This window comes from Bufo bufo, chromosome 8, assembly GCF_905171765.1.
Source record: "Bufo bufo chromosome 8, aBufBuf1.1, whole genome shotgun sequence".
NCBI classification, from domain to species: Eukaryota; Metazoa; Chordata; class Amphibia; order Anura; family Bufonidae; genus Bufo; species Bufo bufo.
In genome coordinates this window covers 15818848-15870723 of record NC_053396.1, presented here as the reverse complement: position 1 = coordinate 15870723, position 51876 = coordinate 15818848, and the positions used below count along the sequence as shown (strand labels likewise).

General features: G+C 47.5%; 2 protein-coding genes across 2 annotated transcripts; one reads left to right on the top strand and one right to left on the bottom strand.

Annotated features, from left to right (window-relative positions):
• The first annotated feature begins 8271 nt into the window (after nucleotides 1-8271).
• Nucleotides 8272-21297, top strand: CACFD1 (calcium channel flower domain containing 1). Its single transcript, XM_040406210.1, has 6 exons — nucleotides 8272-8403; nucleotides 10342-10584; nucleotides 15134-15206; nucleotides 16331-16456; nucleotides 16551-16658; nucleotides 18483-21297. Exons 2-6 carry the CDS (start codon nucleotides 10461-10463, stop codon nucleotides 18556-18558), a joined length of 507 nt encoding a protein of 168 aa, XP_040262144.1. The 5' UTR covers nucleotides 8272-8403; nucleotides 10342-10460; the 3' UTR covers nucleotides 18559-21297.
• Nucleotides 21298-27398: 6101 nt separating this feature from the next.
• On the bottom strand, nucleotides 27399-35226 carry SLC2A6 (solute carrier family 2 member 6). Its single transcript, XM_040406209.1, has 10 exons — nucleotides 35107-35226; nucleotides 33884-34046; nucleotides 33511-33717; nucleotides 32464-32563; nucleotides 31550-31761; nucleotides 31313-31465; nucleotides 30047-30155; nucleotides 29788-29961; nucleotides 28792-28937; nucleotides 27399-27805 (listed from the first exon to the last, which is right to left on the bottom strand). Exons 1-10 carry the CDS (start codon nucleotides 35196-35198, stop codon nucleotides 27650-27652), a joined length of 1512 nt encoding a protein of 503 aa, XP_040262143.1. The 5' UTR covers nucleotides 35199-35226; the 3' UTR covers nucleotides 27399-27649.
• Nucleotides 35227-51876: the final 16650 nt, after the last annotated feature.

Sequence of the window (51876 nt, the reverse complement as noted above, 5' to 3'; positions counted from 1 at the left end):
TCTTCTACCTCCCACGAGTCTGGCCTGCGGCCTGTGGCCCACTTTTTATCTACACGTGGTTGCCAGTATCAAGCGCACAATCAATTTGTCCTTCAGCTTCTTGAGTCCTCACTTACAAAGAACTTCTTCTTGTTTGAGGGCCGATTCTACCACCAGCTCAGGGGCACCGCGATGGGGAGTTCTTGTGCCCCATCGTATGCTCATCTGCTCCTGGGCTGGTGGGAGACCACGGTAGTGTTCGGTGATGACACCATGCCAGGGAGTGAGAACATACAGATGTGGGCGAGATTTATCGATGACGTTTTTGTAGTATGGAGGGGGACCAAGGAGGTTTTTACCTCTTGGGCCAACAGTCTGAACAATAGCTTGATGGACCTTCGTTTTACGTCTGAGTGTCATCCAACTAGGTTGCCTTTTCTAGACATTTGCATAGTCAAAAACTCGAATGGTTCATTAGAAACAAGTATCTTCAGAAAACCCACTTCTACAAACTCCCTCCTTAGGTGGGAGAGTAGTCACCCTTACCCACTCAGGAAGGGAATCCCACTGCGCCTGAGAAGAAATTACTCGAAACCTTCTGAATTTCTGAAACAAGCAGCTGATTTGAAAGACAGATTTCGGGATCGTGGCTATCTTCTCCATGTTTTAAAACCAGCTTTCCATTCGGCGTGCTCGCAGGAGCGCACCTCCCTCCTCAGTACAAAAAAAGAGAGGGCACAGGGGGAACCTACTAGACAAGGAAATGAAAGGGAGATACGCCTGATCAGCACATTTGATGAGGCAGCCCCTAGTGTTAAAAGATATTGCATATGGACCCGTACGTTGTGGGAAGACCTTTATGAGCAATAAGGGACACATCAGTGTCTCGTCACATCAGAAATGAACATAATGGGGATTTGGACTATGTTGATTTTATGGGCATTGACCTCATCAAACCAACAGGAAGAAGAGGCAATTGGACCAAAAAATCCTACAATTTGAGGCCAAGTGGATATAATACTTAAAAACAGTGCATCCGAGTGGCCTAAATGAGCAGCTCAATTTTAGTTGTTTTGTGTAATTTATTGTCCCATCATTCTGGGCCCTCGAGTACCTGCTGATGGAAACCAAGTAGTTCCCCAGATATCCCTGGCTTTATATGTGTATATAAGGTCTCAACTATATACCACGGATTAAAAAATTGGGGCATTTACCAGGTCTAATTTAACAGCTTTTATCTAATAACTGCTTCTCAGCATAATTAACATCGCTTCTCAGCGCAATTCATCATATACCTACCCCCATACTGCATGCTGTACATGAGGCATTAGTATACAATTTGATCAACAAGCATAGGCCCACTCGCCGCGATAAGGTTGCCTCTTTGAATGGGACCCTATTCTAAATTTGGCTCATCGCTGCACGGCGACCACAGATGCAGCAGCACCGCCCCAGCAGTCAAACAGCGCCCCCGCTGTCTGGCAAAGCCACCCTGGCACTGGGCCCCACCAACCCACCAGTACAGCATCCAAAGCAACAATGGCCGCCGTGCAGTACTGCAGCATGTGAACAGGTGTGGAACTCACCTTATCACATATTCTCAGGAACTGCAACTGAGAGGTAGGAATTTATACCCTCATGCAGGCTACTGCTAATTAAAAGCACTTACTTATATATATATTTATAATTTAATAGCTTAATTGAGTGCCCCAGCAGTTTATCAGTTTTCTGCAAGTCTTCACCAGGTTGCTGGTATTTTGGCCCACTCCTCCATGCAGATCTCCTCTAGAGCAGTGATGTTTGGGGGCTGTCGCTGGGCAACATGGACTTAAAACTCCCTCCAAAGGTTTTCTATGGGGTTGAGATCTGGAGACTGGCTAGGCCCCTCCAGGACCTTGAAATGCTTCTTGCGAAGCCGCTCCTTCGTTGCCCGGGCGATGCTGAAAGACCTAGCCGAGTTTCATCTTCAATGCCCTTGCTGATGGAAGGAGGTTTTCACTCAAAATCTCACGATACATTCTTTCCTTTACATGGATCAGTTGTCCTGGTCACTTTGCAGAAAAAACAGCCCCACAGCATGATGCTTCTCCACCCCCATGCTTCACAGTAGGTATGGTGTTCTTTGGATGCAACTCAGCATTCTTTCTCCTCCAAACACGACGAGTTGAGTTTTTGGTTTCATATGACCATTCTCCCAATCCTCTTCCGGATCAACTAAATGCAAACTTCAGATGGGCCTGGACATGTACTGGCCTTAGCAGGGGGACACGTCTGGCGCTGCAGGATTTGAGTCCCTGGCGGCGTAGTGTGTTACTGATGGTAGCCTTTGTTACTTTGGTCCCAGCTCTCTGCAGGTCCTTCACTAGGTCCCTCCGTGTGGTTCTGGGATTTTTGCTCACCGTTCTTGTGATCATTTTGACCACATGGGGTGAGATCTTGCGTGGAGCCCCAGATAGAGGGAGATTATCAGTGGTCTTGTATGTCTCCATTTTCTAATAATTGCTCCCACAGTTGATTTCTTCACACCCAGCTGCTTGCCTATTGCGGATTCAGTCTTCCCAGCCTGGTGCAGGTCTACAATTTGGTTTCTGGTGTCCTTCGACAGCTCTTTGGTCTTGGCCATAGTGGAGTTTGGAGAGTGACTGCGGTTGTCGGCAGGTGTCTCTTATACTGATAACAAGTTCAAACAGGTGCCATTAACAGCGATGGCCAGTTCGCAGTGTTCGCCAGCGAATACATGCGGGCTGCCATCTTTAGTAAGGTTAGACTCCGGTAAGCCCTTACCTGTGCCGCGAGCCGGTCTGAAATCAAATGCGGTCACCGGGAGCAGGCAGTTCCGAGAACAGCCCGATGAAGGCCCCCGGCGGCTGTTCTCGGAACTGCCTGCTCCCGGTGACCGCATTTGATTTCAGACCGGCTCGCGGCACAGGTAAGGGCTTACCTGCGCATCGCCGGACGGGTGAGTCTACCTTACTAAAGATGGCATCCCCTGCGGAGGTGCAGGGGATTATGTTGCTAGGCAGCTGGTCGTGTTGCGCCTCCGTCTCCCGGACGAGCTCCATTGTCACGTCTGTCACTCTGTTTCCTCGCGCGCCGGCTTGGTCTGCGTTACAGCCGGCGTGCGCAGGTAGGGAGGAGTCACGGTGTGAGTGTAATAGCCGGGGATATTTAAAGGTGGGTGATTGTAGCATACCGCTACCATCTATTTTTTGATTTTACCCTCCACTTATATACCCATCCCCCGATGAGTCCCGGGGATGGACGAAACATGACATGTTGGGACATGAGATTGAGCAATATGTTTAGGGACTAGGCCCCTATAAGAGAAAGGTTCCGGACGGGGTCGTCCCTATCGGGCGGGTGCTCCGTATTGCTAGGTAGGGACGTCATAGCCCCTATCCCAACCAATGTCTAGGGCATTTACTTTAGGGCTATGTAGCTTTATGTCCCCGGAAGAATTACAGCCATATATGGACCCCGTCATTTGATTATCTAGGACGGTTGAAAGGTAGACATTCATCTGAGTGCAATCTCAACAAGACCCTTCCATTTATTTATGGCTTTTGTCCATTTGTATTTTTAATACGTCCTTTTGTGTCATATTTTTTATATACAGGGAGTGCAGAATTATTAGGCAAGTTGTATTTTTGAGGATTAATTTTATTATTGAACAACAACCATGTTCTCAATGAACCCAAAAAACTCATTAATATCAAAGCTGAATATTTTTGGAAGTAGTTTTTAGTTTGTTTTTAGTTTTAGCTATTTTAGGGGGATATCTGTGTGTGCAGGTGACTATTACTGTGCATAATTATTAGGCAACTTAACAAAAAACAAATATATACCCATTTCAATTATTTATTTTTACCAGTGAAACCAATATAACATCTCAACATTCACAAATATACATTTCTGACATTCAAAAACAAAACAAAAACAAATCAGTGACCAATATAGACACCTTTCTTTACAAGGACACTCAAAAGCCTGCCATCCATGGATTCTGTCAGTGTTTTGATCTGTTCACCATCAACATTGCGTGCAGCAGCAACCACAGCCTCCCAGACACTGTTCAGAGAGGTGTACTTTTTTTTCTCTCCTTGTAAATCTCACATTTGATGATGGACCACAGGTTCTCAATGGGGTTCAGATCAGGTGAACAAGGAGGCCATGTCATTAGATTTTCTTCTTTTATACCCTTTCTTGCCAGCCACGCTGTGGAGTACTTGGACGCGTGTGATGGAGCATTGTCCTGCATGAAAATCATGTTTTTCTTGAAGGATGCAGACTTCTTCCTGTACCACTGCTTGAAGAAGGTGTCTTCCAGAAACTGGCAGTAGGACTGGGAGTTGAGCTTGACTCCATCCTCAACCCGAAAAGGCCCCACAAGCTCATCTTTGATGATACCAGCCCAAACCAGTACTCCACCTTGCTGGCGTCTGAGTCGGACTGGAGCTCTCTGCCCTTTACCAGCCCATCCATCTGGCCCATCAAGACTCACTCTCATTTCATCAGTCCATAAAACCTTAGAAAAATCAGTCTTGAGATATTTCTTGGCCCAGTCTTGACGTTTCAGCTTGTGTGTCTTGTTCAGTGGTGGTCGTCTTTCAGCCTTTCTTACCTTGGCCATGTCTCTGAGTATTGCACACCTTGTGCTTTTGGGCACTCCAGTGATGTTGCAGCTCTGAAATATGGCCAAACTGGTGGCAAGTGGCATCTTGGCAGCTGCACGCTTGACTTTTCTCAGTTCATGGGCAGTTATTTTGCGCCGTGGTTTTTCCACACGCTTCTTGCGACCCTGTTGACTATTTTGAATGAAACGCTTGATTGTTCGATGATCACGCTTCAGAAGCTTTGCAATTTTAAGAGTGCTGCATCCCTCTGCAAGATATCTCACTATTTTTGACTTTTCTGAGCCTGTCAAGTCCTTCTTTTGACCCATTTTGCCAAAGGAAAGGAAGTTGCCTAATAATTATGCACACCTAATATAGGGTGTTGATGTCATTAGACCACACCCCTTCTCATTACAGAGATGCACATCACCAAATATGCTTAATTGGTAGTAGGCTTTCGAGCCTATACAGCTTGGAGTAAGACAACATGCATAAAGAGGATGATGTGGTCAAAATACTCATTTGCCTAATAATTCTGCACGCAGTGTACAGTTTCTCACCGTTTATTTGAGCACTAGGTGGGTTTATCCTTTTAATTATAAAGAGTAAAAGCTATGTTTGAAATGTATTCAGCCTAGGTCTTTATTCTAAGGAATACCCTGATGGACGGGTCAGCTGCCGAGCTTATAATAACACTGTAACCGTCAAGCTCTGCAGCCAGTGGTGACTGTAACCGCTAAGCTCTGCTATATCTGAGGGCTAGACCTTTTTCTATACGCAACTATCGTGTATACAGTATAGGATTTCTGTATTCCACTTGACGGTTTCAGTCTTTCACTGAGGCACACATCCCTAAGGTTATAAATCTCAGCCACAGTCTCTGACAACTCGCGCTAACCACATGTGGCGGGGCACGTGGATCAGGGCTCTCTTGTCAGGGCCACACTATGGAGGGCATCAGACGCTCCCTCTTCCTAACTGCCATCTTCCCCTCAACTGCCTCTTGCTGTCTCCTCCCCTGGACTGAGGCTTGACATCTGATTGGTCGTCAGCCTGCTGACACTAACCTGATTGGTGCTCGGCTCCGTTCAAACCCCCTTTATACATCAGACGCCAGTAGGAGGGCAACAAAGAGGACAGACGTCATACACGAAAGGTGGGACTCCCCCTCTTACACTCAAAGCTTGAAACAATTTAAAGGGGCTGCTCGATCCCATTACAAACTGCAGTACCCTGGCAAGGCCACTACACAGAGGACGGAGCCTTTTGTCTCCATCCAATGTTTTGATTACAGGCTGTCAAAAACAGCGGATTGGTGGGGGTGGCAGGTCCTGACGAAGGCTACCATATGGCCGGTAAACCATGGCTTAGCCGGCATTACTGGCAGGAGGCTGGTGTCAGGCCATATCTCAGGCTGCATGGCACCTAGAGGTATGAGCCTACGCTTCAAAGGCGTTTTCTGCGTGTTTAATACTAATGACCCATTCTCAGGATCTGATTGGCAGGGGTCCCATGGACCAGCTCTTTGAAGAGACTACGGTGCTCTGGTGAGCGCTGCTGCCGCTCCCTAGGCCATGTGACGTCACGTTTGTCAGTCACGTGGCCTAGATGCAGCTCAGTCCCATTCCAGCTAATGGAGCGGAGCTGCAATACCGAGCACTGCCACTATACAATGGGAGGCGCTGTGCTTGGTATAAGCTGTGAGAAGGCTACAGCCTCTCTAAACAGCTGATCTGTGGCGGTCCCACTCCCAGCACCCCCACTGATCACATACTGATGACCTATCCTGTGGGTGGCCGTATGTTGCTTTTTTCACATTTTTGCGGATTAGATGCGGACCCATTCACGTCTATGGGGACCCAAAAGATGCGGACCGCGCTCCGTGTGCTGTCCGCATCTATTCTTCCGTTCCATGTCCTGCAAAGCAAACAAAACATGTCCTATACTTGTCAGTGAAAATCAGGACTTGGCCCCGTTAAGGCCTCATGCACACGACCGTTTTGTGCATTCGCGTCCGTGGTTCCGTTTTCCGTTTTTTTTCGTGGACCCCCTGACTTTCAATGGGTCCGTGGAAAAATCGGAAAATGCACTGTTTGGCAGCCGCATCCGTGATCCGTGTTTCCTGGCCGTGAAAAAAATATGACCTGTCCTATTTTTTTCACGGTCAACAGTTCGCGGACCCATTCAAGTCAATGGGTCCGTGAAAAATCACGGATGCACACAAGATTGTCATACGCGTCCGTGATCCGCGTCCGTGATCCGTGTCCGTTTTTTCCTATCATTTCAATGGCAAACTTGACTTTTTCATTTTTCATGTCCGTGGATCCTCCAAAAATCAAGGAAGACCCACGGAAGAACACGGATCACGGAACAACGGAAAATGTTTTTGCGAACCGCAAAAAAAAACGTCCGTGTGCATGAGGCCTAAAGTCTATGGGTCTGCAAAAATGCGGAATGCAATTTGTTTTTTGTGAACCGCAAAAAAAAAGGATCCGCTATTCTGTCCCGTATTTTTGACAGAATCTGCAATGCTCCGAGATCAGTGGGCGCACGCCTGCTCTCTGGATGTCACATAGGGGGGAGAAGATGATCCCTCTCTGTTATATCCGCTCTGCTCCTAATTAGTCCCTTTTATTGATGTTTCCGTGCGTCCTCATCACCACGTCAGATTAGCCGCACCGAGCGAACCGACATCAGTACAGTCTCCATGTTAAGCCTCCTGCACACGGCCGTATTTGGGATCCGCATTTTTTTTGCGGGTCGGACGCTCTTCACGTTCATTTCTATGGGGTCCACAAAAAGAAAAGAAAAAAACTGGACGGCCCACGGACCCACTAAAGTCAAGAGGGGTCATTTACTAAGGCCGGTCTATGATTCCCCCCCCCCCCCCCCCCTATAAATTAGACGCATCTACGGCGGTCCGTGCCCCTGGCTGGAGTCGTTTTTCGCCAACATTGAAGACTGTTTCCAAGCGTGAATTTGCAGGGGCACGCCCTGTCCCACCCGACTGCCGATCATAGACTAAAACCGGGCGTGCCACTAAATATTGTCACAAAGGGGACTCACGACAATTTTTTTTGTCTAAATGACGCCGAATGGGTGTGCAAAACATGTGGATGCCACACGGACGCTAGAATGGGCAAACTGGGCTCCTGCATAGGGCCACATGGTTCAGGGGCTGCATTGGAATGGGTGAAGAGGAGGGATTCTTCCTGTTTTATGGATATTTTCTTCCCTTCATTCCTTACACTGGTCTCGCAGTATTTTATATTAAAATGACCGGAAAACAATGGTTTTTAAGGTGCAAAACTAAGAATATGATCAAACCATTGGCGCCCCCAAAACATGTCCAGTATTTTGCGCAACACGTGTACATAATGTAACCACTGGTGAAGATACATTACGCGTTACTTTCAGTCATGTACCTCCAGGGCGTCCAATGGGCGCAGCTCTAAGCCCCGTACACCTCATCCGTGCATAAAAACTGGCGCGCGGAGCGGTCACCCACAGCAGCCAATCAGAGTGCAGAATTACTTACAGCTGTAAAATGAAAGCAGCGATCTCATTGGTTGCTACGGGCGACGGTTGCCTTTCAGGTCAGGATCATTAGCTGAGGGAAAATTCGCTTGGGGAGGGTGTTTCCAACGTGACGTCACCGTGTAACCCCTCCCCCTCCCCAGCTGTAGGTTCCCTCCCGGCATGCATTGCGCTGGTAGCGACGTGTTCTTCTATTGTCATCAGGATCCCGGCTGGAGGCTGCGGGCAGCGGAGGGATACCGGGGCCGGTGCCGGAGGAGCGGGGCTCTCGGAGGTGCGTTTCCTGTGTGTGTATATATATTCTCATTCCTATAGGGGCAGGTTACACGAGGATTATAATGTGGCTGTTATTTAAGGTCCTGGGTGGCAGCAGAGCTAGCCGACAACCATCATAGCTTCTGCAGGGCACTGACCTAATCACACAGGGGTAGAGCCTGGGGAAGTGACAGAAATGGAGTCGGACTGCTTCTCGGCCTCGTTCACACATCCGTGAAGGATCCGTGTTTGGTCCGTTTGTCATTGGTGTTTCATGGACACTGCTAGGCTGAATATTAGTTTCCAGAGCACCTGGGTCATGTGATCTCCTAGTCAGACAGGCTCGGGTCATGTGATCACGATGCCGTCCGCAGCGTCCAGACCCTCGATGATCCGCCGCTCTAGTTCGCTCTTTAGCCCACTCTAGCTTGTTCTCGATCACTCTCTTTTGCTCTAGATCGCATCGCTCTCTTTTGCTCTAGATCGCTCTCGCTCTCTTTTGCTCTAGATCGCATCGCTCTCGCTCTCTTTTGCTCGCTCTCTTTTGCTCTAGATCGCTCTCGCTCTCTTTTGCTCTAGATCGCATCGCTCTCTTTTGCTCGCTCTCTTTTGCTCTAGATCGCTCTCGCTCTCTTTTGCTCTAGATCGCTCTCGCTATCTTTTGCTCGCTCTCGTTCTCTTTTGCTCGATCTCGCTCTTTTTCTCACTCTCTTTTGCTCTAGATCGCATCGCTCTCTTTTGCTCTCTCTCTCTCTTTTGCTCTAGATCGCTCTCGCTCTCTCTCTCTCTCTTTTGCTCTAGATCGCTCTCGCGCTCTCTCTCTCTCTCTTTTGCTCTAGATCGCTCTCGCGCTCTCTCTCTCTCTTTTGCTCTAGATCGCTCTCGCGCTCTCTCTCTCTCTCTCTCTTTTGCTCTAGATCGCTCTCGCGCTCTCTCTCTCTCTTTTGCTCTAGATCGCTCTCGCGCTCTCTCTCTCTCTCTCTCTCTTTTGCTCTAGATCGCTCTCGCGCTCTCTCTCTCTCTTTTGCTCTAGATCGCTCTCGCGCTCTCTCTCTCTCTCTCTCTCTTTTGCTCTAGATCGCTCTCGCGCTCTCTCTCTCTCTCTTTTGCTCTAGATCGCTCTCGCGCTCCCTCTCTCTCTCTTTTGCTCTAGATCGCTCTCGCGCTCTCTCTCTTTTGCTCTAGATCGCTCTCTCTCTTGCCCTCGCTCCCATATCTATATATATATATATATTTTTTTTTTTTAAAGATAGACTAGTTTTCTAATGAAGAGCCCAGTGATTAGTGTGGAGTCCGTCGCGCTGCTGTTCTCTTAGCGGCTGGTGCACTGTGCTAAGGAGAGACTGACAGACGTGGCTCCTCTGGTCATGGGCCATCAAGTCTCGCCGTCACACCCGCCTTACATTGTGGTCCTTAAAGGGGCCGCGTCACTTCAGCAAATAGCGTTTATTGTGTAGAGAAAGTTAATACAAGGCACTTACTAATGTATTGTGATTCTCCATATTGCTTCCTTTTCCATCACATTATACACTGCTTGTTTCCATGGTTATGACCACCCTGCAATCCAGCAATATAGATAAAAGCGCCGGCCTATGCACACCCGCTCCGTTTCCTTTAGTGTGCAAGCGCGACCACCACTGCTAGATTGCCCCTTTTAAGTGAGACAGCCCCATTTAAAGGGGCTTTCCAGGCTCCGCAGGCTGATGGTCTATCGTTATCTGATCGTCTGGAACCCAAAACACCGCCCTTCTGTCGATCAGATGTTCTGCAGTCGTTTTTACCAGCCCTTATCCATGCTTCTGGCTCTTACGATATTGGTGTCATGGTTTACTGCAAGAATTATGTTCATGAATCAGGTGGCTCAGGATGAGCAGTGTTAGTTCTTAGATCCATTGATTCATGCTTCATGTATGGTGCGAGGTGAGTGGATGACCATCTGAATCTGTTCTCTCTACAGGAGGTCATACAGTCGTGTGGAGCATGTAGGTTCCAGCTTATGAGAAGACGCCCTGATCCACCCCAGATTCTGCAGCGCAGGCGCCAAGAACTCCGATCGCTACCCAAGACACCTCCAAGATGAGCACAGTAGAGCCAGACGCAGCAGCGCAGGGGAACCCGCCCGCCACCACGGCTCCGGACGATGGCATGACATGGTGGTACCGCTTGATGTGTCGGCTCGCCGGGGTCCTCGGGGGCATATGTAAGTACTGATCTGCCCAGCCATAGATTTCTGGCCTTCATCTTGTGGCTTACCAACTATTGCAAAACTACAACGGCCACCAGGGACCACAGCTGCATGCTGGGAGTTGTAGTTTTTCAACAGCTGGAGAGCCGCCGTTTGGAGACAGAGATTCTCCACCAGCGGGGGTAGCCCCTCACAGGGAAGAACTCTGGTTGATGAGACTAATTAATTAATTAATTAATTAATTTAACTTAGTTAAAGAACATCTATCAGCAAGATATACCTTTATTAAACCAGGCATACTGCCTGGGTAGGGTTGATCCTGCTGAGTAAAACAACACCTCAGTTCTGCAGATCCGTTCCACCATTCCTCAGTGGTTTCAGGGCCTGATTTCTCATCCGGCCCTGTAAACTCGCATATGCGCTGTAGACTACACAATTGGCGCATGAACAGCAGATCTGCCTCTCCAGCATCGCCGATGACGTCATCCTCCACCGGAAGGAAGCTGATCATCTTCTGGGTGGAGAGGATGATGTCATCAGGTCGTAGTCAACTCTGATGCCGGAGCGGCAGATCTACTGCACATGTGCTGATAGTGTAATCTACTGCGCAGGCGCTAAATCACAGGATCAAGTGAAAGAGAGAGTGGCCATCGACGCAGAGTGGAGGAGCTCTGGTGCTCTAAGGAGGAGAGTGGCCAAACCCTGGTGCTCTAAGGAGGAGAGTGGCCAAACCCTGGTGCTCTAAGGAGGAGAGTGGCCAAACCCTGGTGCTCCAAGGAGGAGAGTGGCCAAACCCTGGTGCTCCAAGGAGGAGAGTGGCCAAACCCTGGTGCTCCAAGGAGGAGAGTGGCCAAACCCTGGTGCTCCAAGGAGGAGAGTGGCCAAACCCTGGTGCTCCAAGGAGGAGAGTGGCCAAACCCTGGTGCTCCAAGGAGGAGAGTGGCCAAACCCTGGTGCTCCAAGGAGGAGAGTGGCCAAACCCTGGTGCTCCAAGGAGGAGAGTGGCCAAACCCTGGTGCTCCAAGGAGGAGAGTGGCCAAACCCTGGTGCTCCAAGGAGGAGAGTGGCCAAACCCTGGTGCTCCAAGGAGGAGAGTGGCCAAACCCTGGTGCTCCAAGGAGGAGAGTGGCCAAACCCTGGTGCTCCAAGGAGGAGAGTGGCCAAACCCTGGTGCTCCAAAGGCCTAATGTACATATTAGTAAAAAGTGAAGTTACTCAGGAATGCCGTGATGTATCTGTATGATTGAGGTATTGTTTTACTCATCAGGATCCACCCTACCAGGCAGTATTAGGGTTGATCCTGCATATAGATGGCCTTTAATCAAACATACATATTATATATCCACCTGTACAGCAAATTCATACCCCTATTGTGACCTCCGTATCCAAAAAATGGTAGGACTGTTTTTTTTATGTAACCCTGTAAATTAATACTACCTAAAAACAATGATCCGACCGGGCCGCCAAAAGAGACAATTGCTCAATAGATATGGACAATTCCTATGAACCTGAATCCACGGACGATGCCTGATTATTGGATTTTCTGTTATATTGTAAAATATCTCCGGATTCCTGGTTAAGGCCTCTTTCACATGACCGTATGGCTTTTTCAGTATTTTGCGGATCCGTTGTTCCGTTTTTTGTTACCGTTCCGTTTTTACAGTATACTGTAATTACATAGAAAAAATTGGGCTGGGCATAAAATATTCAATAGATGGTTCCGCAAAAACGGAACGGACACGGAAGACATACGGATGCAATTCCGTATGTGTTTAGTTTTTTTTGCAGACACATAGACTTGAATGGAGCCACGGAACGTGATTTGCGGGCAATAATAGGACTTGTTCTATCTTTCAACGGAAACGGAATGCCTACGGAGTACATTCAGTTTTTTTTAAATGAATGGTTCCGTATACGGAATGCAAAAAACGGTCCGCAAACAGGGAAAAAAAACACCCGGTTTTGTGAAAGAGGCCTAAGGCCTCATGCACACGACCGTTGTTGTGTTCCGTTCCGCAAAATGGGGTTCGTTGTTCCGTGATCCGTTTTTGTTTCCGTCTGTCTTCCTTTATTTTTGTTGAGGATCACCAGACATAAAGAAATGTAAAAAAAAAAAGTCTGACAGGTTTGCCATGCAAATGATAGGAAAAAAACGGACGCAGATGACAATCTTGTGTGCCTCCGCGTTCTTTAGCGGTCCCATTGACTTGAATGGGCCCACGAACCGTTTTCCGCAAAAATAATAGGACAGGTTATATTTTTTTTGACGGACTGGAACCACGGATCACGGATGCGGATGACAAACGGTGCATTAGCCGAGTTTTCAACGGACCCATTGAAAATCACAAAAAACGGCGCAACGGACACGGAATAAAACAACGGTCGTGTGCATGAGGCCTAAATCTGAAATACTGTTGTCTGGAAGCCCTCCGTCCGACTGTGTGTCTGCAGCCTGCGGATGACACTACAACTCCCATCATGCCCTGCCCGCTGCTCTAATGCCTTGCCCTAGTGCACACTGATAACTTTACTGATCGCCTTTCTTTGCTGGCAGTGACAGCCTGACCAGGGATGCGGGGCCCCTGCGCAGTCGCCTGAGCGGGTGCTGTCACCAGGTGATCCGGTTTATCTGATTGTGTTGCTGGCTCCCGTCCATCTGTTGTGTGGGATTAGTGAAGGTCAGGAAGTTTGGGCGTCACCGGCCTCTCCTGTCCTGACCCTTGCGGGGGAGGGGACTGATATTTAGGAGGACCATTATTATTGATGACTATGCCGACCGCCATCTGCCAGCGTTTATTACCTCCTTATATCAGGCGCTGTTCACATCTGCGCGTCCGTTGCCGATTCTGCCAGGAAAAATAGCGCAGCCCTGTAAGGGTCTGTTCACACTGAGTCATTTCTGTGCATTTTCTGAATGCATCCCTAGCAAACCCAGCCGTCTGTCTAATCCGATTTTTTGTCAAGATGCATTTGGGTGGGGAGCCCCTTTAAGGGTCCATTCACACGTCCGCAAGTGTTTTGCGTTCCGCAAATTGCGGATCCGCAAAGCACGGACACCCGGCCATGTGCGTTCCGCATTTTGCGGACCGCACATGGCCGGTACGTAATAGAAATACCTTTTCTTGTCCGTGTCTGCGGACAAGTATAGGACATGTTCTATTTTTTTTTGCGGATGCGGACAGCACATTGGAAATGAATGGGTCCGCACCCGTTCTGCACAATCCGGAACGGATCCGGACCAAACTTGCGGACGTGTGAATGGACCCTATGGAAGGGCCAAACCTGGAAATTCCCATGTTCTGACCCCCCTTCCTTTTCCTTTTTTTTAAAACAAGTAAAATCTCCTTTAACCCTTGCAGCCGGCAGTAATTATGCGCTGCCTGCGCCTTCCCACGCTCTGCGCCCGTCACCCCGTGCGGCTGATGTTACACTGGTTAAGAATACCGGGCTTTGTTCCGGGTGCTGTCAGCTGAGAGGGGTGGGGGTATCGTATGTAGAGGGGCTATGCACTATTAATGAGCACGGCAGCTCACCGTGACGGGGCTGGGGGGCCGGGCACAGCTATTTGTGGCTTTGTCTTCTGCCCGCATTCAGCCTGGCATTACACTGAGCTCTGCTTCCCAAACCTGGCGCTCCCTGCGGACGCTGCCCATGTACAGCCCCACTTGGATGCCGCGTCGTCCTATAGTGACACTGTGCCCCATAGGCCGGCATTGCGTAACCGGAGCCGCACAGCTCATCATTCAGCCATAACCTGCAACCTCTGAATGCACTTTGTGCTTACGTTCCATTTTCAATATCTCCGCTGGCTGTCAGTCCATTTGTATTCGGAGACTGGAAGCTTGTCCAGGCCTCCTCCTCGGACAGGAGCAGGGTTCGCTGCAGGGCGGTCTACGGCAACGAACCGGACATTTGATGGGTTTTTAGACTCTAGATGTAAAATGATTCAAAATGACTCCATTCGTTGACAGCATGCAGGTATCTTATATATGGCGAGGACTTGGTACTCAAAGTAAATTACAACATTGCAGAACTTTTCATTACGCAGTGATTAAGGGCATGGGGGGGGGGGGGGGGGCTGATGAGAACACCCCTTTAAGTCTGCAGCACATCTGGGACCGGCTCCTGTATCCAGAACGGGGCCCACGAAATGTACACAGGTGTGGCCGGCCTCCGTTCACTGCCATGGGAGTTGAGAAAACAGCCGAACGCATTCCTATGGGGGATTATGGCGAGGTGGCGGCGCTATAGTCAAGTGCGCTCACTCCCATGTAGATGGATGAAGAGCAACGCTGCACATGCGCGGTGTTCTCTCCTTCGAGGGGCCCTGTTCTCTAGAGAGGTGGGACCCGCTCCTATCTGGCATTGATGGCCTATTCTAGCCCATATGGACAACCCCTTTAACATCCTCGCCAGGGCCGCTGCAGATTCCTGATGGCTTGGCCATTTAATTACCTCTGCAGTGGCCACTATAGGGGAAATCTGGTACTGCATGCCAACCAGTCAGCGTTCACTTGAGCGGAAGTCGAAATTTAGAGTGTTCCCTGTCCTTCTTCTCTTACAGCCTGCGCCGTTGCCGGCCTGTGGAACTGCATCACCATCAACCCAATGAACATTGCAGCTGGAGTCTTCATGATGTAAGTAGATCCGCTAACTAATACGAACGATGAGTGTTCTAGTCCAGGACTGCCTTGACAAATGGAGTCAACAAGTTTGTCGCCACCGCTATCCGTTTTTAGCAGAGCTCCCGTTATGCAGTGAGGCAGTTCAGGGCTTTTCTGCAGCAGATCACTAGCTTAGGGAGTAGGTTTTGGCTGTGAAAGCTGCAGAATTATGAATGCAGCTCTGGAGTATGATGAGGATAAATGGAATGTATTGACAGAGTTACTCAGGGCTGGGCCTTTGGGCACTGGGTAGTTCTTGCTGAACTCTCCAGCACCTTCTTCGTCACGCTATCTGGGTAATATTTAGATTTGGGCGGAGGTAACAGTTTATTTTCAGCCAGCGGTCGTCCGGCAGGGTGTCATTAGGACAGCTCGGCTTACGACGTCCTGTCCCCTTGTGCTTTATCATAGCTTTCCTATCATGTTTCCCTTTTGCTTTTCCCAGCTGCAGTATCCTTGTCCCGACACAGGGTGGTGCTGCAGCTCTCCTCATATGTGTATATATATTGGCATGGACTCCCCTTTTTATGTGCATTTCCTCTGCAGCGCCACCACAGGGGAAACCAAGCATTGCACTGTTCCCATTCAAATGGATGGGGGTTATCTGTGTAATGTACGGACATGCTGGATCCTCCAGAGCAAAATTAACTCTTTGTAGCGGCTCTAGCTTACAGATGAGGGTCCCGAAAGGGGGATCCCAACATGGAATGGACTAATAGGATATTAGAAAATCAGACAAGGCGTTTTCTACGTTTATTTTTATTTTTTTACTGATGACCTATCCTCAGGATAGGTCATCAGTATCCGATCAGTGGGGGTCCGACACCCAGGACATCGACGATCAGCAGTTTGTGAAGGCACCAGTGCTCGCAGTACACTATTGACGAGGGAAACAATATTCTCTGTTTCTGCCCTTCAGTCGCCATCATCTTCAAATTACCCGACGCTTCGACCTGCGCCATGTGATTCCTTGTGGCCCATAGGAACCCCCTAATTAGAATATAGGGGGAAGGAAGGGGCCGTTTAGTAGGTGCAGAGGCCATGATGTTGTAGACTTGGTAGGAGGTAATGTTTCTCGGATTGCTTCCTCCCCGCAGGGTGAACGCGCTGGTCCTGTTCCTGTGTGAGGCGCCATTCTGCTGCCAGTTCATCGAGTTTGCAAATGTGGTCGCGAGTAAAGTGGATAGGTTGAGGCCCTGGCAGAAGGCGTTCTTCTACTGCGGGTACGGTAATACGTGGGCGCAAACCTGAGGGATTCTGGTACTCGCTGCTCTACCCTCCGTAGCTGTGGGCTGATCTTGTGTTTCTTCTCCACAGGATGGCGCTGTTTCCCATATTTCTCAGCTTCGGTATAACCACTCTTTTTGGCAACGCGATCGCCTTTGCAACGGGAGTGCTGTACGGATTATCTGCCTTGGGGAAGAAGTAAGATATGGCTTTTTTCTTTTCCTGTCATTCCCTCTAGACCAGTAGGCACTTCAGTGAGGCACCGTATACCGGTTTAAAGAGAACCTGTCGCTAAATTGGCGTCTTCTCCGCTGGATTTCCATCTTGTTGTGACCATAACTCACAGCGTGCCTTTATGGCTTGGCCCCCGTCAGTGCATGCTAGGAGTTGTAGTCTCACAACCGCTAAAGAGCACATCTATAAAATGCCCTTTGAGTGGCCGCGGATCTGCCTCCTGAAACCTCAAGCGAATAGATCTTATGCTGAGGGGTTGTATACGACCGTGCAGTTCCCCTGCATGGAGCACTGGAGGCAAAATGCAGAATGATGGCCCCCCTGTAAATGAAAGGAATGGATGGAATCTGTGGCTGGGTGGGGGCCCCCCTCCGTGACATATCTGGGAAAGCTAGGTAATAAGGATTTTTTATGAGTTTTAGGCTACGTCTACACGACGACATTTGTCGCGCGACAGATAGGGCACAACTACACTGCAACATTTGTAGCGCAACATTTTGTTGCACTAATGTCGCGCGACAATTTTTATAATGGCAGTCTATGGTGTCGCACTGCAACATGCAACATGCTGCGACGCAACAGTCGCAGAAAAATCCATCTCGAATGGATTTTCTGCGACTGTTGCGTCGCAGTCGCAGCATGTTGCAGTGCGACACCATAGACTGCCATTATAAAAATTGTCGCGCGACGTTAGTGCAACAAAATGTTGCGCTACAAATGTCGTCGTGTAGACGTAGCCTAAGAGGGGCTTTGGCAGACACCCCCACCTTCTACTCAGATGTGCAAAGGGAAGCTTGCTCTCTGCCTCTGTGTCCCAGCGCCTTCACTGCCCCGATCAGGTCCCCGCTGTCAACATCTGCTTTCACACCACTGCAGCCAATCACTGGCCTCAGTGGTGACCTGCCCCCCCTTGCGTCATGTGTTTTGCAGATGAATGCACAATTTCAAGTTTGGATATTCTTTACATTTTGCATCGCACACTTCAATAAAGGTAATAACAGCACTTCATTAAAGGGGTTATCCGAGACTAAAAAATGTCCCCCATAGGCCCAGGCCCCTCACACTGATTCTACTTACCTGCCCCCCCCCCCCGGCGCCGAGAGCCAGGTAAGTATATTCAATGTGAGGGACCTGGGTGTACGCTAATAATATAATTTTACATATATATATACTCACACCATATTTTTCACCCTATAAGACGCACCTAGGTTTTAGAGGTGGAAGTGTAAGAACCTCAGATCAGAGACCCCAATGTTAATCAGACCTCATATCAGACAAAAAAATAATAATCAGCTCTCCTCTCCTCCAGCGCTCTTCCTGCTGTGACCCGACGTTGCACAGCGCGCGTTGAGAGCGCGCCTACATCCTCATGCTTTATGCAGATCACACTCGCAGCACGGCAGACAAAGACCAGAGAGCAGCGAGCACAGAGCACCGTATTCACCGCTCCTACTGTACTAATGAGCGCTTCCATAATAGAAGTGCTCATTAGTATTCACCCCATAAGATGAACTGACATTTTCCTCCCACTTCTAGGGGGGAAAAAGTGTGTCTTATAGGGTGAAAAATACAGTATATAGCGATCTTATGTCCGTTATTAAGTATAAAGGATAAAGAACTTACATCACTGATTTGAGTAGGTATCATCTGGCCACCCATCGGCTGGGGAACCCTTTTCACAGCGTAGGCCAGGGGCTCAATCAGGAAAACGCCCTCCATTCATTTCTATGCCCCCAATGTATGAGGTGACACAACCCCTTTAATTGCCCCTCTGCCTTCACATTACAGGGGTGACGCTGTCGCTTACGCAAAACTCCAGCAGCAGAAGAAGCAGCCGGATGAAGAGAAGCAGGCCGGGACCTAAGGAGCTCCGCACCGCAACGTTCTTCTCTCATTCACTTTTTAACTTTTTAACTTTTTTTACACTGATTTTTGATGTGCGTTTTAAAGACTATAAACCTGGCGAATCCCCGGCAGCGCAGCGGTGGTCGGATACAATGGGAGTCTTCCTGCGAGGGGTCGTCTTGTGGTGCATTTGGTGGAACTCTGCCCTTAGGGTGAGGTTTGGTACAATAAGGGGGGGGGGGGGGGGGGGGTCTGTTCTTTGTTTCCGCGGTTTTATCTCAGTTTCTTCAGATTATACCGAATCTACAGCACAATTTACTGGGTGTGCGGGAGGGAGAGGGCAAAATCGGCGAATACTGGGAAGGGGGTCTTCAGGATTGTTTAAAGGGGCACTAACTGGGAAGTCTCCTCTCTTCCCCGATCACTACTTATAATGCGCCACTATACAAGCAACTAAAAGGGGTTAGTTGCCCCTTTTTAAAGGGATTTTCCATCTTGCACGTCTATGCCATATCCCCAGTGTGATTAGTGGGGTCTTCCTGCTGAGACCAAGATTCACCACACATGTTAAAGGGGTTATCGCGTCAACGCCATTTATCACCTATTTGTAGGGTAGGTGGTGAATGTATGATCCTTTTGGGATCTGACCGCTTGGAGCCCCTAAGAGAACGGGGGGGTCCCCTGTGTGCACATGCCGATCCGACGCTCCAGTCACATAAATGAGAAGTGATTAGGGTGCCCCTTTTCTGGGGGTCTCAACACCTTTTGTTGATTTTGGCATAACATTTTTATATGGATCCCCCCTCCCCTTTTAAACCACCCTCGTAGTATTGCTATTAGTAGTCGCAGAGGGTTCCCAACCATTGGCGCTCCATCGGCACCCACCAATCTGCGCGTTACATAGGCTGTAGAAATTACCGTAACTATTACAGTCACGTAGGTCAAAGAGGTCTTCACCGGGTCGGTCGCTGAGTTTCAAGAGCCCAGGGGACACAACTGGAAGCCCCTCGATCCTCCCTATGGACCGAATGGACATAAAGTCCTGGAATTTACCTTCACACGATGCTGCTACATGATGGAGGAGCAGAGAAAGTTCGGTGACCGAACGGGTAGTTGTCTGGGTGCAACCATGGATTTTAAAGGGATACTCGCCATCAGCCACCTGGATGGACACCAGTGACTATGCCCCTTTAAGAAGTACCAGCAATTTAACTTTGGACTAGTAGAATGTACTTGATTGTAGCCGTTAATTTACTGTTTACATAGAGCGTAGATTTCAGGAGCCTGTCGCACAAGGCAGTGAGCGTACATCCATTCGCATCAACCACGGCCATGATGGTTTACTTAAAGGGGGTTCTCCTGAAATCTCACAGATGTTTTAAAAAAAATAATAATAATTTTCTAGGAGAGACAGCGCCACTCTTGCCCAGGGGCTGTATCTGGTATTGCAGCTCAGCCTCTTTCAAGGTTCATTCAGAAGTCTGTATTTCTGTCTGCGCGTCCGTTCCGCAATATTTTGCGGAACAGGTGCAGACCCATTCATTTTTAATGGTGCAGATAGCACACACCGCGCGGCTGGCCACCTCCGTAGTTCCGTTCCGCGGCCCCGCAGAAAAAAGATAGAGCGCGTCCTATTCTTGTCTGCAATCACGGACAAGAATAGGCATTTCCTAACATAGGGCCGGCCACCATGTGCCGTCCGCAAAATTCAGAACGCACGCGGCCGGTATCCATGTTCTGCGGACCGCAAAACACTTACGGACGTCTGAATGGACCTTAAGAGTGGTACTGTTTCTTATGCCAACCTTTTAAAGGGGGTTTTCCAGGAGTTTAATATGGATGGCCTCTCCTCGGGGGAGGGGATCGGTGAGAGCCGCAGCTTACCAAGCACAGCGCCGTACATTATATAGTGGCTGTGCTCGGTATTTCACTTGAATGGGACTGAAGGACGTGATGTCACCAGAGTGCCACAGTCTCTTCAACAGCCGATCGGTGTCGGGAGTCGCAGGCCCCACCGGTCCTGAGGATGCATCATAATTAAATTCCTAGAAAAAAAACCTCTAATGGAAACCACCAGGTGCTCCGGGCATAATACATTGCAGCAGATTTATTATTTAGGCCAGAGTGCTCCAAAAACCTGGCATAATTGCTGTACGCTACATTTATTGTCCGTTACCTGATGGTCCAGCATTGCTTGACCTCCTCATATGTAGGCCCATGAAGGAGAGCAGTGTCGGTCATCTCTCAAAGACCACATCTTAAAGGGGTTCTCTGCTGCAGCAGTGTGAGCAGAGGCTGCCAACCATGTAATGTGTAGCCATCTGATGTCCCAACTCTGCCCCTGATGGCAGATAAGAATTGGGCAGTTAGATTTCAACATGCCCGATCCTGTTGTCAATGCAGATCAAACGGCGCCTGGCAGCAGCTTCCACCCCTTTCCCTATTTAAGGGCATCTGTCAGCAGATTTGTACCTATGACACCGGCTGACCTGTTCCATGTGCGCTTGGCAGCTGAAGGCATCTGTGTTGGTCCCATGTTCATATGTTTCCTCATTGCTGAGAAAAATGATGTTTTACTATATGCAAATGAGCCTCTAGGAGCAACGGGGGCGTTACCATTACACCTAGAGGCTCTGCTCCCTCTGTACTCTGACCAGGCCAGACAGAGAAAACCTCATAACGACTGGCCCTGTCAATCAAAGTGCAGTGGACGCAGCAGAGACTCTAGGTGTAATGGTAACGCCCCCGTTGCTCCTAGAGGCTCATTTGCATATATTAAAACATCACTTTTCTCAGCAAAGAGGAAACATATGAACATGGGACCAACACAGACGCCTTCAGCTGCCAACAGCTCAGCCGGTGTCATAGGTACAAATCTGCTGACAGATGCCCTTTAAGAACACATGCATGGCATTCTCAGCTTAGCCGAGGGTGCATGTGTATGGGGGGAGGGGTTAGGAGGAATAGTTGCTGCCTGAACGCTATCTAATGTCTATGGCCAGGGTTACATACACTTGCCTAAAGTTCTGCAGCAAAACACCTCTGTATCTCCCACAGAAGGCGGAGAACCCCTTTAACACTTCTTATATAAACATTTGTACTTTCTTGGAGAACCCCTTTAAACACCTCACTGCTTCTTGTATACGTCTAAGCCAGGCATCCTCAAACTGCGGCCCCCCAGCTGTTGCAAAACTACAACTCCCAGCCTGCCCGATCAGCCTACAGCAGGGCATTGTGGGAGTTGTAGTTTTACAACAGGTTGAGGATGCCTGATCTAAGCCCTAGAAACCTTTACCATTGATTAATATTGACATAAGGGAATTACAAACACGCTGCAAGAACCTCTCCCCTTAAACTCTAAGGGAAAGCTGGGTGACGATCGGCGTGGTCGCCGTTACGGTTTTCCTGGGTAGTTGTCACCCAGTTCTACTCAATTAGAGACGTTACGTACCTGGTTGGAGGCTGAGAAAACTGGTCGTCGCCCAACTTTCTTCAACTTTCTTCAGTTGTGGATAAAAATAGGAAACTGCTGAACAGGTTTGGCGGCAGAGGACGACTTGAGACGTCTTATTTACTGGTATCGCTGTTTTAGGAGGACACGCTCGTTGGTTTTACTGTATAAAGGGAAGAACGTCGTCGGGGCAGTTTTGTACGGGTGATTGTCTGACTTTACCTTAGGCCTAGTTCACAACCAGCAGAGATAAGGCAGCAGCGTGGAAAGATCAGTGTTTCTGACCACGAGTGTGAACTAGGCCTTACCTTGTTTATCCATGGACAGCGCCACCCTCTGTATAGGCTGGGTATGGTATTGCAGATGAGTGGAGCTGACCTGCAATACCGGGCACAGCCTGTAGACAAGGGTGGCGCTGTTTCTAGGGAAAAGAGCGGAGGTTTGTGTTATTTTATAGATTTCATGTTCGGAGACTTTAAAGCTCGTAGAGAATGCGTTAATGTATGTCTCACCAGTAGGGTACACTGGGTAATTCTTCATACACTACAGCATGGTACAGGACGCCACGCGGTGCCCGCTGCACTGACTTCAGGTAATGTCTTTCCAGCGGTTTCTCTCGTCTCAAGACGTTTTTCCTTCCTGTCTATGCAGTGAATAAAGAAAATGCCTCTCTACCTCCAACCGCCTCGGCCTCTTCTTTCTCAGCTTTGTGCGTCTCCACTGGAAGATACATTTTTTTTTTTTCAAAAAAAAATATTTGTTAAAAAACGCCACCTCCAGTTGTTAGCTGGAAGTCCATGGCAGAGGTCACTCCAGCTATTGTGAAACTATAACTCCCAGCATGCACACTCGCTCGGCTGTTCTTATACCCCCCATAGAAGTGAATGGAGCATGTTGGGAGTTGCAGTTTCAGAACAGCTGGAGGTTGCTGATCCCTGGGTATGTTTTTTTTGTGTTATTTGGGCCTTTTTTTCATTTTTTTTTAATGATTAGGCTTCGTTAACCTGACTCTCCGGAGAACGGAAAGGATGGAATTGGCACATAACGGAGGGTACTTTCACATTAGCGGCAGAGGAGTCCAGCGGGTGAACAGCCTGTCGGCCCAAATAAAGCTACGACGTGCAGTACTTTTAGTCCGGCTGCCTCTTGCCGTGCGCTGCCGCCGGAACTCCGCCCCCATTATAGTCAATGGGAACGGAGCGGCACACGTGAACTAGCGGCAGGACGGATCCGACAGGCTGTTCACCCACGGATCCGACTCCCCTGCCGCCAGTGTGAAACTAGACTGAGCCGAATGGATCCTAAGGACCCCATAGACCAGGGCATGGCCAACCTGCGGCCCTCCAGCTGTTGTAAAACTACAATTCCCACCATGCCCTGCTGTAGGCAGTCCTTTGCATGCTGGGAGTTGTAGTTTTGCAACAGCTGGAGAGCCGCAGGCCGGGCATCCCTGCCATAGACTATAATGGGGTCCGTTAGGTTTCCGCTCAGAAAATGATTTTGGAGCGGAGACAAAAGTAGTGCATGCGGGACTTTTTTGTCTCCGCTTCAAAAATCTTCCTCTGAGCGGAAACCTAACGGACCCCATTATAGTCTACGAGGTCCTCAGTTATGCGCCGAATCCATCCTAAACGGAGCAGGAGAGCGGAAAGGCGATTTTGACTTTAGGTGCTTATCTCAATAAGGTCTCATGCACGCAAACGTTCGCCGCCCGTTCAGTGCATTGGGGACCGGCAAATGCGGCCCCCAACGCACGGACACCATCCATGTGGCTGGCGCAGATGGATGCAGACCCGTTCAAGTGATGTGCGCATCGGCTGACAACGGCTGCGTCCATGAGCCCTAAGAGAAAGTTCGCGTCTCCGTTTCATTTTCCGTTCGTCTCATCCGTCAGAAGAACAGAAAAAAAAAACAGGATCCAGGACTTTTTTTTTTTTCCATCTGAAAAAAAACGGAAATGGCTCAAACGTACGCCAAATGTGAAACAGGATCTTGTATTTTTTGAGGATCCTGTTTTTCTTTTCTGTTCTTGAAACGGAGATGTGAACTTTCCCTACGCGTGCAGTCACATGACCGTGTCCGCTTGGCGGTCTGTGCGCCTCACTGAAAAAAAGGCCTCTTCGTGTCTGCAGAGCGGACAGGAATAGGACGTGTTCTATGATTTGTGGCTCGTCCGCAGGGATACGGACAGTACGCGGATCACATGGGTGTGATGTGTGCATTTTCTGTGGCCCTATAGAAATGAATGTATCTGGCTGGCAGCGTGAGGAGGGCTCGGGCATTGGCCCACCAAAGAAATTTCCCTGTAGGGTCTATGGCCACTCCGCCCCGGGTTCAATGAAAGGAGTGATAGCAACATCACCAAATACCACAGTGCGGGAAAAAATACTGTTACCCTTGCCACAGTATTCAACAGTATGACCGCCCTGAGGATGGCGATGAGTTCAGAAAGGCACCTGACGCTTCTCACGCACACGACCGTAGCCTGTTTTGTGGTCTCCGCAAAACATGGCTACCGGCTGTAAGCATTCCGCGGAACGGAATGTCCTGGCCTATGTAGACCAATACAGACAAGAACAGGACATGTTCTATTTAGGCCACGGAATGGACATACGGATTGCGGCCCCATTGAAGCGAACGAGTCTGCGTCCGACCCGCCCAAAATGTGGATCGGATACAGAAATAAAATACGTTTGTGTGCATGAGCCCCGATGCAAAAAGCATCAGACATTATGTACCCGGCTGGTGGCTCGCTGGTCATCGGCCCACCGGGAAACTTCCCTGTAGGGTCTATGGCCAGTCCGCCCCTGTGGGTCACTGACAACCACCTTGGTTCTCATCCACCTTTCCCAGAAACAGACACACATATATCTATTTTATAGACGCCCACTTTGACCGGATTGGTTGCATTGTAGCGACCACAGCTGCATAATATCTTCTATACCGCCATATGGCAGTGTACATGAGTGGACTATATACATAGAGATCAGCGGACCCGCCACATCGTGTAAAGCCAATGTTATTGGGGAGGCCCCCGTACAGGCTATATATAAAGCTGCGGGCCTCCTCCCCTCCCTCCCACCCACCCATCCATACCCCTTTTAATTTCTTATCATTTTCTGAAAACTTTTGGCCCGCTTTAGGCTGCCCTAACAGACCGCAGTCCCGCCACACCGTCACCTCCACTGCTGCTATTAGGAATCGTATTCGCTCGCTTAGCCGTACTGAACACAAATAAAATTACTTCTGCAGCTTTTTAATGTCACATACAATATTAGAAGCCACGATAAGTATAAACCGCTTCAAACATGCCGACTTATGGCGCCGATGCCACTCCATCTTGCCCAGGGGAAGTTACAAGCGCCGTACCTTGTATTTGCCTTTGGGATGAGATTTATCAGAACTCGTGCGATGAGAAAGTGGAGTGACGGCCCCCGGGCAACTGCTGCTTTCTTCTCACCAGTTTTCATACATCACCCAATGATATAAGCGGTACTTGCCCTTTAAGAAGCACGACATAGGTCTGCGGTCTGCAGTGAATGATCAGATTGCGCCGTGATTGCTTCTTTCATCCGGTTACTAAATTTCCTGTTTTGACATCGCCCGTTCTACTTCATTATCATAGAGATGTGGTGAGGAGCGTCCCCTCATGTCGTAATGTGCCTTAGATGTCGGCCATGGCGCCGCGGTCAGCTCCCAGCAAATGTGTCCGTGACAAAACCTCTGCTATCAGTGCGGTCAGGATCATTGCCGTCCATCCAAGATCTGTAACCTGGCCAGTTGGACCTATGGACTACCTCAAAGCGCCAGCCTGCAGGTGTAGAAGGAGTATACCTATCTGGATCATTGATGGTGTATCTCTAGGACAGGGATGCTCAACATGCGGCCTTCCAGCTGTTGCCAAACTACAACTCCCAGCATGCCCTAAAAGTTGTAGGCTGTCCAGGCATGCTGGGAGTTGTAGTTTTGCAACATGCCTGCTCTAGAGGATTTGTCATCAATGACAGATAGGTGCAGGTCCTACCTCTGGGACCTGCTCTTATCTCTACAACGGGCCCCCCCCCCATCATGTGCGGCCGCTCTTCGTTCACTGCTATGGGAGGTCTGAAAATGGCCAAGTACTTGCTTGACTATTTCCAGCAGTACAATAGAGATGAATGGACAGCAAGCTGCGCATGCCCTGTGTGCGCTCCTTCACTTCGAGGGCCCGGTTCTGGAGATAGGAGTGGCTCCCAGAGGTGGGACCTGCAGTGGCGTACCTAGAAATGACTGGGCCCCACAGCGATTTTTTTTTTTTTTTAAAAGGGCTCTCCCCCCTCCGAGCAACTTCTTTGCAACACCCCCACTCCATTTCCTACACATATATACTCCCTGTGCATAGTGTCACTGTATATAATGTCCTTATATAATACTGTTGAGGGGGTCCTGACAAAATCTTTTAGTCCTCCTCCTGCTTGGGCACCATCTGAGTTCGGTCCCCAAACTCAAAAAACGAAAGCTTCAAAGGGCGCCATCCTCTGTCAGTGGGTGCTGTATGGTGCTGGAAAACTGTTAGGCCTGTTAGGCACACGACCGTATGTATTTTGCGTCCCGCAAAAAAAAAGGATGACGTCCATGCGCATTCCGTATTTTGCAGAACGGAACAGCTGGCCCTTCATAGAACAGTCCTATCCTTGTCCGTAATGCGGACAATAATAGGACATGTTCTATTTTTTTGCAGAACGAAAATACGGAAACGGAATGCACACGGAGTACCTTCCATTTTTTTTTGCAGACCCATTGAAATGAATGGTTCCGTGAAAATACGTTCATGCGCAAGAGGCCTTATACTTAGTGCTGGGCACAAGGATTTAAAATGTCCTGCCCATTCAGACCCTGCACTAGGCATGGAGTATCAGCTTTAAAGGGGTTGTCCGGGTTCAGAGCTGAACCCGGACATACCCTTCTTTTCACCCAGGCAGCCCCCCTGAGGCTAGCATCGGAGCATCTCCTGCTCCGATGCGCTCCCTTGTCCTGCGCTAGATCGCGCAGGGCACTGGCTCTTTTGTTTATCATAACACACTGCTGGGCGGAAGCTTCCGCCCGGCAGTGTGTTCGGTGACGTCACCGGCTCTGATGGGCGGGCTTTAGTGCTGCCCTAGCCGTTTTACTGGCTAGGGCAGCGCTAAATCCCGCCCATCAGTGCCGCTGATGTCACCAGGCTTCCTGGCAGCCCCATGGAGAGCCCCGGTACGTCACCGGATCTCCAAAAAATGCCTTTGCCCTGCGTGATTTAGCGCAGGGCAAAAGAAAAGCATCGGAGCATGAACTGCTCCGATGCTCATGTCAGGGGGGCTGCCGGGGTGAAAATGGAGGGATGTCCGGGTTCAGCTCTGAACCTGGACAACCCCTTTAAGAAAACAATCTGAATAAATCTACACTTTAATCTTGATTAAATATTATCCTAGTATTTACATATGGATCTACCTGGACTAATCGGACAGCCTGGCATCCACAATGTAGCATATGTCGATTTCTGACGGCGCCGTCAGCGTCCACGATGTCGCAGTTTACAGTTTCATATCTCTGAAGATCTAGATGTCAATCAGGACTACGGAAAGGCCTTAAAAAAGACGGCGGGTCTTGGTTTAGAGTCAGGTTCTAGTCGTCTGCCCGATGGCTACTTAATGAAGGAACGTCGACCCGTCCGGAAATAGGATTCGATTTGTTCCAGAGTCCGTCCCTTGGTCTCTGGGACACATAAATAAGTGAAGAGGATGCAGCACGCACAGATGATGGCGAAGAAGAAGAACGGAGTCTCCAGGTTAAAGGCATTCTGGGAAAAAAAAAAAGGAAACTTCCAATCAACCGACCATGGCGACTTTCCTTGTACACCACATCTCAATTAGGGTCCATTCACACGTCCGCAAAATGGGTCCGCATCCGTTCCGTAATTTTGCGGAACAGGAGCGGACCCATTCATTTTCAATGGGGCTGGAATGTGCTGTCCGCATCCGCATTTTCAGATCCGCACTTCCGTACCTCAAAAAAAAATAGAACATGTTCTATTCTTGTCCGCAATTGCGGACAAGAAAAGGCATTTTCTAGCCTCTCTCGCTATGCCCATAAGGTGCACAAAAGCTCCTAAAGGGGCAGCACACTCCAATCTTTACTAACTAATGGCTGGCCACGTTGGGGTACTTAAGGCACCTGAGCAATAGGACCTTTTCTGCTAGTGTCCTGCAAAAGTGAACTGTTATACATTTGTCTGCCCGTGTACCGACTTCTGTCTGTTTCCTGGATTTGAACCTTTGCTGCCTGAGCTGACCCCTGGCTGATCTCCATACTGACCCTCAGCTGCCCGCTCTGACTTCAAACTGTGTCCCAGATTGCAAGTACTCTGCCTGTCCTAACCTCGGCCTGTCCCTGACTATGGTTTTGCCTGATCCCTCGTTGCTCTCAGGCTCAGTCAGCCATCAACCAAACAGTAACTACTACAGGAGGTAGTAACCTGGTGGTTCCCCTGCAGCGAAGTCCAGATCCCTGTATAGGGGTTAAAAGGTAAAGACCAGGGGACCACCAGGATAACGCCCTTAAGAGTAGCCATAAGTCAGATCTGTTGATCTGCGTGAAATCGAGCCAGTATGCAACCAAGGTTCCCTCTAAAAACTAACAGGGCCCTAAGACATCCCCATGATCAGCGAGGTCACAAGCAAAGTAAGAAAGTGTTGTCCAAGTGTTCATAGAGTAGAACTCAACCCAACCACCTAAGTAACAGGACTGTACTGAGCCTGTCCAGCGTGTTCTTTCCCTGGTACTCACCACAACGGGCAGGAAAGCTTCGGTGAGAACAAAGCCGGTGATCCAGCTGACCATCACACATAGTCCTGAAGCCGTTCCTCTGGCTTTAAGTGGCAGGATCTCAGACATGAGAAGCCAGGTGACGGGTCCCCAGCCAAAAGCATAACCTGAAGAGGAGATGGTGTTAAGGGCAAGGCAACGTCTACTCAGAATATGGTAAATAAACTGCCCCCGAGAGGAGCGGGTCGTCCAGTTTGGAAACCCATGAACAGGATTCACATCTCTTGGCCAGAATGGACAGTGGCTACAAAAAAGTGTGGAGGACATGTCCTGTCTTGCATTAGACAGACAACCTATTGATTTGAATGGACACTGTGTAATGCTTCATTTTACCTGTGGAGGCGCTGCAGGGAAACTGAACACTTACCGTAGCACCAAGTTTTCCCACAAATTACTGTTGATTGCCAGCAGAAGGACACTTTGTGATTATCTTATTGTGAAGGGAAACTTCTAAGAAGTAGGGATTGTCCAAAGTGAACATCCCCTTGATTATGACAGGGGCAGTGCAGTCTTACAGGGATTCTCCACCTGACAGCTAAACCGTAAAGCTCCATTGATTACATCTTTTGAGGTGCATCCATACTTCATGGGTATTACAGCAGCACTTCCACACCTTGCTACGAGGTGCCTTCAAATCCAGTGGGTACCCGGTGGTCTCAAGCATGGTGGACCTCATACTAGGTGTAGCTACCAGCCCAATGGTCACACTGAGGCAGATCACTCCCTAGTGGACAGATAAGTCCATCCAAAAACAGAAAAATGGCAGCGCTTGACTAGGGTGATGGCTAACCTCCGGCACTCCAGCTGTGGTCAAACTACGACTACCAAGATGCACACTTGCTTGGCTGTTCTCAGAACTCCATAGAAATGAATAGTCGTAGTTTCACCACAGCTGGAGGTTAGCCATCACTGGCATATAGCATTACATGGGACTTATGAAAGCTTGTTGTCACTTACCTAAAATATACAGCATGATACACACAAGGGGGATGACTCCTAAATAGTTGACGGGATCGGCAAGGACGTGCGGGTCACTGGTGGTCATGGTCAGGTTGGTGGAATTGTGCTTCATGTCTACTGTGAAATGAACGTACAAGCCCATTGACAGGGAGGACACCAACATGAGAGCACCTGTCAAAGGAGGCAGAAGAGATGGATGAGGAGGACGCAGTGGGTGGAGTCCATGAAGAAGCATAGATGAGGTCCACATACTTACTGGATACAAAAAGCAGGATTTTCCTGCCCGCTTTATCCATTACCAGAGCCGCCACAAGCACAGAGATCAACCTTACAAGCCCGACCAGGGCAGCGTCATATCCGCCTTTCTAGAAGAAGACGCCAAAGATTAGAGATCACCTACCTACAACCCCCCCTCCATACCAAAGCAGCGACGTATACCATTAGGCTACATGGGGCCTTACGGATCCGATATACAGCCTGGCATCTGCTGTGTTATCTCTACTCCGCTCGGAGAGTCGGAGATATCTCTAGGGGACCACAGGTCACAGGGGACCTCTCAGGAGGTAAGATTGCTATTCGCTTACTAGGACTGGCTGCTGGTTTTAAATTGAGGCAAACGAGCCGGGCGACAATTTGGCTAGGAAAGCAGTTTTGGCGGCTCGGATGCGGACCCATTCACTTCAATGGGGCAGCAAAAGATGCGGACGGCACTCCGTGTGCTGTCCGCATCCGTTGCTCCGTTCCGTGGCCCCGCCAAAAAATATATAACCTGTCCTATTCTTGTCCGCGTTTTGCGGACAAGAATAGGCAGTTATATTAATGGTTGTCCGTGCCGTTCCGCAAATTGCGGAACGCACACGGACGCCATCCGTGTTTTACGGGACCGCAAAAAAACACACAACAATCGTGTGCATGAGGCCTTATTGTGAGGGTGGCACTGAGGGGACAGCACATTTGTAAGGAGGGAACAATGGGGGCAGCACGATTATTAGCGGCAATGGCGTAACTAGGACTGACTGGGCCCCACAGCAAATTTTTGAATAGGGATGGCTCCCCCCCCTGTTTCTTCAGTCAAGCTCGCTCTCTCAGACCAGGCCCGGCAGCCGCTCCGTCCGTTTCCTACAAGTATATATTGTCATTGTCTGTAAATGTCATGTATAAGGCCTCTTTCACACGACCGTATGGCTTTTTCAGTTTTTAACGATCCGTTGTGTTTCCGTTTTTCCGTTCCGTTTTTTCCATATGGCATATACAGTATACAGTAATTACATAGAAAAAAATTAGGCTGGGCATAACATTTTCAATAGATGCTTCCGCAAAAACGGAACAGATACGGAAGACATACGGATGCATTCCGTATGTGTTCAATTTTTTTTTTGCGGACCCATTGACTTGAATGGAGTCACGGAACGTGATTTGAGGGCAATAATAGGACATGTTCTATATTTCAACGGAACGGAAAAACAGAAATACGGAATGCATACGGAGTACATGAATGAATGGTTCCGTATACGGTCCTCACCAGGATGACCTTGGTCCTGTTGAAGATGGGCTCCAGGTAGGTCAGTATTGGGTTGATTCCGGACAGTTGCTGTAGGCACCTCATGGACACGGCGATGAGGATGGGCTTGTAGTAGTAGGGGTCGGAGAGCTCGCTGAAGGTCAGAGAACTGTTCTGAAATTATACAAAGAGTTAAATTTCCACCATCATCCCAATCACTACTCCCAGTATGCATTACAACCCCCATGGGAGTCTTACTGCCTTCAGGACGCTCTCCTTAATCCTCTGGTACTCCCCTCTGTATGCGGTCTTGGGGCCCCGGAGCCAGACCAGCGCCTGAAGAGCCTTCTCATCTTTACCCTTGGATATTAGGAAACGCGGGGAGTCGGGCATGAAGCAGAGGAGCAAGAGCATCACCAATACAGGCACTTCACCGGCTACTGCCAACCAGCGCCACGGCAGGAAGAGCCCTTGGAGGAAGAGATGGCGGTATGTTCATACACAAGAGGACGGAGGGGGACGTGCGAATACACAGTGATATTACTAATCATTGTATAATGAAATTCTGCAACTTTTTAACAGAAGGTTTGTGTTTCAATCGCCCTGCTTGCTGTCAGTGAATGAAAACAGCTTAAGCCGGACTACTCCTTTAAAGGGCATCTGTCAGCAGTTTTTTACCTATGACACTGGCTGACCTGTTGGAAGCTGAAGACATCTGTGTTCATATGAGAAAAATCTAGTTTTAATATATGCAAATGAGCCTCTAGGAGCAACGGGGGCGTTACCGTTACACCTAGAGGCTCTGCTCTCTCTGCAACTTTGACAGGACCTGGCTTTGTAAATGTGATCACCTCTGGTCCTGTCAATCAAAGTGAAGAGATCGTGGCAGTAGCAGAGAGAGCAGAGCCTCTAGGTGTAACGGTAACGCCCCCGTTGCTCCTAGAGGCTCATTTGCATATATTAAAACTTGATTTTTCTCATATGAACATGGGACCAACGCAGATGCTTTCAGCTTCCAACAGGTCAGCCAGGTGCAAAACTGCTGACAGATGCCCTTTAAGTCATAATAGCATACACCTCATTAACATAACTGACCACGCCCACTTCCCAAAAAAGACAAATGAATTGCTTATTTGGAGACATTTGAATATATGATGGAGGATTAGACGTACCCAGTGTGTAGAGAACCAGCGCTCCACATACAGCCAGCAACTGAGGACATGCCCCCAGCGCCCCCCGCACTCCAGCGTGGGAAATCTCAGATATATAAACCTAGAACACACCAAATATTACTTCGCGGGTCATCCTAAGCTTCCTGATTCATGAACAGAATGCCAGGACTGCAGTGAAGACTGACACATAATTCTAAATTCAAGGAAAAAAACAAAGCAGCTGCCACCTACCATACATTTGTACATATGGAAGGTTTATGCATCTTCAAAAAACGAAAGCGGTTTCCTGTGAGTAAAATCTTAATGATGTATCCTCAGGATAGGTCATCACTATATGATCGGCAGGAGTCCGACCGCCTCTTCCTCGGCCATGTGACGTCACGTCCATCGGTCATATGGCCTTGGGTGCAGCTCCGTCCCATTCAAAGTGAATGGGGCCTGGGCTGCAATACCAAGGACAACCACTACACAATGGATGGTGCTGTTCTTGGTAAGCTGCGAGTAAGCCTGATCGGTGGGGGTGCCGGGAGCCGGACCCCCACCAATCTGATATTGGTGACCTATCCTGAGGCTAGGCCATCAATACTGTACTCCAAGAAAACCCCTTTAAAAAAAAGTTTGGTTACCCAGTGTCCTTCTCCTCCCATTGTGTAGGGGTACAGCTATAGGGGGTGTAAAGGTAGCAGGTCCACCAAATCCTGGTCCCTCTGACACATCAGTATTATATATGGCACAAGGTAAGGTGTGGGCCCTCTCATAGATTTTGCTTTGGGAGTTCTGCTCACAGGAAGCTGAGATATGTGTTGCTGCTTGTTAGGAGTCTGGACTAGAAAAAGATGGCTGCTTTCTTTCAAAAACAGTGCCACACCTGTCCACAGGTTGCGAGCGGTACTGCAACTCAGATATATTGATTTCAATGGAGCTGAGCTACAATACCAGACACAACCATGGACAGGGGGTGGCGCTGTTTCTGGAATAAAGCAGCCATGTTTATCAAATCCTGGACAACCCCTTTAACCACTGAACGGTCAGAGACAAGTCGCTTACTGGTATAGATGATGACGTCAGTCCTCCAGCCAGGCCCGTAAGGATCCTGCCCAAAAGTAACATGGAGACATGTTGGGCACTGCCTATAAGCAGGAAGCCCACGGCTGCAGGAAACGCCGAGAACATGATGCTCAGTTTACGTCCAAGGCGGTCATTCAGGACCATCGAGCTTATTCCTCCCACGCAGCAGCCGAGAGCAAAGACGGACTGTGAAAGGATAAGAAATGACAAGTGAAAAGTAGGATTAGAAGAATATGGATGCTTTTTTTTTTTTCTAAAAACAGTGCCACACCTGTCGACTGGTTGTGTGTGGTATTGCAGCTCAGCCCTATTCATTTCAATGGAGCTGAGGTGTACAAAAAATTATCCTTACCCCAAACCATGACTTTTCCGCATCAGTTATATGCAAAACTGGATCAGTGTCTTCTTCCAGAACTGGCAACACGGGCGAGGGGTAGACCAGGGCATAGCCGAATGAGAAGTTGCCAAGCACTGCAGAAAAGGCGGCCAAGAACATCCTCCTGTTGTCTAGGGTTCTGTACAAAAGAAGGCAAGGACAATATCGAAATAAGGCTCCCATCTTCTTGCCATCTCACCCCCACTTACTGGACAGAAAGACTCAGAGCTTGTCCCCATCGCCTCTCAGCTACTGGACCCTTGGGGGCGGGGCCTTCCTCCTTGGTTGATACCACCCATGAGGAAGGTGTGTCCTGACAGGAAACATTTGCCGTTTTATGAAAATGGAAGCACCTAGTGCCCATTTGGATTTGCCACCCATATACAGAGACCAGATGTGTCCAAGGAGAAATCCGGATAAATACAATATGGGGGCACACGTGCTCTATTGCTCAAGTGACTTCCATTCAAGAAACACTTACTACATGTCAGTGACCATCAGAAGTGTCGTAACATCTCCAGAAGACGAGAAGTGACCATCACTGCATCATCCTGTCTGCTGCTTCCAATGAAGCAATGGTCGAATCCCTTCAGTGGAGACTGAGATAGATAGATAGATAGATAGATAGATAGATAGATAGATAGATAGATAGATAGATAGATAGATAGATAGATAGATAGATAGATAGATAGATAATAGATAGATAGATAAGAGATAGATAGATATGAGATAGATAATAGATAGATAGATATGAGATAGATAGATAGATAGATAGATAGATATGAGAGAGATAGATAGATAGATAGATAGATATGAGAGAGATAGATAGATATGAGAGAGATAGATAGATAGATAGATAGATAGATAGAGAGATAGATAATAGATAATAGATAGATGATAGATAGATAGATAGATAATAGATAGATAATAGATAGATAGATAGATAGATAGATAGATAGATAATAGATAGATAATAGATAGATAGATAGATAGATAGATAATAGATAAATAGATAGATAATGAGATAGATAGATAATAGATAGATATAAGATAGATAGATAGATAGATAGATAGATATGAGATAGATAGATAGATAGATATGAGATAGAGAGATAGAAAATAGATAGATAGATAGATAGATAGATAGATAGATAGATAGATAGATAGATATGAGATAGATAATCAGATCTAGTGCTCACTTTATATACTTCTTCTCTGCTTCTCTCAGGACCTTCCCCACAGACTGATAATTAGATTTTCGGGGGTCGCTCAGTAGAGGTTTGTTGTCCATGGTGGATGTTGTCCGCTCCAGACGGGTGGTCTCGGTGTCCTCGGCAGTCACTTCATGCTGCTGCAGTCCTTCCAGACTTCCTGCACTGAGGGCTCTCGGCATCACTGGGGAGGGACACCGTCCTGCCCCCATCATTGTGTAATATAGGAAATCTCTACTTGTCACATATACCATGTCTGCTGCCTGTATCTGCCACACAGCGGTCCTGACATCACCGGATACAGTTCTGAACCTGCATGGAAACTGTGAACAAGCTGCTGTTGACGGATCAGATAGTTTTAGCTTTAGTTTATTATGGCTACCACACTCAGTTATAGGGATCCAATAAGTAAGTCTGTACTATGGTTGTCTGAGACAGGCCTAAGAATAATGAAACCATCAACAGCATCCTGCTGACTGTTTCCATTGGTCCATATACAGTACAGACCAAAAGTTTGGACACACCTTCTCATTCAAAGAGTTTTCTTTATTTTCATGACTATGAAGGCTTAACACATGTGGAATTATATACATAACAAACAAGTGTGAAACAACTGAAAACATGTCATATTCTAGGTTCTTCAAAGTAGCCACCTTTTGCTTTGATTACTGCTTTGCACACTCTTGGCATTCTCTTGATGAGCTTCAAGAGGTAGTCCCCTGAAATGGTCTTCCAACAGTCTTGAAGGAGTTCCCAGAGATGCTTAGCACTTGTTGTCCCTTTTGCCTTCACTCTGCGGTCCAGCTCACCCCAAACCATCTCGATTGGGTTCAGGTCCGGTGACTGTGGAGGCCAGGTCATCTGGCGCAGCACCCCATCACTCTCCTTCATGGTCAAATAGCCCTTACTTTCAAAGTTTTCCCAATTTTTCGGCTGACTGACTGACCTTCATTTCTTTAACCACCTCCCGACCGCCTAACGCACGGATGCGTCCGGAAGGTGGTTGATTCATTCCTCCTGGACGCATCCGTGCGTCATCTCGCGAGACGCGAGATTTCCTGTGAACGCGCGCACACAGGCGCGCGCGCTCACAGGAACGGAAGGTAAGAGAGTTGATCTCCAGCCTGCCAGCGGCGATCGTTCGCTGGCAGGCTGGAGATGTGATTTTTTTAACCCCTAACAGGTATATTAGACGCTGTTTTGATAACAGCGTCTAATATACCTGCTACCTGGTCCTCTGGTGGTCCCCTTTGTTTGGATCGACCACCAGAGGACACAGGTAGCTCAGTAAAGTAGCACCAAGCACCACTACACTACACTACACCCCCCCCCGTCACTTATTAACCCCTTATTAGCACCTGATCACCCCATATAGACTCCCTGATCACCCCCCTGTCATTGATTACCCCCCTGTCATTGATCAACCCCCTGTAAAGCTCCATTCAGACGTCCGCATGATTTTTACGGATCCACTGATAGATGGATCGGATCCGCAAAACGCATCCGGACGTCTGAATGAAGCCTTACAGGGGCGTGATCAATGACTGTGGTTATCACCCCATATAGACTCCCTGATCACCCCCCTGTCATTGATTACACCCCTGTCATTGATTTCCCCCCTGTAAAGCTCCATTCAGACGTCCGCATGATTTTTACGGATCCACTGATAGATGGATCGGATCCGCAAAACGCATCCGGACGTCTGAATGAAGCCTTACAGGGGCGTGATCAATGACTGTGGTTATCACCCCATATAGACTCCCTGATCACCCCCCTGTCATTGATCACACCCCTGTCATTGATCACCCCCCTGTAAAGCTCCATTCAGACGTCCGCATGATTTTTACGGATGCACTGATAGATGGATCGGATCCGCAAAACGCATCCGGACGTCTGAATGAAGCCTTACAGGGGCATGATCAATGACTGTGGTGATCACCCCATATAGACTCCCTGATCACCCCCCTGTAAAGCTCCATTCAGATGTCCGCATGATTTTTACGGATGCACTGATAGATGGATCCGATCCGCAAAACGCATCCGGACGTCTGAATGAAGCCTTACAGGGGCATGATCAATGACTGTGGTGATCACCCCATATAGACTCCCTGATCACCCCCCTGTAAAGCTCCATTCAGATGTCCGCATGATTTTTACGGATGCACTAATAGATGGATCCGATCCGCAAAACGCATCCGGACGTCTGAATGAAGCCTTACAGGGGCGTGATCAATGACTGTGGTGATCACCCCATATAGACTCCCTGATCACCCCCCTGTCATTGATTACACCCCTGTAAAGCTCCATTCAGACGTCCGCATGATTTTTACGGATCCACTGATAGATGGATCGGATCCGCAAAACGCATCCGGACGTCTGAATGAAGCCTTACAGGGGCATGATCAATGACTGTGGTGATCACCCCATATAGACTCCCTGATCACCCCCCTGTCATTGATCACCCCCCCTGTCATTGATCACCCCCCCTGTCATTGATCACCCCCCCTGTCATTGATCACCCCCCCTGTCATTGATCACCCCCCCTGTCATTGATCACCCCCCTGTCATTGATCACCCCCCCTGTCATTGATCACCCCCCCTGTCATTGATCACCCCCCCTGTCATTGATCACCCCCCCTGTCATTGATCACCCCCCCTGTCATTGATCACCCCCCTGTCATTGATCACCCCTCTGTAAGGCTCCATTCAGACATTTTTTTGGCCCAAGTTAGCGGAATTATTTTTTTTTTTTCTTACAAAGTCTCATATTCCACTAACTTGTGTCAAAAAATAAAATCTCACATGAACTCATCATACCCCTCACGGAATCCAAATGCGTAAAATTTTTTAGACATTTATATTCCAGACTTCTTCTCACGCTTTAGGGCCCCTAGAATGCCAGGGCAGTATAAATACCCCACATGTGACCCCATTTCGGAAAGAAGACACCCCCAGGTATTCCGTGAGGGGCATATTGAGTCCATGAAAGATTGAAATTTTTGTCCCAAGTTAGCGGAACGGGAGACTTTGTGAGAAAAAAATTAAAAATATCAATTTCCGCTAACTTGTGCCAAAAATTTTTTTTTTCTATGAACTCGCCATGCCCCTCATTGAATACCTTGGGGTGTCTTCTTTCCAAAATGGGGTCACATGTGGGGTATTTATACTGCCCTGGCATTCTAGGGGCCCCAAAGCGTGAGAAGAAGTCTGGTATCCAAATGTCTAAAAATGCCCTCCTAAAAGGAATTTGGGCACCTTTGCGCATCTAGGCTGCAAAAAAGTGTCACACATCTGGTATCGCCGTACTCAGGAGAAGTTGGGGAATGTGTTTTGGGGTGTCATTTTACATATACCCATGCTGGGTGAGAGAAATATCTTGGTCAAATGCCAACTTTGTATAAAAAAATGGGAAAAGTTGTCTTTTGCCAAGATATTTCTCTCACCCAGCAAGGGTATATGTAAAATGACACCCCAAAACACATTCCCCAACTTCTCCTGAATACGGCGATACCACATGTGTGACACTTTTTTGCAGCCTAGGTGGGCAAAGGGGCCCATATTCCAAAGAGCACCTTTAGGATTTCACAGGTCATTTACCTACTTACCACACATTAGGGCCCCTGGAAAATGCCAGGGCAGTATAACTACCCCACAAGTGACCCCATTTTGGAAAGAAGACACCCCAAGGTATTCCGTGAGGGGCATGGCGAGTTCCTAGAATTTTTTATTTTTTGTCACAAGTTAGTGGAAAATGCTGATTTTTTTTTTTTTTTTTTTTTTTTTATACAAAGTCTCATATTCCACTAACTTGTGACAAAAAATAAAAACTTCCATGAACTCACTATGTCCATCAGCGAATACCTTGGGGTGTCTTCTTTCCAAAATGGGGTCACTTGTGGGGTAGTTATACTGCCCTGGCATTCTAGTGGCCCAAATGTGTGGTAAGGAGTTTGAAATCAAATTCTGTAATAAATGACCTGTGAAATCCGAAAGGTGCTCTTTGGAATATGGGCCCCTTTGCCCACCTAGGCTGCAAAAAAGTGTCACACATCTGGTATCTCCGTACTCAGGAGAAGGTGGGGAATGTGTTTTGGGGTGTCATTTTACATATACCCCTGCTGGGTGAGAGAAATATCTTGGCAAAAGACAACTTTTCCCATTTTTTTATACAAAGTTGGCATTTGACCAAGATATTTCTCTCACCCAGCATGGGTATATGTAAAAAGACACCCCAAAACACATTCCCCAACTTCTACTGAATACGGAGATACCAGATGTGTGACACTTTTTTGCAGCCTAGGTGGGCAAAGGGGCCCATATTCCAAAGAGCACCTTTCGGATTTCACAGGTCAATTTTTACAGAATTTGATTTCAAACTCCTTACCACACATTTGGGCCCCTAGAATGCCAGGGCAGTATAACTACCCCACAAGTGACCCCATTTTGGAAAGAAGAGACCCCAAGGTATTCGCTGATGGGCATAGTGAGTTCATGGAAGTTTTTATTTTTTGTCACAAGTTAGTGGAATATGAGACTTTGTATGAAAAAAAAAAAAAAAAAAAAAAAATCATCATTTTCCACTAACTTGTGACAAAAAATAAAAAATTCTAGGAACTCGCCATGCCCCTTACGGAATACCTTGGGGTGTCTTCTTTCCAAAATGGGGTCACTTGTGGGGTAGTTATACTGCCCTGGCATTCTAGGGGCCCAAATGTGTGGTAAGGAGTTTGAAATCAAATTCAGTAAAAAATGACGAGTGAAATCCGAAAGGTGCTCTTTGGAATATGGGCCCCTTTGCCCACCTAGGCTGCAAAAAAGTGTCACACATCTGGTATCTCCGTACTCAGGAGAAGGTGGGGAATGTGTTTTGGGGTGTCATTTTATATATACCCATGCTGGGTGAGAGAAATATCTTGGCAAAAGACAACTTTTCCCATTTTTTTATACAAAGTTGTCATTTGACCAAGATATTTATCTCACCCAGCATGGGTATATGTAAAAAGACACCCCAAAACACATTCCTCAACTTCTCCTGAGTACGGCAATACCAGATGTGTGACACTTTTTTGCAGCCTAGGTGGGCAAAGGGGCCCATATTCCAAAGAGCACCTTTCGGATTTCACAGGTCATTTTTTACTGAATTTGATTTCAAACTCCTTACCACACATTTGGGCCCCTAGAATGCCAGGGCAGTATAACTACCCCACAAGTGACCCCATTTTGGAAAGAAGAGACCCCAAGGTATTTCGTGATGGGCATAGTGAGTTCATAGAACTTTTTATTTTTTGTCACAAGTTAGTGGAATATGAGACTTTGTAAGAAAAAAAAAAAAAAAAAAAAAAATCATCATTTTCCGCTAACTTGTGACAAAAAATAAAAAGTTCTATGAACTCACTATGCCCATCAGCGAATACCTTAGGGTGTGTACTTTCAGAAATGGGGTCATTTGTGGGGTGTTTGTACTGTCTGGGCATTGTAGAACCTCAGGAAACATGACAGGTGCTCAGAAAGTCAGAGCTGCTTCAAAAAGCGGAAATTCACATTTTTGTACCATAGTTTGTAAACGCTATAACTTTTACCCAAACCATTTTTTTTCTACCCAAACATTTTTTTTTTATCAAAGACATGTAGAACTATAAATTTAGAGCAAAATTTCTATATGGATGTCGTTTTTTTTTTGCAAAATTTTACAACTGAAAGTGAAAAATGTCATTTTTTTGCAAAAAAATCGTTAAATTTCGATTAATAACAAAAAAAGTAAAAATGTCAGCAGCAATGAAATACCACCAAATGAAAGCTCTATTAGTGAGAAGAAAAGGAGGTAAAATTCATTTGGGTGGTAAGTTGCATGACCGAGCAATAAACGGTGAAAGTAGTGTAGGTCAGAAGTGTAAAAAGTGGCCTGGTCTTTCAGGGTGTTTAAGCACTGGGGGCTGAGGTGGTTAAGTAATGATGGCCACTCGTTTTTTTCTTTACTTAGCTGCTTTTTTCTTGCCATAATACAAATTCTAACAGTCTATTCAGTAGGACTATCAGCTGTGTATCCACCTGACTTCTCCTCAACGCAACTGATGGTCCCAACCCCATTTATAAGGCAAGAAATCCCACTTATTAAACCTGACAGGGCACACCTGTGAAGTAAAAACCATTTCAGGGGACTACCTCTTGAAGCTCATCAAGAGAATGCCAAGAGTGTGCAAAGCAGTAATCAAAGCAAAAGGTGGCTACTTTGAAGAACCTAGAATATGACATATTTTCAGTTATTTCACACTTGTTTGTTATGTATATAATTCCACATGTGTTAATTCATAGTTTTGATGCCTTCATAGTCATGAAAATAAAGAAAACTCTTTGAATGAGAAGGTGTGTCCAAACTTTTGGTCTGTACTGTAGGTGTTTATGTGTTAATCTGAGCATTCATATGTTCTCATTTTAATGAGCTGTGCCACAGAAGACTGTGACTAAGAGGATAGCTTTAAGACTAGAAAAACATGGCTGCTTTCTTCCAGAAATAGCGCCACAACTGTTTGTGTGTGGTATTGCAGCTCAGCTACACTGAATTGAATGTACTGCTATACCACATACAACCTGTGGACAGGTGGGGCGCTGTTTTTGGAATAAAGCAGCTATATTTTACTAATTCTGGACACATATACTGTGTGCTGGGGAAATGTTCTTAATTCATTGCAAACGAGGAGGCATTTACTATTAAATTTATTTTTCGTGGCTCCATTGTGAATGCCTTGCATGGTAGACGTGGCTAATGTATCCCGCCATGAATATAATAGTCGTATTCTTCTTACTTTACATGGAAATTATTATTATTAATTTGGTATAATCAGGAGGCTCACAAGTTACGGGTGACCCCCTCCCCCCGCACTACGGTGTGCAACTTACTTTCAGTTCCCTTTCATAGGGAACTATGCAAACTGTACATCTTCTCTCCGACCAAAGGGGCAATGCGAGCAGCCAGGGCTGGGGCCCCTCTTTCCAGGAGCCCCTGGTCTGCCTGTGTATATGTACCCCGCCATGATTACTGTATAGTCTCCGTCTGCCCCATGTTATGCTGGTCGTCTGTTTTCATCCTCACCAGCCATGGCTGATCTCATGGAGAATTGTGCAACTTCTGGGAATTCTCCACTTCCTCTTTCAAGGAAACGTCTTCAGATGAGGCTTCCATCTTTATTTTCAGTTTAAGTTTAAGGTCTTGTGGTTTCACTTCTTAAGACTTATATCTATAAAAACATTTTAAAAATTTTTTCAAGAAGAGAAATATAACAAGAGGGTTAGCAATAAATCTATCTATCTATCTGAGGCCTCATGCAAATGACTGTTGTTGTGGTCCGCATCCATTGCTCCGTTACATAGCCCCACAAAAAAATATAGCATGTCCTATTCTTCAAAGAAAAAATGTGGGGAATTGAGTCAGCACAACCTGTATGTAGGTGCAGATCACTATGGCGAAATACATATACAAACGGAGAATACAAATGTGATAGCACTCTACATCCAGCACTCTGCCCTGCCTCCATGCTGGATGAGGCATTGGTGTACATTTTGGCCAAAGCGTAATAAGCCACTCACCGCGTCAAGGTCGTCTCTATGAGTGGTCCCTAACACTAGTTCCTACCTGTTTATGGGCCATGACAGCCACACAAATACAGGTTGTGCTGACTCAATTCCCCACATTTTTTCTTTGTAGTATGTATTGGAGGCGTGGCGATCTCCTTGGAGTCATGCACACCTGACCAGTCAATCTGTCCTGGAGGCTGGTTTTAAAGTCAGTATAAAACTGAGTCTGCATATATAGAACCTACCAGTAGCCATTTGGCTCCAGGAGAAGTATATGGTGGGCTCAGCGTGCATGTTGGTACTTGCATCCCTGGATCCGATGAAAGCTGTAATGGCACCGGACGGGGTTAAAAGCAGAGTGTGCTTGGCGTGCATGCTGCACCTGCATTCCCTGGACTTTGTGTGGCTGTCATGGCCCATAAACAGGTAGGAACTAGTGTTAGGGACCACTCAATAGAGGCGACCTTGACGCGGTGAGTGGCTTATTACGCTTTGGCCAAAATGTACACCAATGCCTCATCCAGCATGGAGGCAGGGCAGAATGCTGGATGCAGAGTGCTATCACATTTGTATTCTCCATGTCCTATTCTTGTCAATTTTTCAGACAAGAATAGGCATGTCTACAATGGGCCGCCCATTCCGCAAATTGCAGAAGGCACACGGGTGGCTTTCGTGTTTTGCGGAACTGCAATTTGCGGACCGCAAAAAACGGAACGGTCGTGTGCATGAGGCCTAACTCCTATCTATCTATCTCATATCTATCTATCTATCTATCTATCTATCTCATATCTATCTATCTATCTATCTATCTATCTCATATCTATCTCATATCTATCTATCTATCTATCTCATATCTATCTATCTATCTATCGATTTAGCTCATATCTATCTATCTATCTATCTATCTATCTCATATCTATTATCTATCTCATATCTTATATCTATCTACCTCATATCTATCTATCTATCTATCTATCTATCTATCTATCTCATATCTATCTATATCATATCAAATTCAAATCAGCTTTATTGGCAGGACTAAATACATTTTAGCATTGCCAAAGCAAGTAGGAAATAACTGGGTAAGTTTGGGGGATGGAGACACATCCAGAGTAGGGGTATAAGAGTCCTTAATACATCAGGCTCCTCTCAGTCTATGGCAGGCAGTAATATATTGTGCTGCTATGGCCGCTGTGTTCTCCTCTTCCCCCAGCAGTATGGAGAGTCTCTCTTCCTCCTCCATGGAGGTGAAGTCTGGGCAGAGATCAGACAGTCTCCCTCACTGCTGAGTATTTGGGGCACCGCAGCAGGAAATGAGCCTCGTCCTCCACGGCCTCCTGGTCGCACTGCTGGCACAGTCTGCTCTCCCTGGGTTTGTACCTCTGTCGGTGACGCCCGGATTCAATGAGCAGACTGTGGGCGCTCAGTCTGTACCGGCTCAGGATCTGTCGGTCTCTGGGGTTGGGGAGTTTCTCTAGATATGGGGCCATTTTGTACTCCCTCTGCAGGCTCTGGTATACTGTCAGCTTCTGGGATGTTCTTATGTCGTTCCTCCAGACGCTGATATACTCCTCTTTGCTCTTGTGTATCGTCTTCTGGATTTGCCCTTTTGCCAGGCTGTATTGGTTGGTGGCTTGGTCAGGCTGGGTTTGGGCGACCTATTGAGGGGTGCTTCGTTTTTCTGGGGCTTCTTGGTGTAGCAAGGCTTTGTGATGGTAGGAGGTGGGACTGCTGCTATGCAGATGGGCTCTGAATGATAGCGCCCTCTTCTGGACATCAAGGTATAGTTGGAATCTTCCCAGCTCTGCTCGACAGGCGCTGTTTGAGGTGCCCCTGTGGACCTGGAGAAGGTGTTTACAGAATTCTAGGTGGAATATTTCTGTTGGCCCAGAGTGCCACTTTGCCCGGTCTGGGTATATGTCTGGGCCCCAGACTTCGCTGCCATACAGGAGGATCGGGGCGATGATGGTATTAAGGATTTTAAGCCAGATGGTCACTGGTGCTTTAAGGTGATACAGATGCCTTCTGATGGCATGGAAGGTTTTGCTCGCCTTGTCTTTCAGTGTTTCCATGGCTTTCTTAAAACTCCCTGATTGGCTGATTTCTAGGCCCAGGTAGGTGTACCTGTCTGTTTCTGAAAGTGGACAGTTGTTTAGTAGGAAGGGAGGACACCTGGCTGCTTTCTGGTTTCATTTCTGGAACACCATGATGTTGGTTTTCTTTGCTGAATTCGCTGAATTTCTCCATAATTTTCAGGTCATCTTGGAGACCGTTTTTAGTTTGTGACAGTAGCAGGAGGTCATCTGCATAGAGCAGAAAATTTACCTCGGTGTCATGGAGGGCGAGACCTGGTGCTGAGGAGGACTCCAGAGCGGGTTGGACTGAGGCTGCAGCCCCGTCTGACTCCTCGGCTCTGCCAGAAATAAGCTGTCTTCTTCCAATTCATCTTCCCGCTGCATCTGTTCTCATATGTTTTTCCTCTTATTCCGCTTTCGAGAAGTTTCAGGAATAAGCCTCTGTGCTACACTGAGTGAAAGGCCTTTTTTAGGGTCCACAAAGCAGGCATAGATCTTTTCATGCTTTGTATTGTGGACATGGCTCTTGATGAGGCTGTGCAGGGTGTAGATATGGTCCGTGGTGCAGTGGTTTGGCATGAAGCCTGCTTGGCTTCTGCTGAGGATGTTGTGCGGAAGCTGAGGATCCTCTTATTTAGGATACTGCTAGGGAGTTTACCCAGGTTGCTGCTGACACATATCCCTCTATAGGGGGTGATGATGCCCTGGTTCCTGCTCTGAGGGAAGTAGCCGGCACTCAGCACAACATTGAAGAGCTTTACTATTGCGGCCTGGATATCTGGCGGGCTGTATTTGATCATTTCTAGGAGGATCCCATCTGGGCCACTGGGTTTTTTACTCTTTATCACTGACATCCTCTCTGTTATCTCTTACAGTGTGATCGGTGTATCCGGAGGGTTTTGCAAATGTATAAATTCTCCCTCCATAACCTTGAGCTTTTTTCTGATTTCTTTTTGTTCTGGGCTTTGGTCCTCCCTCGAGATGTCTTTGTAAAGATCCTTGAAGCACTGGAGCCAGATGTTCCGTTTTGGATGTGAAAGTTGGTGTTCTTACTGGTTTTCAGGCTCAGACTGGCCCACAGGGGTACAGGTTAATCCCCCGATGGGCCCCTGAGCAAGGTGGGCCCCTAGTCTCCCACCCCCTGCACAAGTGGCACATAACACAGTAGACTTACTGCACTACATAAATATATTTAATATACAGCACCTCAAACAGCCTATGTTCACATAAAAAACTTAGATTATTTAAGACACTCCCCAGTTTATTATTATAGACACAATCCGATAGCTGAGATGTCTTTTAGGTATAGAGGTAAGTTGCCAGTATCCTCTTTTCCCCAGGACCTACGTTCTCAAGGTCACTGCCGGGACCCCCACATTCAATCATCTGGTAGCATCTTGCTGCTGTGTGAGAAGGTAATATTTGAATGTATCCGTACAGTGGGCCCCCAAAATAAATTTTAGTGGTGGACCCTAAGCACCCCAGTCTGACACTGCTGGTTTTGTCCATGTTTTTCCATAGTTCCCAGAAGGAGTTGTCCTGGAGAGCGTCTTGGAGTTAGAGGAGCTTGGCTGAGATGTTGCCTTGCTTTTTCTTTCTGAGGATGGTTTTGTATTGCCTTTGTATATTGTTGTAGGTTTCCTCAGACTGGGGTTGTTCGGATCTTGGTGTTTCCTATTTGAGGAAGTTCTTAGCGCCTTCCTTATATCTTTACACTCAAACCAACTGTTGGGATGTTGCTTTCTTGGCCTCTTGTTGTTGCATCTTTTGAGGTCAGACTTTTCCGCCATGGTATGAAGTATATTATTTAAGTCCTTTACTGTGAGACTTACTCCTTCTGGTTTCAGCTCATACACTTTATTATGGAATTTATGGAGCACCTTCTGAATCTCTGCACTGTTTATGGTCTCTATATAATTTGGCGCTGACATTGGACCATTTAAAAGATGGAGGTAGGCTGAAGAGGCCGGTCTGCTGTGGTGTCTGTGCAGGTGGTTTGCTTGTGGATTTAATGTGTAGGAACTGATAATGGTGGTCTGACAGATATGTCTGTAGGGTGACTATGAAGCCACCAACAATTGTGGGCCCCATATCTGTGATGGCGTAGTCTACTGCACTGCTACCTACATGAGGGTTTACGGACATAAGTTCAGCAATTTTCTGCCACTTTTATTGACTTTGCTGTCATAGCTGTTCCTCTCGGTACGCTCCGAATATATAGATGTTTCCATCAGTGGTCAGGTAGTCTCTCTCCCTCCCTGTTCTTGCATTGAGGTCTCCATAGATGAGAACATTGCCCAGGGCCTGGAAATGGGTGGCTTACCTCTGTAGGATCTCAAAACTGTTGGGGTTGAAGTATGGAGACTCTGGTGGAGCTATGTATGTTGCACAGGGGTAGATGACAGCCCGAGATGCGAGGATGGAGTGACCTATTCTTACCTAGATTTGTCTGTCTCTTCTCTTCACTGGTCTGATTTGATCACGGAGCTTCTCTTTATACCAGACTAATATTCCTCCTAAGCTCCAGGCCCTGCTTGACACTTTTGTGGGCACCAGGGATTTATTCTCTGCCTTAGTCCATGTTTCTAGGAGGATCTGTATGTCAATGTTTTTCAGTCTTTGGGTAAAGTCTGGATTGTGCGTCTTACATCCGAAGACTGAAGCGTTCAGGCCCCAAATGTTCCAGCTGCTGATACTAAGAGATGTCATTGGGTGTCCGTATACCTTGTAATGAGCTGCCCTGTGTAGGACAACCTGGATTCTTGACTGGTGGTCATGTTGTAACAGTTTGGTCCAGTCAGTTTTCTGCACAGAGTATTGGGCAGGGTCTTTATCTCCTTCATGTTTTTGCTCTGCATTACTCTGTGTGAGGCAGGTGGATTCCTCCATGGTTTGTGCCTCTGATGACCATATTTTGGGTAAAGGTCACCATTTGTTGAGGGGTGTATGAGGTTTCAGGTCTATTTGTTGTCGGTGACTTTATCATAGGTTTTTGTCATATCTATCTATCTATCATCTAATATTTATCTATCAATCATATCTTTATTTATCTATCTACTTTGCAAAAAAGAGGCAGCACTCCAAACGTGAAGTTGAAGGGATGCTGCAAGCAGCGTTTTGGTGTCCGCCTCCAAAGCGGAACGGTGACCGATCGGAGGTAAACTGATTCATTCTGAGCGGATCCTTTTCCATTCAGAATGCATTAGGGCAAAACTGATCAGTTTTGGACCGCTTGTGAGATCCCTGAACGGATCTCACAAACGGAAAGCCAAAACGCCAGTGTGACAAGTAGCCTTAGTCACAGTGTACACCCTGTAAGTAAAGGAAGTCCTCCCAAGGACCATGATAAGATAACTACTTATGACTGAGATAATCAATATGAGGAAAGTCCATGATTGGCAAAGTCCAGTGCTGGGATCAATACACAAATAATGAAATAAAATTAAAAAAAATTAAAACGCCATAAATCAAAACCCAGGAGAGCCCATACGTAGGCACAGCCTTGTAGATTCTTGTGGTCAAAATTGTTCTCCCTGGAAGAGATAAACATAGATAAATAACGTAATATTATAATATAGTCAATTACTGTGTGCAGCAAGGATCTCACCCCCTAAAGCAGGAAAAGGCCATAAAGCCTAACAAATCTGGTGAGCGGAGGGCTCTTATCATAAACCGCCATCTGAAATTCCATATTTAGTCCATGTGTTTTCCATGTGTTTGATATGTACATCCAATTATCTATGTTTCCATCATCTATCTCTCTACCTATTTATCTAATATTATTATCTATCTATCTCATACCTTTCTATCTATCTTTCTCATATCTACCATATTTTTCGCCTCATAAGACGCATTTTTCTCCCCCAAAAGTGTGTGTGTGGGGGGGGGGGGGGGACTGCCCCTGCGTCTTATGGGGCAAATACTAATGAGCGCTTCCATTATGGAAGTGCTCATTAGTAGCGGAGGACCAAGAAGCGCTGAAGGCTCTGTACTCACCGCTTCATGGTCCTCGGCTGTGACCTCACGCTGTGCGCGCCAGTTCATAGCAGGAGGAAGCAGATCGCGGGTGGTGATCTATCTCATCACCAGGTAAGTGGTTTATTTATTTTATTATACATGAGACGCTGGGTGCCAAAATGATAGGCAATAGGGGGCTACAGAGGGCTCCTATGAGGCAATGGGGGCAATATGAGAGGCAATGGGGGCTACAGAGGGCTCATATGAGGCCATGGGGGCAATATAAGAGGCAATGGGGGCTACAGAGGGCTCCTATGAGGCAATAGGGGCAATATGAGAGGCAATGGGGGGCTACAGAGGGCTCCTATAAAGGTCATAGGGGCAATATGAGAGGCAATGGGGGGCTACAGAGGGCTCATTTGAGGCAATGGGGGCTGCTGGGGGCCAAAATGAGAGGCTATGGGGCTACAGAGGGCTGATATGAGGCAATGGGGGCTGCTGGGGGCTGATATGAGGTCTGATTGGGGGTCTTGTTGCGGTCTTATTAACATTTAGGGTCTGATTGGGACTGTTAGCTGAGGTCTAATGAAACTTTTTTTTTTCTTATTGTCCTCCTCTAAAACCTTGGTGCGTCTTATAAGGCGAAAAATACGGTATCTATCTATCTCATATCTATCTGTCCTATTTATATATCTATCTCATATCTATCTCTCTCTCTCTATTTATCTTTATATCCATGTATCCATCCATCTACCATGATGTATGCTTTAGTTCTTTTCCTGGTCGTGTACGATGCTCCCCGGCCCCTTCACCCTTAAACATTTATATGTCAGTTCACAGAAGGGCATAACATGGAAAAAACCTGAAGTTTTTCAAAAACTCACAGAAATTAAAAGGGAATAGAAAAAGACGGTTATGCACGGCGTCCTCCGCGTTCTTCGGCAGGTGGCAGAGGGGGTCCACGCACCTATCCTGTAGATATACCATAATGTCCAGATGGGACAGCCTCATTAATATATGCACTGCGGTTTCTGTTATAAATGGGAACGAAAATAGTGGCAGATGTGACGTCTAATGGACAGCAGCGCGCCTGGCAGACCCCGCTGATTTATGATGATGTCCGCCAGATGTCGTCGTCTTGACGGAAAAGTTATGCTGCGTGAAAATCCACATGACTGAGGCCAGACTGCAGATGTGACAACCATACTGGACCTCTGTGTGACTCTATACGGCGGCGGTCAATGCTGTACTAAAGATATTCTTCTCTAGAAGCACTGAAAGTGGAGACACCATTGGGCCCTAGGGCCACATCTACATTGAGTCTGTATACCCTCCATGTGTCTGCATGGCTATTCCACATGACAGCCTCGCCCGCCGGGATGACAGGGGTTGTCCCTGTGTCACAAGCTGTACGTGGGTGACTGCACTTCCTCTATGAAGTCTTTCACAATGAGCTACGGTCATCCCTGAGGCTGGTGCTAAAGGGGAGGTCTGACTCCAGCAAATGGCACTTATCATGTAGACCAAGGCACTTACTAATCGATTGTGGGTGTCCATAATGTCTCCTTTGCTGGCTTCATTCGTTTTTCCATTTGCTCTATTATACTGCCAGCTACAGTGCCCTATTATACTGCCAGCTCCAGTGCCCTATTATACTGCCAGCTACAGTGCTCTTTTATACTGCCAGCTCCAGTGCTCTATTATACTGCCAGCTACAGTGCCCTATTATACTGCCAGCTCCAGTGCCCTATTATACTGCCAGCTCCAGTGCCCTATTATACTGCCAGCTACAGTGCCCTATTATACTGCCAGCTACAGTGCCCTGTTATACTGCCAGCTACAGTGCCCTGTTATACTGCCAGCTCCAGTGCCCTGTTATACTGCCAGCTCCAGTGCCCTATTATAGTGCCAGCTACAGTGCCCTATTATACTGCCAGCTACAGTGCCCTATTATAGTGCCAGCTCCAGTGCCCTATTATAGTGCCAGCTCCAGTGCCCTATTATAGTGCCAGCTCCAGTGCCCTATTATTGTACCAGCTACAGTGCCCTATTATCAGTGTCGGACTGGGGTACTTAGGGCCGATCAGTGTAACCAATTCCGGGGGCCCACCTTAGGGCTCCTGCACACAAACTTATTTTTTTTCCATGTCCGTACCGTTCCCTTCACTTCAATGTGGCCGCAAAAAAAAAATCACTCTGTGTGCATTCCGTGTCTGTATGTCCGCATGGCCGTTACGCAAAATGATAGAACGTGTTCTATTATTGTCGGCATTACAGACAAGGATAGGACTGTTCTATTAGGGGCCGGCGGTTCTGTTCCGCAAAATACTGAATGCACACACCCGGTATCCATGTTTTGCAGATCTGCAACAATCGTGTTCATGAGCCCTTACAGTGATAACAGAAATATTACAGATGAAGTATGATGGCGGACACTCACAGCAAAATGCACAGACATACATGTGGCAGAATTCAGGCTACTTTCACACTTGCAGTAGCAGGGTCCGGGAGGATGTTCCGGCGGGAAAACAGCCTGCCGCATCCGTGCTAACGCTAGCTCACCGTGCCGCCGGAAGTCCGCTGTAGTTTTTGTCTGGCTGCCTCTCGGCATGTTTGCCGCGCTGCGGCCGGACCTCCGGCCTGCCCCCATTATAGTGAATGGGGCAGTAGTGGACCTCCGGCAGCACGGTGGACTAGCATAAGCACGGATCTGGCAGGCTGTTCTCCCACTGGAATAGCCTGCCGGACCCTGCTACTGCAAGTGTGAAAGTAGCCTTACACATATATGGATATGCTGCTCTTGAGTCAGTCAGACACAAGACACATGCAGTTCCTATCACACAGAGGAAACACGCAATGCAAATGAAAGAGAACCGTGGGCTAGGCCCAAAGATTCAGAAAGTACACGATGCCACACAGACACAGACAGCGGTTTTGTTACAACACTTACGTTTAGGGCTCATGCACACGACAGTATTTTGCGTTCAGTATACTGGCTGTTTTTTGAGTTCAGTATGCGGAACATATACTGATCCATTCATTTCAACGGTTCAGCAAAAAATACTGAAGTGTCTCCGTGTGTATTCCGTTTCAGTATTTCCGTACCGTGAAAAGATAGAACATGTCCTATTCTTGTCTGCAAATCACGGTGCTT

Coding starts and splice junctions, on each gene's coding strand:
- CACFD1 (XM_040406210.1), top strand. CDS start 10,461: ATGAGCACAGTAGAGCCAGACGCAGCAGCGCAGGGGAACCCGCCCGCC. Junction 15,207..16,330: donor GCAGCTGGAGTCTTCATGAT/GTAAGTAGATCC, acceptor TCCTCCCCGCAG/GGTGAACGCGCTGGTCCTGT. Junction 16,659..18,482: donor TTATCTGCCTTGGGGAAGAA/GTAAGATATGGC, acceptor TTCACATTACAG/GGGTGACGCTGTCGCTTACG.
- SLC2A6 (XM_040406209.1), bottom strand. CDS start 35,198: ATGGACAACAAACCTCTACTGAGCGACCCCCGAAAATCTAATTATCAG. Junction 29,962..30,046: donor AATCCTGCTTTTTGTATCCA/GTAAGTATGTGG, acceptor CTCCTTTGACAG/GTGCTCTCATGTTGGTGTCC. Junction 28,938..29,787: donor TATCATGCTGTATATTTTAG/GTAAGTGACAAC, acceptor TCTCCTCTTCAG/GTTATGCTTTTGGCTGGGGA.